Raw genomic sequence first — 60948 nt, forward strand, 5'->3', positions numbered from 1 at the left:
TAGTAGCTAAGCCTACTTAAATGGTCCTGGCTGCTGTGCTCTGTGTCCTGCGGTTGGATTCTGTCAGGCATGCTCAGGCAAGCTTCAAAGTTGCGACATGGTGAGCACAGGGTCACTGCACACAAAGGGGCAGGAGGCCCGGGGCCAGGGCGGGCGGGCGGGCGGGCGGGTGGAGGCAGAGTAGGGGGTTGGGGGAACTGAGCAGTGGGAGCTGGTGTGGTGGGTCTTTCCCAGGGCTGAGTTGGAATCCGAGGCTGCCCCTGAGGTCTTAGCCACTCACTGGACCTAGCGGCAGTTTCTGAATAACTTCCCTGTAGGGGCTGCATCTGTGCAGAGCATTTGGCTTGTGTATGGAAAGATCCTTGGCGTGATCCCAAACTCAGAAGCCTAGTTTCTACAGTTCTGTTCTTAGCATTTAACATGAAGGTGTAAGATCCATTTGGAGTTATTTTGTGGAGGTTGTGGAAGACATCTCAGGTGCTGGGTAGCAATCCAGTATCAAGCTGTAATGTAAGAGTAGAATTGATGATGTAAAGGATTTGCTAAAGGTTAGGAGATAGCAAGGCACACCAAGTAGACTTTAGCTGAGAGAGGACTGCCTGCAAAACACCCCACGTGTAAGTAGTAAGCTAACCAGGCCTGTTAGAGATTAGGATGCTAGGATACACAAGTTTGTTCACCAGGATTGTCCAGAAATATGGCACCAGACCCTGATTTGCAACCAGCCACTAGGCCCATCTCCATATCAAAGAGCAGGCCTCTAACAAGCTGATCAGTGGGGCATTACAGGATCACAGTCAACATTAAGGCCTGGTGTGCCCTAACGGTTTAGTTTTCTTCTTGAGAAAAGCATAGTTCTGCCACATGGGGAAGATGACACCCGGTGATAACCATTAGAAAATGTAAAATAATGACAAACACGGTTTTATTGAGTGCTGGCCTGATCAAGCTACGCTTTCCCTCCTTTTCCTGAGGTCCCAGTGTTTGAGCTCCTTCTGAGACTCAGGGACATGCTTGGCAGAGCCAGTAACCATCTAGGGCCTAGGCCTTGGGAACTTTCCCTCGGGCCGTGGGTATAGAGATAAAACAGCTCCCCTAAAACCAGGAATATGCTTGGGGCCAGGGCATTTGGGAGGGGTTGCTTAAGATTCTGAGAATACAAGTCTTGCCACCTTATGGGTTATGGGTCCCAAGGCCACTATAGGCTTGGTAAGGAATATTTTTGAAATACACTGAGTTCCTTGTGCAGCACTGTTTGATTAGACTTTTCCTGAGTGTTTCCCATTATATGATGTTTCTGCTAACTTCGTAGTTTAATCTTTCTGCTGACTTCATAGATGTCTCCTGTTTTTTTCCATTTCCCTCACGGAAACTGTATACAAGGTGACATTCTTCTTAAGCTTACTTAGTTTAAGACCCTCGTCCCCCACCCCCCAGCTTTTATACTTTCTAGCTTCTCCTTTTCCTATGTTTTTCTTCCTCTGAGACCTTCCACTTAGGACACTGTCACTAACCTACTGTTTTAGGGCACTGGTGTACTTAAGAAACATCCCGGGAATGTTTGCTGTGTAAATGTCCTATCTAAGTGGTCAGACTTGTATCCTCCAGTTTATATTTAAATTGTTCAAAACTTAACCTGGAACCTGAACCGAAAACAAACTTAAGGGTGACAGCATACATGGAATGTAAAATCTACCTAGGCTAGATCCTCTTTTAGCATTTTAGACCCAGCTAACTGGATCTTTGCTGGTCTTTGCTACTTTGTGGTTTCTTTTTCCAGGCTTAAACCTCCTCCTCTTCAGCCCCCTCTCCCACCCCCATTTCACCCCCTAACACCAGATAGGAGAGAAACAAGGATGGAGGAGAAAAAGATCCTTGAATCTAATTCCTTGTACTCAGCCCACAAGCTTGAGTCGAACAGTCTCCGCTGCGGGGAGTGAAGATGCAAAGCCAATAGTTACATTTGGGGGGACTGCTGGTTAATACAGCTGCCTCACTCGAGTTTGTTTTTCCTAATTTTTATGCCCCACAGTGCCATAGAAAGCAAAGCCACAAGTTAACAAACAATTCTCCAAAATATGCACAGAATATCGGTTCTTATCCAGAGGCACCTCCCTGTTCCTTCCACCAAGGTTGATAGAACTGTCAGCCCCTCCAATCATTCCATGCCTCAGCAGGCTGATAAATTTGCCTACAACCCCTGACCCACTTTGACTGCCTGGGTACATACAAAGAATAGGGTTAGTTGTAAGGCACAAACAAAGTAGCCAAGTGTGGGGAGCCGACTTGCATGAGACCCCAACATTGAGCTAATTAGGACAGACAAAGAACATAGGAAAGCTCACCTAAAGGACAAGCTCAGTGGAGAAAACCTAAGGTTCTAGCTAAGGTGCGGATACCAATCAGGGGGTCAGCATTGCTCAGTAACAAGGCTTTCCAGGAGTGCTGACACAAATCTGGTGTTCCAACAGGTTTGCCAAGTGGAGGCTCCTGACCTTTTGCTGGGAGCTAGCTCCATACAGACCTTTGCAAAAGAACCAGCTTCCTATAGACTCCTACAGACCCAGGGCTGTGACATTTTGCTGAGAGCCAATTTCCTCCAGACTCACAGATTGTGACTTTCTCCTAGGGCCCAACTTTCTACAAGACCTAGGCCAACATCCCGCAGGAGTGAGCCAACTATCCTGTTGCAGGATGGGACAGCCAAGGAAGAAAAAAGGTGTACGTGTGCGAAACTGAAACTGATATGAAATAATGTCCAAAGCCATAGAAAGAGGACTTTAGGATACACTTTAGTGACACAGAATACATCCTTAGGGTCACGTAGACAAGATCTTTATAAGTATGAGAAAACAAAAAAAAGTGAAAATAAAGCATGGTCCAGAATTGGACAATGAATCTGGATGTGACACAGGGTTGTGTCTTAGCAGTAAACTCTGATAGCAATAGGTTGGGATTTTCCATAGATATCTACTAAAACTAGTTAAGACTGTGTTTTTATAGTTGATATAAAGTTGTGCATATTTATTATATGTATTCTGATACATGTGGACATAATACCTACACTCAAGCAATCCCATTCTATGGAGTGTTGTATTGGAATCATGGCTCCACACCTGGCCAGTATGGTTCCACGTGAGACAGTTTCATTGGTGCTGGGAGGTGGGGGGGTGCACAAAGGAGGAAAAGAGAAAGAAGGGGTGAAGGTCAGGAAGGGTTGGCTTTTTATTTGGGCAGCACATAACCTCTTGCAGGTGAGGGTAGGAGATGGACTAGGAGGACACTGGGAATATATGACAACAGATGCACAGGTCCCTGTCACCTCTAGGTGACGTCACTGCCTTCTCTGTGTTTGGAGACAACCTGCAACCATAAAGCCGTTTCCTTATAACAACACTTAAGTTATCAGAAAAATGACAGAATTGCTATGGATACCAGCAGTCTTCTCAGTATAGTTTCCATGCACTTGAAATTAGTTTTAAAAAGTACCAGAATGCTCATGTTCATTGCAGTTGTATTCATACTTGCCTAAATATGAAAATAACATCAATGCTCATTTGTTGAGGACCAGCTAGGTGCCTCTAGGCGACCTAGGGTGCCTTGGGTTAAAGGAGTGGATAAAGGATTATGCACTTGTAAAGACTCTCACAGTCAGTGCTTTATTGTCATAAAACAGCATGTAATTATAGCTTAAGCATTATCAACCCGTTTCTTTCTCCCATATAATTTTAACCTTTAATGCACTGTTATTGTCTGATGGATCTGAGAGCTTGAACCATTTTGTCAACTTTGCAGGTAGCACTCGAAAATGAAGGGTGACCAAGTCAACTCAGTCAGTCAATAGGATCTCAAGGGAGGGAGTGAGGATTGAAAGGAAAAAGAAAATTAGACAATATATAGCATGATTCTAGCCAGTGCTGAGGCTGAAGCGGGTTTATTTTTCCCTGTCTGCTTTTCTACCATTTTTAGTACAAGCAAATAATAAGGTCAATTCTAGGTCAAGGAACAAACAAGGCACAAATACCTGTGATCACTGTTTCTAAGGGCTCATCAGTTTAACAAGAGAAAAGGAATGTTACTAGCCCAAATGTAAATATTCTTACCTGAACCTACTTCCTAAGTCCTAGTCCAAGTCCAAGGTCAAATTCCTGCCAAATTCCTATAGAAGGGCAGAAAGCAGAGAATCTAGCTGAAAGAATCTTCTTCAAAGCGTTTTTTCCCTTATGTTTATTTAGAACATTATGTGGAGAAGAGAAATGAAATATCAAGCTTTCTGTAGCAAGAGTTGTTGTAGATGAGAAGCAAATGTGCTATTAGAGTATGCTGTAAAAATGCAGAAAGGGGCTTTATTTGAATGGCATGAGAGCCCTCTGCCAAAGAGTCATACTGCATGAAGAAGTAAAAAGGAAAATAAAGTATCTTGAAAATAAAGTAACATTAAAATGTCTACCAAGGTCTTTTCTGAGGTATCTTGAAATCTCAAAGGAAACTCCTTTGAGTGACTTGGTGTAATGGAGGCAGCTGTTGGCTGTGAGGTGCTGAGAAGAAGGCAGAATCATAGAGAAGCCTGAGTGCTCTGCCCAGCACTAACTCCCAGGCAGTACTTAGTTTACTTTCCTTTATAAAACTTTACAGAATGAAATTGTATGCCTATCTGGTTGATTAACCACATGTACTTTCACAAGAAGTCAGCATTAGATGCTTCCTTTGTCCTCAAATGTCTTTTTTTTTTTTTAAGGTATGTCACTGAGGCTAGGGTACATGTTACATGAACACCCCACCCCACCCCATCCCCCAGCTGCAGTGGTGGCAGCCTGCAACATGCAAGGATTTTTTTTTTCTTCACTAAATGTTTGTGCTGTCGAGAGATGTTTAAATTCATGCCTGTATAAGAATGCTCAATGCTTCTTTAGATATTTAGACTAAAGTTTTGTGTAACAAATATCAGTTTATTACACCTAGGATGGCGAGCCTCCTCGAGACAGAATAAGTAGTAAACAACACAACACTTAGCATTCAAGATTGAGCGACACAGATTCCAGCTCTGAGTCCCACACCAATGGAGTGCTAGACAGCATCTTAGAACCTTCAACTGTAAAACTGACTAAATAGCACATACCATTGGGGATTACTGTAAAACTAGGGGTGAAAAGTGTAAGATTGTGCAGGCCCTGTCACCTAATGGACACCAAATAAACATTAGTTACTATTTCTGTCACTGGTGTTAGTGTTATTAGAGAGCCTATGCAGGATAGGGGACAACAGTAAGTGTGCACTGGTAAACATGATCCCCCCCCCCCCCACACACACACACATCATTAGGAATGATGAGAGATTGAGACTAAGACAACTCTAGCAGTTAACATTTTGGGTTGTTTCAATGACACCCTTTTCACTTGATCTTGCTAACCCTGAGCATTGCTAATATCCAACCCACCTTTTTATCTGTTTTTAAAAACAAAATTACATAAAATGGACTATCAAGGCAAGCTGACACCTGCTTTTCCTGTTCTTTTTTTAAAGATTTATTCATTTTATTATATATAAGTACACTGTAGCTGTCTTCAGATAAACCAGAAGAGGGCATCAGAACTCTTTACAGATGGTTGTGAGCCACCATGTGGTTGCTGGGAATTGAACTCAGGATCTCTGGAAGAGTAGTCAGGTGCTCTTAACCGCTGAGCCATCTCTCCATCCCGCTTTTTCTTTTTTTTAATATTTAATTTTAGTATGTGTGGGAGTGTGAGGCACCCTCAGAGACTAGAAGCGTCTGGTCCCCTGGAGCTGGAGGTAGAAGCAGCTGTGAACCTTCCAATCTGGATGCTGGGAACCAGGCCTTGGTCCTCTTCAATGGTAGTCTGTGCTCTTAACCACTGAGCCATCTCCTCAGCCCCAAAAATGCTTCTCTTGAAGAAAGGAACACATGTTTTAAAATTGTATCACATTTCCTAGTAAGACTATCACAAACAATAGATGCTGTTTAAAAAAAATACAGGTTATGATTTAGCAATTAAGAGCTAGAAGACAGGCACAGTGCAACCAGTGTCCCTCTAACTGACCTCAGCCTCTGTCAGATTTGCATCAGATATAGTAATGGAGACTCAGGTGGCAGGTTCTCAAAGATTGGACACGATATTTATTACCCACCAAGTTTGGAGAGCAAATACATGTTATCCCAAACTATTGTATAGTTTTCAAGCCTGCAACTTTCCCTAAATGATTTTTACTATTTGTTCTAAAAAACAAAAAAGCTCAACAACAACAAGAGAAAACCCCAGCGTGCTGTTTCCTGACATTTTCTGTATTTCATTTCCCCTAGAAAGAGCAGGGCCCAAAGCTTCTGAATCATGTTGGGCTGTGCTTAAGGACAATAATGCATTAACAAACTTTTCTCCCATTTAATTTATTTTAATCATTTTATTCCAGCAAACCTTCAGAGGGCAGAGGGGAAATTCCATTCCCCCCTATCATATTCTGCCCTGCCCTGCTGCACATCAGCTCAGTGGCTTACCAAGGGCGAAGTTTTAATGCAGGTTTGTTTTTTTTTTTTTTTTTTTTCTTTAAGGTCAGGGGTACAGTGTTTCTAAACAGAAAGAACTGTTCTAAGTCCATTAGTAGACACCAAATAGCTTTGAGAATAGGTCTTTCTGGAAACACCTTCAATAATGTCAGCTTAGGGTGCTAACAGAGGCCACTTGAGAAATCATTTTAAACCAAAACAAGGAAATCCACTTAAGAAAGGGTTAATAAATCAGGATAAGGACCAGACATTAGAACTGTTGATAGTCACTGTACACCGACTTTAAACATCAATTAAGAAAGTGGTAATTGTTCAAATTTTGAAGGTTATGATAGGATCAATGAAAAAACATCTTTCTTAGTCAATCATAAGGGAGAAGCTTATGATTTGACTCATTTCCCAGTCAATGGAAGCCTGTGGTTTGAACTTGTTTTCTAGTTGGTATAGTCACAGCCTTCAATAGGTCAGAACCAAAAGCCATGTACTTTAGAATGGTTGTAAGAGGCTCAACATTGACAGTAGAAATTATAAAAATATGTATAGCCAATAGTCACATGAAAAGTTAATACGAAACTGGAAACGGAAGTAGAAAAATTAATATTACTGAATAAAAACAGTATTACATGTACTTTTGATACAGTGTAGAAATCAATAAATATATTTATTAATATTTTTGAGTTAAATATTGCAAAATAAAATAACTTTTTTTTTAAAGATTTATTTATTTATTATATATAAGTACACTGTAGCTGTCTTCAGACACACCAGAAGAGGGCATCAGAACTCTTTACAGATAGTTGTGAGCCACCATGTGGTTGCTGGGAATTGAACTCAGCGCCTCTAGAAGAGCAGTCGGTGCTCTTAACCCCTGAGCCATCTCTCCAGCCCATAAAATAACTTTAAAATATTTATTGACTCGTGTGGGTGCATGTACCTACTTGCACACATGTGAGTGCCACAGTGCACATGTAGAGACAAGAGGACAACGTTCAGAAGTTAGTTCTCTCCTTCCTCCATATCTATTCTGGGGCTAAAACTCAGATCATCAACCCACTGAGACATCTCACTGGCCCTAAATAAATTCTTTAAATCTCTATTTACATCCCTTAAAGTTCCTATACTCAAGTTGACAAGAAAACAAAACAAAAGATACTACTATCCTTGTTCATTTTCTGGCCAAAGCCTGGTCAATTTTTTTAAAAAGAAAATAGGTTTGTTGGGCTCTTGACTGTGGAGACTGGGGGTTTAAAGAACACAGCAACAGTGTCTGATTAGGGCTTTCTTGCTACATCATAACATAATGAGGGCATCACTAGTGAGACAGGGCAGATGTGATAGTGAGGTTTCTCTACTTGTCCTTATACAGCCACTGTGCCATCATGGGGATTCTATTCGTGGTCGTATCTAAACTCAAGTTAATGAAGACACTGAGCAAAAGTTCTGCTTCTTAACACACAGCAAAAAATATTTTATTGCTTTGAAAAGAAGAAATCTTGCTTCATCAAACCACAAATAGGCTGGCCCATGACAAACAGAAGAAGTGGATCCCACCTTGCCCCCTGTGTCTTCCTTTGAAAAGTACTATTGTGCCTGTGAGTAATGGGCACTTGGTGTGCATAGAAGGGGGGGAGATCAGTCAGGTTTATGGTAGATGGTCGTTAATGTACTTCCTGTAGGTGGCCTCCCAACAGATATCTTCAGAGAGAAGTTAAAAAGCAGAGAGCAATGAAGGTTATTATTCTGGATTCTGCTTTCTTTTTCTCTCTGGACAACTCTTGTCATAGAGCAGGCTATGGAAGAGACAAGACGGGAAGGCTCTTGGTGATCACTGTTTGACTCCATGCCATCTCCCTCACACTGACCCTGTCTAACCATGCATGGGCCAGACTCCTCTGTATTAATGACTCTCCCCTTAGATTCTGATTGTCACCTCGACAATTTCCAGAAGGTGTCATTACAGTCAGCATGCAGTCAGTTTTCTGTATACTTGGGATTTGTATTCCAGGTCACCTCATCAATATTACATCTAGGAAGGGCCAGGTCTCCTATGTAAAATTGTGTAGTAATAGCATAAGACCCAGACACCCCCTCCTTACACCATAAATCAATTTAGATATTTTACAATATTCAATACAATGTTGCTTCTAAGAAAACATCTTGAATTATTAGGAAATTGTGACAGGCAGATACACTCTGCGTGTTTGGTATAGAAATAACATCTTTTAAATAGTCTCTTCTTCCTTCTCTACTCTCCTTTCATTTTGTCTCATTTATATCCTTCTATATCTACTTTTCCTTTCCATTTCTTTATTCCCCATGAGGACAGTGATGTATTAAGATAGAATCTCATATGTAGCTCAGGGTAGTCTTGAACTGAAAATCCTCTTACATCTACCTCTTGAAGGCTGAGTTATAGGTGTGTGTGTTGTGCCTAAGTTTTTCAAGCAGAAATCCATGGATGTGGAACCCTGAGCAACAAATTAACTGTCTAATCTTTGGGAAATTGCTAAGGTGATGACAATATTGAGGAGTATACTCAGAGGGTACAGCCGTGCCTCCACTTCTGTTAGCTCCTGGAAGCACATTACTGTAGGGATATAGAATAATCCTAGGCATTAGTTCTAAAGCAGTCTATTTCACTTGAGACAATAAGAAGCACCAAAATGACCAAGAGGGACTAGAGCTTAAAGCACCATAAATGCCCTCTCAAGCCAGACAAGGACTCCAGGAGATGCTCTAACAGATTCAATGATTCTTGGTCAGAGAGGAAAAGCTGTAAGAGGGGGTTCCAAGGTGCTTCCTTCTGGCTTCTCACAGTGTTTATTTTATTTAAACACTAGTATTTTTTTAAACGCAGACACATATTTGACAGGGTAGAGATGAGTATCTTTATGATTCACATGGCAGTCTTTCCAGACCAACCTCCATGTCCACCTCCTTGCCATTCAACAGAGCATCAGAACATGGGATCTGCTGCTGACACTTTGAAGCAGTTCCAGAGAGATCCCTGTTATGTGACTATTAGTTTTCAAAATGTTTAATTCCAAGATACTCAGAAGTTGAAAGGTTCATAGGAAGAATACACAAGTGCCTTTGGCTGTGTTAGTGATGGGCAGGGAAAGAAAAGTCCTACAGGTATCCCTTAAAGCTTTCCCTCCTGTGTTCTTTTACATCATGCGAAGCATGAACTGTGCTTGGTCTCTCAAGTCTTGCACCGCTTCTCTTTGGTAATGTTGTCTGATGAACAGGTAATGAATTCTGGTTCTTGATGTGCATGCAGAGATCATTTCCTAGTAATTCAAATATGTTCTCTTAGAATCAACATTTTATCGAGTATTGTAAAACATCTAAGCTGATTTACAGTGTAAGGAAGATGTGTCTGGGTTCTATATATTTCTACACAATTTTACATGCATTGAGCATAGATTAAGTCAACTATGTTGTTGTGGCTGCTCAGTATTGCTTCTTGACCATCTAACTCACAGGAAGCACATTATACTGTCATTTCATGAAATTTGCACTAGCAAACATTAAATTAAAAGTGTCATTTCTCAGGGCTGGAGAGATGGCTCAGTGGTTAAGAGCACTGACTGCTCTCTGGAGATTCTGAGTTGAAATCCCAGCAACCACATGGTGGCCCACAACCATGTGTAGTGAGATCTGATGCCCTCTTCTGGTGTGTCTGAAGATAGGTATTGTGTACTTAGATACATGACATGAATCTTTTTTTTTTTTAAAGTGTCAGTTCTCTGGAGTATTCTCAGCAATTAATTTTGTATCAGCAAATTAGGAGAGCAGCTTTCAGATGCACATATTCACAGTTAATAGAGTCTGCTTTTGAAAACTCCTGTGAAGTGTGATGCATATTCTCTCATCTAGTCATCTTGATCTACTATACATTGATTCATTATCAGAAAATTAAATTTAAGTACATTAACTAAATTATGGATGGATACTGGGAAATTGTATTAAAAATAAAAATACAATCGGTCCCCAGCTCCGAAAAAAGGAACCAAAAAAAAAAAAAAAAAAGAATAAAAATACAAAACCCTTGCCAAAAAAGGGAGAAGAATATTTGTCTCCCCTCCTTAAGAAGGTAGGTGAGGGCTGGAGAGATGGCTCAGCGGTTAAGAGCACCTGACTGCTCTTTCAGGGGTCATGAATTCAATTCCCAGCAACCACATGGTGGCTCACAACCACCTGTAATGGGATATGATGCCGTCTTCTGGTGTATCTGAAGACAGCTACAGTGTACTTACATATAATAAATGAATAAACTTAAAAAAAAAAAAGAAGGTAGGTGAAATTTATTTGAGATGAGAAAGGGCTCTATGGCCTATTTGAAGAAGAGGGTGTGTTAACTATATGCTTTAATTAGCACCTAAACTACAGATCAGAATATTCCCTATTGTGTAGGAGGACAGTCATGTAAAATGCATGTAGTTGAGCAATTTTGCACATCCTGTCCTCCAGCTAGAGTTCTGATCACATTGGGAATAGGCTACTGAAGTGTGCTTCAAAGATTCACTCACCCAGAAACAATTTTTCTTTTAAAACTAAAAATCATGAAAACATTTTTAAATTTAATCTTTACTTTCAATCTTTTATTTTTAATGTATTTATATAGAATATATAACTAATTATGAAAACTGTCATAAATTTTTCTAATAAAATAAGCACCACACATGAACATTTATGTAAAGGAAATTCACTGTACACAGTATAGCACCTTTCTCAGACTTTTATCAACTCATTATATGAGATTGGTTCAGTAGAAACCACCAGGGGGCACCCTCAGCACTGTCTTCCAGTTGTGTCCTACTTATGGTGTCCTGGACACTTTTGGAGCTGGGGACCGAACCCAGGAGCGCTCTACCAGTAAGCCAAATCCCCAACCCCAGCAGCATTGAATTTAATTCATCTAATTGAGCAACATCTCCAACCCTAAGGTCTGGCACACAGAAAAGGGCAAGAACAACACTTTTCAAATGTGTGGTGCCTCTCTCACCAGTTTGCGTCTTATAGGAGTCGTGAAGGGCATATCTTGTGGGCCTTCCCATTGTGGAGGATTAGGTTTTACACAACCTATCTACTCTAGCATTGCAATTTCCCTGAGCCTTGTGACTGCATCTGGGTTCAGGTAAACTGCAGCTACTTCTCACCTGGTAGGTCTGAGACAAGCCTGGGAGAAAAGCAGGAAACAGAGGACAAACACTGTGGAGCACAGTTGTTAGCTGGACATCTTCCTCAGTGGAACGGTGGAAAAACAAAACAAAAACCTTGTATGCACACATGGCTATATTACTAAATGTTATGGTTTGCCCTGAAGTTACTGTATTTTGATGCTAATTCCACTGCCCCAAGGACAGCTGCCCAGTCAAGGACTCAGAACTCAGGTGACTTCACCAGAACCACCTCTCCATTGAATCTGTAAAGTACAGGTGAGGGGCAGGTACAGGTAGAAGGAGGCCTGTCATTGGAGGAGAAGGAAGGATGGGCTGGAGAGAAGTTTGAAGGAAAAGGAGGAGAGGAGGAGAGAAAGGAGGAGAGAGAAGGCGAGAGGGAAGAAAAGCCATGGCAGGTGATGTTAAGATTCTGCTCTGTGTATTTACAGGTTGTTATCAATGTTCTTAAGGGATGGATGGTACCGGGCTTTGTATGTTTAAGAGGGCAATTATATCTTACCAATTGGGTCAAAGATTATTGTGTTGTGTCTTCTTTTATGTGAGGGTTTGAGTGTAGGAAAGCGTGCGGCTGGTATGTGTTTCCACCAAGATATCTAGTGGATATCTTGTGGCACTGAGGTGCCGGACCCAGCAGGGTAAGAGACACCAATACCTTTTTTATTTTTATATTTTTACAACAACAACTAAACATTCTGTTAATAAACAGAACTGATAGAATGAATCTCTGTATGTATGTTGAAAGCGGATTTATTAGAATGTCTCACTAACAGTGGCTGTCTACCAATGGAAAGTTGAAGAATCCAGTGTGGTTCAGTCCATGTGGCTGGATGTCTGTCTGTCTTCAGTATATACCAGAGTTTCAAAGAAGTAGGCTTTTTAATGCCAGAAAAGCAAAGAAAGAAAGGAGAAAAGGCAAGAAAGAACTTGCTAGCCAGAGGTAAGGTAAGTAGACAAAGAGAATGAGCTACCATCTTCAGTATTCTTTATATATGTAGGCTGCCACCAAAAGCTGTGGCCTAGAGTAAAGGTGGATCTTAACAACTCAAAAAATCTAGATTAAAGAAGGGTTTTCACATTTCAAAAGCTATAATTAAGAGAAATCCCCCCACAGTACCTAAACTTTTCAGTTTTAGTTAATTCCACATGTAGTCAGTTTGAATACAAGGAATAGCCATCATGTAAGACAAGACAGAAGAAATGAGAAAGATTTACCCCCTGTGGCAGGCAAGGAGAGGATAGGAAGTCATTTTCAAAGCAATGATTTCCCTCAAGAAAGGAAGCACTGGGATTTCACTGAAGGAGTCTGGCTATGTTCACGTATAGGTTTCCCTATCCCTGTACATGCCACGTTAGCCATCGTTGGACTAACGATGTGAAAATTCAATCTGCAGAGATTCATCCTATCAGGTCTGTTCATCTAGAGAACCTTTACTAAAACAGTTCTGTGTGTGAATGTGTGCTTATCTTCCCACTGAAGAGGATGTGCTGGCTAACAGTAGTATTCCACAAGGTTTGTCTCCCAGGGTTCCAGTACCTACCAGTGAAAACTAGCTGCAGTTTACCTAAGCCCAGTAGGAAGGATTCAACACAAGCCAAATGAGAGTGTTTATTGGGGGCAATTCTCTAGTGGGCTCACTGATCCCAAGGATAGAGTTCACTAGTCCCAGAGAGGTCAGAAAAGTCGATATGGGGGAGTGAGGATAATGAGCAGGGGTGGGGACAAAGAGAGAAAAAGCAAGCAAGGCAATCAGGGAGAGAAAAATGCAGTAGGCAGGGAGGGGGGGTGAGAGGGGAGGTGGAGGGAAGAGAGGGAAGGATGGAAAGGGGAGGGGGAGGGAGAGAGAGGCAGAGAAACAGAAAGACAAAGAGTACAAAATTTCTGGATTATTTAGGAAGAGCTTCTGGGGAAGGGAAAACTCGGCCCCTGCACTGTAAAGTTCAAGGTACAAGGTGGGCTATGCCAGACAGGCCCTGTTACAGGTCGGGACTGAGGAGTGCTGGGAGAACCTGGAGGCCCAGACAGCTTTGGTGTGTTAAATATATGAAGGTCCACTGACTGTCGGGTCTGAATCCCAAAAGCCACAAAACAAAACTCTTGTTTCCTCAAATCTCTCTTTAGTTGCTAATATCTTGGACACCCTTCCACTTGTGGGACAGATTAATAACCCCAGTGCTCGTTGAGTACCAGGGGTTATGCAAGCTGTATACCTTGATTCCAGGAAGCGGAAGGGAAAGAGACAACTGAATGTTGTGAGCTGAGTGCAGGTTGAAGTGAGGACCTGGTCAGCACAGGGTCACCGCCCACGAAAGGGAGGAGCAAGCGGCTGGGCAGTGGTAGGTGGTGTGGTGGGTCCTTCCGGGGGCTGGGCGGGGAGACAGATGAGAACGCTGTTGGAGGACAGGCACAAGTGCTAGTGAAATTCAAATCCCTGTAGATCTGGAAAAGGTCTGGCTTCAGGCTTGATGCTTGGGCCGGCAAGTGTGTACCTACACTGTACGTTCAGCCCCGCCTACCCTTACAGAGGTCCTCAAGTCACTCAAGAGTACTGGCCATTCGGAGTCTTCACTGGACCTTCCAATCAGAAGGGAAGGCGGGCTTTTCCGGGTGCCTAGGTGTAGGATTCGCTTAGTAGTTAAGCAGTCTTAACTGGTCCTGGCTGCTGTGCTCTCTGTCCTGCCGTTGAATTCTCTGAGGCATGTTCAGGCAAGCTCCAAAGTTGCGACATGGTGAGCACAGGGGCGGGGGGGGGGGGGGGGGAGGGCGGGCGGACGGGCAGGGGACTGAGCAGTGGGAGCTGGTGTGGTGGGTCTTTCCCGGGGCTGAGTTGGAATCCGCGGCTACCTGTGAGGTCTTAGCCACTCACTAGACCCAGCGGCAGTTTCTGAATAACTTCCTTGTAGGGGCTGCAACTGTGCAGAGCATTTGGCTTGTGTACGGAAAGATCCTTGGCGCTATCCCAAACTCAGAAGCCTAGTTTCTACAGTTCTGTTCTTAGCATTTAACATTAAGGTGTAAGATCCATTTGGAGTTATTTTGTGGGGGTTGTGGAAGGCATCTCATGTGCTGGGTAGCAATCCAATATCAAGCTGTAAAATAAGAGTAGAATTGATGAGGTAAAGGATTTCCTAAAGGTTAGGAGATAGCAAGGCACACTAAGTAGAATTTAGCTGAGAGAGGACTGCCTGCAAAATACCACACGTGTAAGTAGTAAGCTAACCAGGCCTGTTAGAGATTAGGATGCTACGATACACAAGTTTGTTCACCAGGATTGTCCAGAAATATGGCATCAGATCCCGATTAGCAACCAGCCACTAGGCCCATCTCCATATCAAAGAGCAGGCCTCTAACAAGCTGATCAGTGGGGCATTACAGGATCACAATCAACAGTAAGGCCTGGTGTGCCACAAAGGTTTAGTTTTCTTCTTGAGAAAAGCATTGTTCGCCACATGGGCAAGATGACTCCTGGTGACTGTAAGACCCTCGCTCTAGTCTCAGGATGGCGCACCCCAGATAACACGAGAGACCAGTCTTGATGTAAAAGCAAGAGGTCGTTTAATAATAACGAAGCTCCGGGCGAAGACGTGTCTCTCAGAAGAGACAGAGGAGTTGACCACAAAAGTCAGAGGGTTATATAGAGAAAGCTAGGGGGTTTTGGTGTGGTTACATACAATTGGCTCATTCAAACATAGCAGTGAGAACAAAGCAGAGAGAGTAAGTGCTAGAAGTCAGGGGCTTAACAGGGGCCTGAGGACACCTAGTTGAGATATGGCCCTGAGTGTGCTAGGGGGAGAAGTCTTCCTGCCAGACATCCCACAAGTCAGTCCCATTAATGCAGGCTGGTTCCTGCATTCCTTTTCCTTATCTTTATGGCTTGCTAGTCCTGCCTGGACAGTGTTTCCTGTGCTTCTTTATCTTTATGGCCTGCTAGTCCTGGCTACAGGGCTTAGCCCTGGGTCTGTGGCCTTTTGGGGTTTATTCTTTTAATTTTGCATCTCCAAACCTAGAATTCGTATAATTCTCCTTTCACTGACAACCATTAGAAAAGGTAAAACAACAACAAACACTGTTGTATTGAGTGCTGGCCTGATCAAGCTACACTTTCCCTCTTTTTCCTTAGGTCCCCGTGTTTGAGCTCCTTCTGAAACTCAGGGACATGCTTGGCAGAGCCAGTAACCATCTAGGGCCTAGTCCTTGGGAGCTTTCCCTGGAGCCCTGGGTATAGAGATCAAACACCTCCACTAAAACCAGGAATATGCTTGGGGCCAGCGCATTTGGGAGGGGTTGCTTAAGATTCTGAGAATACAAGTCTTGCCACAATATGGGCTCTGGGTCCCTAGGCCACTATGGGCTTGGTAAGGAATATTTTTGAAATACACTGAGTTCCTTGTGCATCACTGTTTGATTAGACTTTTCCTGAGTGTGTCCCATTATATGATGTTTCTGCTAACTTCGTAGTTTAACCTGTCTGCTGACTTCATAGATGTCTCCCGTTTTTTTCCATTTCCCTCATGTAAACTGTAAACAAGGTGACATTCTTCTTAGGCTTACTTAGTTTAAGACCCTCGCACCCCACCCCCCAGCTTTTATACTTTCTACCTTCTCCTTTTCCTATGTTTTTCTTCCTCTGAGACCTTCCACTTAGGACACTGTCACTAATCTACTGTTTTAGGGCACTGGTGTACTTAAACATCCTGGAAATGTTTGCTGTGTAAATGTCCTATCTAAGTGGCCAGACTTGTAGCCTCCAGTTTATATTTGAATTGTTCAAAACTTAACCTGGAACCTGAACCTAAGATAAACCTAAGGGTGACAGCATACATATAATGTAAAATCTACCTAGGCTAGATTCTCTTTTAGCATTTTAGACCCAGCTAACTGGATCTCTGCTGGTCTTTGCTACTTTGTGGTTTCTTTTTCCCCACTTTTAACCCCCCTCCTCAGCTCCCCTCCCCCCACCCTCATTTCACCCACTAACACCAGATAGGAGAGAAACAAGGATGGAGGAGAAAAAGATCCTTGAATCTAGTTCCTTGTACTTGACCCACAAGCTTGAGTCGAACAGTCTCCGCTGGGGGGAGTGAAGATGCAAAGCCAAGAGTTAGATTTGGGGGGACTGCTGGTTAATACAGCTGTCTCGTGTTTGTTTTTCCTAATTTTTATGCCCCACAGTGCCATTGAAAGCAAAGCCACAAGTTAACAAACAATTCTCCAAAATATGCACAGAATATCAGTTCTTATCCAGAGGCACCTCCCTGTTCCTTCCACCAAGGTCTTTTCTGAGGTATCTTGAAATCTCAAAGGAAACTCCTTTGAGTGACTTGGTGTAATGGAGGCAGCTGTTGGCTGTGAGGTGCTGAGAAGAAGGCAGAATCAGAGAATCGTGAGTGTTCTGCACAGCACTCACTCCCAGGCAGTACTTAGTTTACTTTCCTTTATAAAACTTTACAGAATGAAATTGTATGCCTATCTGGTTGATTAACCACATGTACTTTCACAAGAAGTCAGCATTAGATGCTTCCTTTGTCCTCAAATGTCTTTTTGTTTTAAGGTATGTCACTGAGGCTAGGGTACATATTACGTGAACACCCCACCCCACCTCACCCCGGGGCTGCAGTGGTGGCAGCCTGCCACATGCAAGGATTTTTTTTTTCTTCACTAAATGTTTGTGTCAATTTTGGCTGTCGAGAGATGTTTAAATTCATGCTGGCATAAGAATATATGCTCAATGCTTCTTTAGATATTTAGACTGTTTTGTGTAACAAATATCAGTTTATTACCCCTAGGATGGCGAGCCTCCTCGAGACAGAATAAGTAGTAAACAACACAACACTTAGCATTCAATATTGAGCGACAAAGATTCCAGCTCTGAGTCCCACACCAATGGAGTGCTAGACAGCATCTTAGAACCTTCAACTGTAAAACTGACTAAATAGCACATACCATTAGGGATTACTGTAAAACTAGGGGTGAAATGTGTAAGACTGTGCAGGCCCTGTCACCTAATGAACACCAAATAAACATTAGTTACTATTTCTGTCACTGGTGTTTGTGTTATTAGAGAGCCTATGCAGGATAGGGGACAACAGTAAGTGTGCACTGGTAAACACAATCCCCCCCCTCCACACACACATCATTAGGAATGATGAGAGATTGAGACTAAGACAACTCTAGCAGTTAACATTTTGGATTGTTTCAATGACACCCTTTTCACTTGGTCTTACTACCTCTGAACATTGCTAATATCCAACCCACCTTTTTATCTGTTTTTAAAAACAAAAATACATAAAATGGACTATTAAGGCAAGCTGACAACAGCTTTTTCTTTTTTTTAATATTTATTTTTAGTATGTGTGGGAGTGTGAGGGCACCCTCAGAGACTAGAAGCGTCTGGTCCCCTGGAGCTGGAGGTAGAAGCAGCTGTGGACTTTCCAATGTGGATGCCTGGAACCAGGCCTTGGTCTTCTTCAATGGTAGTCTGTGCTCTTAACCACTGAGCCTTCTCCCCAGCCCCCAAAACTGCTTCTCTTGAAGAAGGGAACACATGTTTTAAAATTGTATCACATTACCTAGTAAGGACTATCACAAACAACAGATGCTGTTAAAAAAAAAAATACAGGTTGTGATTTAGCCATTAAAACATAGAAGACAGGCACAGTGTCCCTCTAGCTGACCTCAGCCTCTGTCAGATTTGTATCTCATGTAGTAATAGAGCCTCAGGTGGGAGGTTCTCAAAGATTGGACACGATATTTATTACCCACCAAGTTTGCAGAGCAAATACATGTTATCTCAAACTATTGTATAGTTTTCTAGCCTGCAACTTTCCCTAAATGATTTTTACTATTTGTTCTAAAAAACAATAAAGCTCAACAACAACAAGAGAAACCCCAGCATGCTGTTTCCTGACATTTTCTGTATTTCATTTCCCCTAGAAAGAGCAGGGCCCAAAGCTTCTGAATCATGGTGGGCTGTACTTAAGGACAATAGTGCATTAACACACTTTTCTCCCATTTAATTTATTTTAATCATTTTATTCCAGCAAAGCTTCAGAGGGCAGAGGGGAAATTCCATTCCCCCCTATCATATTCTGCCCTGCCTTGCTGCACATCAGCTCAGTGGCTTACCAAGGGCAAAGTTTTAATGCAGGTTTGTTTTTGTTTTTGTTTTTTTTTTTCTTTAAGATCGGGGTACAGTGTTTCTAAACGGAAAGAACTGTTCTAAGTCCATTAGTAGACACCAAATAGATTTGAGAATAGGTCTTTCTGGAAACACCTTCAATAATGTCAGCTTAGGGTGCTAACAGAGGCCACTTGAGAAATCATTTTAAACCAAAACTAGGAAATCCACTTAAGAAAGGGTTAATAAATCAGGATAAGGACGAGACGTTAGAACTGTTGATAGTCACTGTACACTGACTTTAAACATCAATTAAGAAAGTGGTAATTGTTCAAATTCTGAAGGTTATGATAGGATCAATGAAAAAACATCTTTCTTAGTGAATCATAAGGGAGAAGCTTATGATTTGACTCATTTCCCAGTCAATGGAAGCCTGTGGTTTGAACTTGTTTTCTAGTTGGTATGGTCACAGCCTTCAATGGGTCCGAACCAAAAGCCATGTACTTTGGAATGCTTGTACGAGGCTCAACATTGACAGTAGAAATTATAAAAATATGTATAGTGAATAGTCACATGAAAAGTTAATACGAAACTGGAAACGGAAGTAGAAAAATTAATATTACTGAATGAATACAGTATTACATGTCCTTTTGATACCGTGTAGCTAAATCAATAAATATATTTATTAATATTTTTGAGTTAAATATTGCAAAATAAAATAACTTTAAAATATTTATTGACTCGTGTGGGTGCATGTACCTACTTGCACACATGTGAGTGCCACAGTGCACATGTAGAGACAAGAGGACAACGTTCAGAAGTTAGTTCTCTCCTTCCTTTATATCTATTCTGGGGCTAAAACTCAGATCATCAACCCACTGAGACATCTCACTGGCCCTAAATAAATTCTTTAAATCTCTATTTACATCCCTTAAAGTTCCTATACTCAAGTTGACAAGAAAACAAAACAAAAGATACTACTATCTTAGTTCACTTTCTGGCCAAAGCCTGGTCAATTTTTTTTAAAAGAAAATAGGTTTGTTGGGCTCTTGACTGTGGAGACTGGGGGTTTAAAGAACACAGCAACAGTGTCTGATTAGGGCCTTCTTGCTGCATCATAACATGATGAGGGCATCACTAGTGAGACAGGGCAGATGTGATAATGAGGTTTCTCTACTTGTCCTTATACAGCCACTGTGCCATCATGGGGATTCTATTCGTGGTCGTATCTAAACTCAAGTTAATGAAGACACTGAGCAAAAGTTCTGCTTCTTAGCACACAGCAAAAAATGTTTTATTGCTTTGAAAAGAAGAAATCTTGCTTCATCAAACCACAAATAGGCTGGCCCATGACAAACAGAAGAAGTGGATCCCACCTTGCCCCCTGTGTCTTCCTTTGAAAAGTACTATTGTGCCTGTGAGTAATGGGCACTTGGTGTGCATAGAAGGGGGGGAGATCAGTCAGGTTTATGGTAGATGGTGTTTAATGTACTTCCTGTAGGTGGCCTCCCAACAGATATCTTCAGAGAGAAGTTAAAAAGCAGAGAGTAATGAAGGTTATTATTCTGGATTCTGCTTTCTTTTTCTCTCTGGACAACTATTGTCATAGAGCAGGCTACTGAAGAGACAAGATGGGAAGGCTCTTGGTGATCACTGTTTGACTCTGTGCCATCTCCCTCACACTGACCCTGTCTAACCATACATGGGGCAGACTCCTCTGTATTAATGACTCTCCCCTTAGATTCTGATTGTCACCTCGACAATTTCCATAAGGTGTCGTTACAGTCAGCATACAGTCAGTTCTCTGTATACTTGGGATTTGTATTCCAGGTCACCTCATCAATATTACATCTAGGAAGGGCCAGGTCTCCTATGTAAAATTGTGTAGTAATAGCATAAGACCCAGACACCCCCTCCTTACACCATAAATCAATTTAGATATTTTACAATATTCAATACAATGTTGCTTCTAAGAAAACATCTTGAATTATTAGGAAATTGTGACAGGCAGATAGACTCTGCGTGTTTGGTACAGAAATAACATCTTTTAAATAGTCTCTTCTTCCTTCTCTACTCTCATTTCATTTTGTCTCATTTATATCCTTCTATATCTACTTTTCCTTTCCATTTCTTTATTCCCCATGAGGACAGTGATGTATTAAGATAGAATCTCATATGTAGCTCAGGGTAGTCTTGAATTGAAAATCCTCTTACATCTACTTCTTGAAGGCTGAGTTATAGGTGTGTATGTCGTGCCTAAGTTTTTCAAGCAGAAATCCATGGATGTGGAACCCTGAGCAACAAATTAACTGTCTAATCTTTGGGAAATTGCTAAGGTGATGACAATATTGAGGAATATACTAAGAGAATACAGCCATGCCTCCACTTCTGTTAGCTCCTGGAAGCACATTACTGTAGGGATATAGAATAATCCTAGGCATTAGTTCTAAAGCAGTCTATTTCACTTGAGACAATAAGAAGCACCAAAATGACCAAGAGGGACTAGAGCTTAAAGCACCATAAATGCCCTCTCAAGCCAGACAAGGACACCAGGAGATGCTCTAAAAGATTCAATGATTCTTGGCCAGAGAGGAAAAGCTGTAAGAGAGGGTTCCAAGGTGCTTCCTTCTGCCTTCTCACAGTGTTTATTTATTTATTTATTCACAGTGTTTAGTATTTATTTAAACGCAGACACGTATTGGACAGGGTAGAGATGAGTATCTTTATGATTCACATGGCAGTCTTTCCAGACCAACCTCCATGTCCACCTCCTTGCCATTAAACAGAGCATCAGAACATGGGATCTGCTGCTGACACTTTGAAGCAGTTCCAGAGAGATCCCTGTTATGTGACTATTAGTTTTCAAAATGTTTAATTCCAAGATACTCAGAAGTTGAAAGGTTCATAGGAAGAATACACAAGTGCCTTTGGCTGTGTTAGTGATGGGCAGGGAAAGAAAAGTCCTACAGGTTTCCCTTAAAGCTTTCCCTCCTGTGTTCTTTTACATCATGCGAAGCATGAACTGTGCTTGGTCTCTGAAGTCTTGCACCGCTTCTCTCTGGTAATGTTGTCTGATGAACAGGTAATGAATTCTGGTTCTTGATGTGCATGCAGAGATCATTTCCTAGTAATTCAATGTGTTTTTTTAGAATCAACATTTTATCGAGTATTGTAAAACATCTAAGCTGATTTACAGTGTAAGGAAGATGTGTCTGGGTTCTGTGCTATTTCTACAAAATTTTACATGCGTTGAGCATACAGTAACTCAACTATGTTGTTGTGGCTGCTCAGTATTGCTTCTTGACCATCTAACTCACAGGAAGCACATTATACTGTCATTTCATGAAATTTGCACTAGCAAACATTACATTAAAAAGTGTCATTTCTCAGGGCTGGAGAGATGGCTCGGTGGTTAAGAGCACTTACTGGTCTTCCAGAGGTTCTGAGTTCAAATCCCAGCAACCACATGGTGGCTCACAACCATGTGTAGTGAGATCTGATGCCCTCTTCTGGTGTGTCTGAAGATAGCTATTGTGTACTTAGATACATGACATGAATCTTTTTTTTTTTTTAAAGTGTCATTTCTCTGGAGTATGCTCAGCAATTAATTTTGTATCAGCAAATTAGGAGAGCAGCTTTCAGATGCACACATTCACAGTTAACAGAGTCTGCTTTTGAAAACTGTTGTGAAGTGTGATGCATATTCTCCCATCTAGTCATCTTGATCTACTATAAATTTGTTCATTATTGGAAAATTAAATTTGAAGACATTAACTAAATTATGGATATAGTGATACTGGGAAATTGTATTAGGAATAAAAATACAAAACCCTTGCTAAAATAGGGAGAAGAATTTTTGTCTCCCCTCCTTAAGAAGGTTGGTGAAATTTATTTGAGATGAGAAAGGGCTCTATGGCCTATTTGAAGAAGAGGGTGTGTTAACTATATGCTTTAATTAGCACCTAAACTACAGATCAGAATATTCCCGTTTGTGTAGGAGGACAGTCATGTAAAATGCATGTAGTTGAGCAATTTTGCACATCCTGTCCTCCAGCTAGAGTCCTGATCACCCTGGGAGCAGGCTACTGAAGTGTGCTTCAAGATTCACTCACCCAGAAACAATTTTTCTTTTAAAACTAAAAATCATGAAAACATTATTAAATTTAATTTTTACTTTAAATCTTTTATTTTTAATGTATTTATTTAGAATATACAACTAATTATTTATGAAAACTATTATAAATTTTTCTAATAAAATAAGCATCACACATGAACATTTATTTAAAGGAAATTCACTGTACACAGTAAAGCACCTTTCTCGGACTTTTATCAACTCATTATATGAGATTGGTTCAGTAGAAGCCACCAGGGGGCACCCTCAGCACTGTCTTCCAGTTGTGTCCTACTTATGGTGTCCTGGACACTAGGTGACACTAGAAAATTGAAGTCTCTAGAAATGCTGCATCCTATTAGACTAGTTCAACAGGGAAAAACATAAACTTCAACAAAGGAAGTGACAGTGCGGATGAGTCATTCAGTGGTGTGGAAGAAAAATAGAAATAGAGATCCTGGTAGAGACAAGAGACTGTGATTCTCATGACCACTACCTACCAACAGTCCCTTCTCCACATCCACAATCTGTAACTCCCCTATACCTATGTGCAGAGTGACGCCATGACATGTCACTTATACACCGGCTGCTGGTCTATGTCTTATGTGTGAAAATCTCCTTCAGTCATGAGGAAGAGTTTTCTTTAAAATATCTTCCTCAGAAGCAACAGAAATAACCAAGCCCCACAACTCCTATCGTCAATAACATGCCTGTTCTCCACTGGCAGCCACCATGGCCCTTCCTCCTTCCTGCCTGAGCCTGTGTGATATCAGAAGAATCAAACGCATAAGTCTTTTCTCAGAAGATGCGATTAAAGGTTGTGGTTGAAAGAATAAGAGACAAAGAATACGCTAGAGAAGCATCTATCACAAGTCCAGCACAGCAGTATGGGGGCTTTATTTTCTCTAGAATCTTGACTAAATGTCAACTCTGCATTCTAAAGGATAGGGACAAAGGAATAGACTTGTGGGCATTTGAGCAAACTATTTACTTAAGAAAGTATTTCTAGTCTTGAAGTCATGCTTCCCAGAAACATTCATTCTGCACATTCTCCACACCGTGCCTCCCTCCACCTCCCCTACCTAGACAGTGGCTAATGATCACATACACATTTTAAAGCTGTGCAGTTTCTTTCTACCTGTGACAGTCTGAATGAAAATGGCCCTCATAGGCTCTTAAGGAATGGCACTATTAGGAGGTGTGGCCTTTTTGGAGGAAGTTTGTCACTGTTGGGTGGGCTTTGAGATTTCAGATGCTCAAGCCAGGCCTAGTTGCTCCCTTTCTTTTCTCTTCTTGATGTCTGCAAATCCAGATGTAGAAGTCTCAGGTACCTCTCCAGCACCATGCCTGCCTGCATGCCACCGTGCTTCCCACCATGATGATAATGGACTAAACCTGTGAACTGTAAGCCAGCCCTAACTAAATGTATTCTTTTATAAGAGTTGCTATGGCCATGGTATCTCTTCACAACAGGAGAAACCCCAACTAAGACACTACCCATTTGAATTGGGGGACCTTCTTAGTTAGTTTTTCCTGGGATCCCAACTGAGGGCTTAGGAAAATTCTCAGGGCAGGTGGCCTCTTACCTTTTCCTGTATTTTATTTTTTGAGACAGAGTATCACTACGTACCTCAGCCTAGCCTCAAGCTTGCAGTCCTCCTGCCTCAGCCTCTTGATTGCTGTTATTGTAGGTATGCAGCATCGAACCAGAATAGACTCACAGACTCCACTCTGGAAACTTCAGTGTTTCTGAACAATCAGGAAATGGGTTGAGGTAGGGTAGATAGACCAGTCCTTGTTTGTATGGGTTTCCAATATTTAATGTCTCAGCTCAAAGATGTTAGTGGTAGGAAACTGAGACATAGCCAGTGCGGACACTCTGACAGACATGAGAACTGACAGCTTGATAGAGTTAGTGGTAGCTGGCTGACTGCCAGTCCCACCATTAGCCAGACCTCACATTGGAGCTGTGCAGGAGCCAACAACCTCAGAATTCCTGGTAACTTCCAAGCTGTCCTTGTGATAACACCCAGCTCATGATGGGCAGTTCAGGTCACATGGTAACTTGGTGTCCTATTGCCAAATGTTCAGTTTCTACTAAGACCTAATAGCAGGCCCAGAGCTGTTTTTCAAAGGGAAAACTGTTGTCTGCGGATGATGGTATAGCTTTGCTCCAAAATACCAAAGGTATCTTCTGTGATCCATCTACAGAGGCCACCCAGAGGTTCCAAACGGCAACTCTATCTACCACAAAAACCTCGAGTACCATAGAGTTTGCTGGATCATATGGTCCAAGTAGTAGGGCAGCCTGCACAGCAGCCTGGACCTGTTGAAGAGTCTTCTGTTCCAGGCCCCACAAAAGGCCAGTGGCTTTCCTAGTCACTTGGTAAATGTGCCTGAGTAACACACCCAAGTGAGGAATGTGCTGTGTCCAGAATCAAAATAGACCCACTAAATGTGCTTCTCCTCCTATTGATGCCAGACAATGCAATCCTCTGCTACATATGTGTGGCTGGAGCCGTGGGTCCCTCCTTGTGTACTCTTTGGTTGGTGGTTTAGTGCCTGAGAACTCTGAGGTCTGGTTTGTCACTATTGTTGTTCTTCCTATGGGGTTACAAACCCCTTCAGCTCCTTCAGTCTTTTCTCTCACTCCTCCGTTGGGGTCCCCATGCTCAGTCCAATGGTTAGCTGCAGGCATCCTCATATGTATCAGTAGGGCTTTAGCAGAGCCTCTCAGAGACATCCATATCAGGCTCTTGTCAGCAAGTACTTCTTGGCAACAACAATAGTGACTGGATTTGACATCTTCATATGGGATGGATCCCCAGGTGGGGCAGTCTCTGGATGACCTTTCCTTCAGTCCCTGCTCCACTCTTTGTCCCTGTATTTCCTCCTGTGAGTATTGTGTTCCCCTTTTTAAGAAGGACTGAAGCATCCACATTTTGGTCTTCCTTCTTCTTGAACTTCATATGGTCTGTGACTGTGAATGCCAATTTCCAAGTATATCTATCCCAATTATACATTCTGGAACTGGGGATATGACCACAGGATGTGTTCAGGCACCTACTGGACCTACTTTGAGTCAGGCATCAGTCAAAACTCCATTCAACCCCTGTCCTCCATAAGCCCCTACTTTAACTGGAGGGCCACAGCATTTCTTGGGATCTGTTGGGATCAGAACCAGTATCTGATAGACCCTGGAAAGCCTGATTATTTCCTTTCCCCAGTGTACAGTTACCCTTGTAAAAGCCTACAGGTCTCTCTGGGGAAGAACTGGAAAGAGGCTAATAGCAAAATTTTTAGGTGTCTTATCAAGATCCTTCCTCTGGGGAACCTGGCCACCCCTTCATTCAAGGGGTTCTGGGTCTGCAAACTGACTCAAGTCTGGAAATTGATTCACTGGCCAAGATTGCCTTTTGCCAGGATCCAATGTAGCCTCTCTTTCATTTGTTTGAGAATTTGTCTGCTTATAGAGATAAAACTGATATGTAGTAGGCTTTTTATCTATTTTGGGCCTGACAACACCATGACTGATTAGCCAGTACCAAAGGTCCGAACGAGTCATGCCATTATAAATTTCACCTCTCCTGTGCTGATCACTACAGGCTATGTCATTATAAACGTTGTTTGTCTACTCTGTCTATTATAATAACTACGATCTCCTTGTCTCTGTTGATTCAATGCTGCCACCTCTCTCTTGGTACCTTAGGGCCAGGTGGCAGCATTGAATTTTTTTTTTTTTTTCGGAGCTGGGGACCGAACCCAGGACCTTGCTCTTGCTAGGCAAGCGCTCTACCAGTAAGCCAAATCCCCAACCCCAGCAGCATTGAATTTAATTCATCTAATTGAGCAACATCTCCAACCCTAAGGTCTGGCACACAGAAAAGGGCAAGAACAACACTTTTCAAATGTGTGGTGCCCCTCTCACCAGTTTGCGACTCTTAGGATTCGTGAAGGCCATATCTTCTGGGCCTTCCCATTGTGGAGGATTAGGTTTTACCCAACCTATCTACTCTAGCATTGCAATTTCCCTGAGCCTTGTGACTTCATCTGGGTTCAGGTAAACTGCAGCTACTTCTCACCTGGTAGGTCTGAGACAAGCCTGGGAGAAAAGCAGGAAACAGAGGACAAACACTGTGGAGCACAGTTGTTAGCTGGGACATCTTCCTCAGTGGAACGGTGGAAAAACAAAACAAAAACCTTGTATGCACACATGGCTATATTACTAAATGTTACGGTTTGCCCTGAAGTTACTGTATTTTGATGCTAATTCCACTGCCCCAAGGACAGCTGCCTAGTCAAGGACTCAGAACTCAGGTGACTTCACCAGAAACACCTCTCCATTGAATCTGTAAAGTACAGGTGAGGGGCAGGTACAGGATAGAAGGAGGCCTGTCATTGGAGGAGAAGGAAGGATGGGCTGGAGAGAAGTTTGAAGGAAAAGGAGGAGAGGAGGAGAGAAAGAAGGAGAGAGAAGGCGAGAGGGAAGAAAAGCCATGGCAGGTGATGTTAAGATTCTGCTCTGTGTATTTACAGGTTGTTATCAATGTTCTTAAGGGATGGATGGTACCGGGCTTTGTATGTTTAAGAGGGCAATTATATCTTACCAATTGGGTCAAAGATTATTGTGTTGTGTCTTCTTTTATGTGAGGGTTTGAGTGTAGGAAAGCGTGCGGCTGGTATGTGTTTCCACCAAGATATCTAGCAGATATCTTGGGGCACTGAGGTGCCGGACCCAGCAGGGTAAGAGACACCAATACCTTTTTTATTTTTATATTTTTACAACAACAACTAAACATTCTATTAATAAACAAAACTGATAGAATGAATCTCTGTATGTATGTTGAAAGCGGATCTATTAGAATGTCTCACTAACAGTGGCTGTCTACCAATGGAAAGTTGAAGAATCCAGTGTGGTTCAGTCCATGTGGCTGGATGTCTGTCTGTCTTCAGTATATACCAGAGTTTCAAAGAAGTAGGCTTTTTAATGCCAGAAAAGCAAAGAAAGAAAGGAGAAAAGGCAAGAAAGAACTCGCTAGCCAGAGGTAAGGTAAGTAGACAAAGAGAATGAGCTACCATCTTCAGTGTTCTTTATATATGTAGGCTGCCACCAAAAGCTGTGGCCTAGAGTAAAGGTGGATCTTAACAACTGAAAAAAATCTAGATTTAAGAAGGGTTTTCACGTTTCAAAAGCTATAATTAAGAGTAACCCCCACAGTACCCAAACTCTTTCAGGTTTAGTTAAGTCCACATGTAGTCAGTTTGAATACAAGGAATAGCCATCATGTAAGACAAGACAGAAGAAATGAGAAAGATTTACCGCCTGTGGCAGGCAAGGAGAGGATAGGAGTCATTTCCAAAGCAATGATTTCCCTCAAGAAAGGAAGCACTGGGATTTCACTGAAGGAGTCTGGCTATGTTCACATAAAGGTTTCCCTACCCCTATACATGTCACGTTAGCCATCATTGGACTAAACGATGTGAAAATTCAATCTGCAGAGATTCATCCTATCAGGTCTGTTCATCTAGAGAACCTTTACTAAAACAGTTCTGTGTGTGAACGTGTGTTCACCTTTCCACTGAAGAGGATGTGCTGGCTAACAGTAGTGTTCCACAAGGTTTGTCTCCCAGGGTTCCAGTACCTACCAGTGAAAACTAGCTGTAGTTTACCTAAGCCCAGCACGAAGGATTCCACCCAAGCCAAATGAGAGTGTTTATTGGGGGCAATTCTCTAGTGGGCTCACTGATCCCAAGGATAGAGTTCACTAGTCCCAGAGAGGTCAGAAAAGTTGATATGGGGGAGTGAGGATAATGAGCATGGGTGGGGACAAAGAGAGAAAAAGCAAGCAAGGCAAGCAGGGAGAGAACAGGGAGGGGGGGTGAGAGGGAAAGTGGAGGGAAGAGAGAGAAGGATGGAAAGGGGTGGGGGAGGGAGAGAGGCAGAGAAACAGAAACACAAAGAGTACAAAATTTCTGGATTATTTAGGAAGAGCTTCTGGGGAAAGGAAAACTCAGTCCCTGCACTGGAAAGTTCAAGGTACAAGGTGGGGTATCCCAGACAGGCCCTGATATGGGTGGGGACTGAGGAGTGCTGGGAGAACCTGGAGGCCCAGACAGCTTTGGTGTGTTAAATATATGAAGGTCAGCTGATTGTAGGGTCTGAATCCCAACAGCCACAAAACAAAACTCTTGTTTCCTCAAATCTCTCTTTAATTGTTAATATCTTGGGCACCCTCCCACTTGTGGGACAGATTAAAAACTCCACTGCAAGTTGAGCATGGGGGTTATGCAAGCTGCATACCTTGATTCCAGGAGGAGGAAGGGTAAGAGCCTACTGAGTGTTGTGAGCTGAGTTCAGGTTGAAGTGAGGACCAGGTGAGCTCAGGGTCACTGCCCACGAAAGGGAGGAGCAAGCGGCTGGGCAGTGATAGGTGGTGTGGTGGGTCCTTCCGGGGGCTGGGCGGGGAGACAGATGAGAACGCTATTGGAGGACAGGCACAAGTGCTACTGAAATGCAAATCCCTGTAGATCTGGAAAAGGTCTGGCTTCAGGCTTGATGCTTGGGCCGGCAACTGTGTACCTACACTGTACGTTCAGCCCCTCCTACCCTTACGGAGGTGCTCAAGTCACTCAAACTACTGGCCAATCGGAGTCTTCAATGGACCTGCCAATCAAAAGGGAAGGCGGGCTTTTCCGGGTGCCTAGGTGTAGGATTCGCTTAGTAGTTAAGCAGTCTTAACTGGTCCTGGCTGCTGTGCTCTCTGTCCTGCCGTTGGATTCTCTGAGGCATGTTCAGGCAAGCTCCAAAGTTGCGACATGGTGAGCACAGGGTCGGGGGGCCGGGCGGACGGGCAGGGGACTGAGCAGTGGGAGCTGGTGTGGTGGGTCTTTCCCGGGGCTGAGTTGGAATCCGCGGCTACCTGTGAGGTCTTAGCCACTCACTAGACCCAGCGGCAGTTTCTGAATAACTTCCTTGTAGGGGCTGCAACTGTGCAGAGCATTTGGCTTGTGTATGGAAAGATCCTTGGCGTTATCCCAAACTCAGAAGCCTAGTTTCTACAGTTCTGTTTTCAACATTTAACATTAAGGTGTAAGATCCATTTGGAGTTATTTTGTGGAGGTTGTGGAAGGCATCTCATGTGCTGGGTAGCAATCCAATATCAAGCTGTAATTGAAGGATTAAAAATTAATAATAAGCCGCCTAGCTACCCAAAAAGAAGAAGTAGGGTCTGTGAGAACATGAACTTTTCACCCCTCCCTTGCTGTACAATGGTTCCCGGAACATTCTTGCATGAAAAGTTTCCTGGAACAGCCACAATGACCCATAGCCTCCGGCCACAATGGTCCAATGGCCCTGTAAAATGTCACTACCCCTAATCACAATGTCACAAAGTCCTGGGTGTGTTGCCTAGTGTTACACATGACTAGTATATGACCTAACTGTATGGGCAGTTTATGGTTTTGGAATTCCCCTCCTCCCTCCCTCTTGATCCCCCTGGTTTGTGGTTTTTTTCCTTTATAAGCTCTGTGAAAATTCAGGTCGGGGTCGAACTCCTCTACTCCCTGTGTGGTGTATGAGTCTCGACCCCAGCATGCTGGCCTGAGCTCTCGTTTCATCTCGCTTACAATAAATCTTCCTCGTGTGGTTACAGCAGGTCGGTGTCTGTGTCCTACTGGGTGCGCGTCTTTCCCGAGACTTGAGTGGGGGGCTCCCTTCAGGGGTCTTTCATAATGTAAGAGTAGAATTGATGATGTAAAGGATTTGCTAAAGGTTAGGAGATAGCAAGGCACACTAAGTAGAATTTAGCTGAGAGAGGACTGCCTGCAAAACACCACACGTGTAAGTAGTAAGCTAACTAGGCCTGTTAGAGATTAGGATGCTAGGATACACAAGTTTGTTCACCAGGATTGTCCAGAAATATGGCACCAGACCCTGATTTGCAACCAGCCACTAGGCCCATCTCCATATCAAAGAGCAGGCCTCTAACAAGCTGATCAGTGGGGCATTACAGGATCACAATCAACAGTAAGGCCTGGTGTGCCATAAAGGTTTAGTTTTCTTCTTGAGAAAAGCATTGTTCGCCACATGGGCAAGATGACCCCTGGTGACTGTAAGACCCTCGCTCTAGTCTCAGAATGGGTCACCCCAGGTAACAGGAGAGACTGGTCTTGATGTAAAAGCAAGAGGTCGTTTAATAATAACGAAGCTCCGGGCCAACACGTGTCTCACCCAAGAGACAGAGGAGTTGAACACGAAACTCAAAAGTCAGAGGGTTATATAGAGAAAGCTAGGGGGTTTTGGCGTGGTTACATATAATTGGCTCATTCAAACATAGCAGTGAGAACAAAGCAGAAAGAGTATGTGTTAGAAGTCAGGGGCTTATCAGGGTCTGGAGGATGGCCCTGAGTGAGCTGGGGGGAGATGTCTTCCTGCCAGACATCCCATGAATCAGTCCCATTAACTCAGGCTGGTTCCTGCATTCCTTTTCCTTATCTTTATGGCTTGCCAGTCCTGCCTGGACAGTGTTTCCTGTGCTCCTTTATCTTTATGGCCTGCTAGTCCTGGCTGCAGGGCTTAGCCTTGGGTCTGTGGCCTTTTGGGGTTTATTCTTTTAATTTTGTATGTCTAAACCTAGAATTCGTATAATTCTCCTTTCAAATCTAGTTCCTTGTACTCGATCCAGCAGCGTCAGTTCAACAGTCTCTGCTGGGGGGAGTGAAGATGCAAAGCCAAGAGTTAGATTTGGGGGTACTGCTGGTTAATACAGCTGTCTCGAGTTTGTTTTTCATAATTTTTATGCCCCATAGTGCCATAGAAAGCAAAGCCACAAATTAACAAAGAATTCTCCAAAATATGTTCAGAATATCAGTTCTTATCCAGAGGCACCTCCCTGTTCCTTCCACCAAGGTTGATAGAACTTTCAGCCCCTCCAATCATTCCATGCCTCAGCAGGCTGATAAATTTGCCTACAGCCCCTGACCCACTTTGAGTGCCTGGGTACATACAAAGAATAGGGTCAGTTGTAAGGCACAAACAAAGTAGCCAAGTGTGGGGAGCCGACTTGCCTGAGACCCCAACATTGAGCTAATTAGGACAGACAAAGAACATAGGAAAGCTCACCTAAAGGACAAGCTCAGTGGAGAAAACCTAAGGTTCTAGCTAAAGTGCAGATACCAATCTGGGGGTCAGCATTGCTCAGTAACAAGGCTTGCCAGGAGCGCTGACAAAAATCTGGTGTTCCAACAGGTTTGCCAAGTGGAGGCTCCTAACCTTTTTTTTGGGAGCTAGCTCCATACAGACCTTTGCAAAAGAACCAGCTTCCTATAGACTCCTACAGACCCAGGGCTGTGACATTTTGCTGAGAGCCAGTTTCCTCCAGACCCACAGATAGTGACCTTCTACTAGGGCCCAACTTTCTACAGACCTAGGCCAACATCCCACAGGAGTGAGCCAACTATCCTGTTGCAGGATGGGACAACCAAGGAAGAAAAAACGTGTAAACAAAGTTCCCGAGGTCACTGTATTGGGTTTATCAAGATGACCAAGATACGAGGAACACATTACTCTGTCCCATCCAACAGGACAGTCAGTCAGGGTCCAGGGGGGTACCAAGAGGAGAATGGGGGACAAGAGACTTGAAGAACTCTAATACAAGCGTCTGATCAAGGTGACAATTTTATTCTTGCTCTGGTCATATACTATAGCAAGACTGGGGGAGGAGGAAATCTTCAGGGGGCTGGGAGACCTCGATGTATTAGCCTATGATGAAGTTGGCTCACACCTGCGGGATGTTGGCCTAGGTCTGTAGGAAGCTGACTCCCCCACAAAGGTCAGGAGCCTCCACTTGGCAAGGCGGTTTCTAAGCAAAGCTGACCACCAGATTTGTATCAGCCTTTCTGTAAGCTTTCCTAGAACACTGTTTTTTTGTTTTTTTGTTTTTTTTCCCACTGAGCTTGTCCATTTGATGAACTTTCATCTGTCCTTTGTCCTAATTAGCTCAATGTTGGGGTCTTAGGCAGGTTGGCTCCCTCAGCTGTATTTTTTTTTTTTTTTAAACTTACTTTCTTGTCGTAGCCCACTGGCAAATATACTTGTCATTTTCCTAGAAGTGGTACCAAGAGCTCTCCACACCTGGGAGAGTAGAAGATTCTAATAAAATACAAATTTACCATACTAGGGCTCTGTCTGCCCCTAGGGTGTGGTGGAAGGGCAGAGCTGGGAAGGCCTGTGCTGAGTCATGCAATCTCTAATCCTCCAATAGAGGGGCTGCTACCATTCTCTGGGGAGCCTAGCAATCAGGAGGAGCACCAGTGGGAGGTAGCTTGCAGGTTCTTTCCATATTCTCTGATGTAGTTCATCAGAGAGCTGTGAGGGAGATTTTGCAGCCACCAGGAACAACAGGTTGGCTCAGCTATCAGAGTCCAATCTGACTGGACTGATGTGGACTGTGAACCAGACTGTGGTGCTGTTGGTACATGTGGTGTCCTGGGCAGAGGACCTTGGCCTCTGAGCCTCTCTGAGTGTGGATTCCCTGGGGAGGAGGCTCTGCATCTGGTTATAAGGTGTGTTGATTATAATATCACTGCCCAGTGTGCACACAAGCATTGCTCTTGGTGTGCAGAAGACAGATTTCAAAACTGAAAATCCGGTTTCTAGAAGTTCTGAAGATTGTATTGCAAATTTATTTTGTGTGATAAATTTTACAAATAGTTTTGAAACTGGGAGGGATGAGGTTATGAGAATCATCCTTTGGCAATACTTGGTTAAAATCCTTTTACCTTTCCACTATCAGCAGTCACAGTGAATGGAGTGATTCAGGGAAATTCAGTTCCAGAGTCCAAAAGGAGTTTCTGAGATGCAGAGGTTTCTCAGGTGTGCAGGGTGGGGTGTAGGTGGGTAGGGCAGATTCTACATCATTACTAAAATCCACATGGCATCATGTGCAAGCAGACATTAAATTATTCTTCAACCTTCGTTTGTGTGTGGGTTCAGGGGGGCTGGGTTTGTGTGAGATCACACAGGGGCATTGGGAGCCGCAGAGCCATAACCCTCCTTTCTTACCACCTTCACACAGAGAGTGTGGGGTCAGTAGTGGCCGGAGGGTCAGAAATATAGCAGTTTAGGGGTCAGTTTGAGTTATTTTTTGTTGGAGTTGGGAAGTCTGTGTTTTTTTTCCATTTGAATACACATGCAATCATAGGTAATATTGGTCAAGTTCACATTTTTCCTGGCTGAGTTTCCTTAGGTCTTTTGATTAAAACTTGACTATAATTTGGGGCTTATGTTCTTGCCTTTTTTTCTCTACATCTCATTTTTTCACAAATGTGCTAAACTTTTGATCGCTGTAGCACTTTGTTAAGTACAGATGGAATCTACACTGTGCCAAAATGTGTACTATTTCTTTATAATCCTGTTGATGATTCTGAGGGTTTTTTCACATGGCAAATAGCTTTGAAATCAGCTGTCCTGTTATGTATTATTAGACGTTTTCTTTAGATTGTATTGAATTTTTGCTGCAAATTTAACATACCGAACATTGCTTTTTTAACATCACTGTAATGGTGTTGTTTACAGTTATATAAGTTGGTAAAAGATATTCTACATAATAATTCATTTAGCAAGCTATATAGTACATGTGTGAAACTGAAACTGATGTGAAATAATGTCCAAAGCCATAGAAAGAGGACTTTAGTGTAGACTTTAGTGACACAGAATACATCCTTATTGTCACGTAGACAAGATCTTTGTAAGTATGACTTAATGGAGAAAACAAAAAGAGTGAAAATAAAGCATGGTACAGAACTGGGCAATGAATCTGGATGTGACACAGGATTGTGTCTTAGCACTAAACTCTGATAGCAATAGGTTGGGATTTTCCATAGATACCTACTAAAACTAGTTAAGACTATGTTTCTATAGTTGCTGTAAAATTGTGCATATTTAATATATGTATTCTGATACATGTGTACGTAATACCTACACCCAAGCAACCCCATTCAACAGAGTGTTGTATGGGAATCGAGGCTCGTGCCCAGACAGACCACACCTGGCCAGTACGGTTCCACGTGAGAGACTTTCATTGGTGCTGGGGATGGGGGATGCACAAAGGAGGGGAGGAGACAAAGGAGGAAAAGAGAAAGAAGGGGCGACGGTCAGGAGGGGTTGGCTTTTTATTTGGGTAGGGACATAACTTCTTGCAGGTGAGGGTAGGAGATGGGCTAGGAGGACACTGGAAATATATGACAACAGATGCACAGGTCCCTTTCACCTCTGGGTGACGTCACTGCTATCGCTGGGTTTAGAGACAACCTGCAACCATAGAGCCGGTTCCTCATACCAACACTAAGTTCTCATAAAAATGACAGAATTGCCATGGATCCCAGCAGTCTTCTCAGTATAGTTTCCATGCACTTGAAATTAGTTTTAAATCGTTCCAGAATGCTCATGTTTCTTGCAGTTGTATTCATACTTGCCTAAATATGAAAATAACATCAATGCTCATTTGTTGAGGACCAGCTAGGTGCCTCTAGGCGACCAAGGGTGCCTTGGGTTAAAGGAGTGGATAAAGGATTATGCACTTGTAAAGACTCTCACAGTCAGTGCTTTATTGTCATAAAACAGCATGTAATTATAGCTTAAGCATTATCAACCCATTTCTTTCTCCCATATAATTTTAACCTTTAATGCACTCTTATTATCAGATGGATATGGGAGCTTGAACCATGTTGTCAACATTGTAGGTAGCACTCGAAAATGAAGGGTGACCAAGTCAACTCAGTCAGTCAACAGGGTCTCAAGGGAGGGAGTGAGGATTGAAAGGAAAAAGAAAATTAGACAATATATAGCATGATTCTAGTGAGTGCTGAGGCTGAAGTGGGTTTATTTTTTCCAGTCTGCTTTTCTACCATTTTTAGTACAAGCACATAATAAGGTCAATTCTAGGTCAAGGAACAAACAAGGCACAAAGACCTGTGATCATTGTTTCTAAGGGCTCATCAGTTTGACAAGAGAAAAGGACTGGTTCTAGCCCAAATGTAAATATTCTTACCTGAACCTACTGCCTAAGTCCTAGTCCATGGTCAAATTCCTCCCAAATTCCTATAGAAGGGCAGAAAGCAGAGAATCTAGCTGAAACAATCTCCTTCAAAGAGTTTTTTTTCCTAATGTTTATTTAGAACATTATGTGGAGAAGAGAAGTGAAATATCAAGCTTTCTGTAGCAAGAGTTGTTGTAGATGAGAAGCAAATGTGTTATTATAGTATGCTGTAAAAATGCAGAAAGTGGCTTTATTTGGATGGCATGAGAGCCCTCTGCCAATGAGTCATACTGCATGAAGAAGTACAATGGAGGTTAAGAAACAGATTGACAGGGTTGGGGATTTAGCTCAATGGTAGAGCGCTTGCCTAGGAAGCGCAAGGCCCTGGGTTCGGTCGCCAGCTCCGAAAAAATGAAAAGAAAAAAAAAAAGAATAGAAAAAAAGAACCAGATTGACTGTTTTGTTTGAGTTTAAAAACTAACAATAAATTAGAGTTGAACAAACATGTAAAAGTCTTAGATAACTGACTCGGCTCTTTGTTTTCTCTGCCTTTAGTAACTTATCTTAGATGGTAATACTTTCATTTTTGCTTTGGAGAAAGCGTTTAAACATTTAATATTTTTATACATTGGTTTATTTAGGCTTAATGCATAATATAGTTAATGTAGCGATTTTGTACAACACCTCATTTATTTCTATTTGAATAGTTATTCAAACATTAGTTTTTCTTAAAAACAATTATGAGTATTCCTTTGGAATGAAATGAAAAGCATTGTAATTCCACATTCCTAACTAGTGAAATCTAACACAAGAAAGTAACTCCTTTTGTTTCCTGCGTAATATATATTTCACATTGCTGAGAACAAAACTTCTGATTTCACATATAGAATGGGCCCAAGATGAGCTTGTCATGAATTCCTGTGTTGCTGAGTATTTGATCGAATTGTGAACCCAGAGACTGTCCAATTTACTGGCGGGGGCGGGGGGTGGGGTGGGGAGCTGTTTCTAACTGGTATGGCTCAGCCCTTAGTACACACCTTTGCTCTCAAATGATGAAGGTAAACATAGTTTTAGAAGGAAGCACTCATGTTCGTAAATAATGTATAATTGAGTGACTGAAAAAATGATGAATCAGGGAAAGATCTGACAGAATAGGATATACCCAACTCTCAAGAGAAGAGGGAAAAGAGGCAATATAAGAGGAAGCAGTGAAAGAATAAAAAATTCAGCTAATATGTCAGAAGTTTAAAAATGCTATCTCACCCCTAAGAAGCCTTAAATACCTCAAATTCCAGACCCTGCCTTCTATCTGTAAGTAGGTAAAAGGTCACATTTCTTGAGCCTGCTCTCCCAAGAACTAGTAAAAGGACTTAAGATAAGGCCCTTAGGGCTGGAGAGATGGCTCAGTGGTTAAGAGCACCGACTGCTCTTCCAGAGGTCCTGAGTTCAAATCCCAGCAACCACATGGTAGCTCACAACCATCTGTAATGGGATCCGTGATGCCCTCTTCTGGTATGTCTGAAGACAGCTACAGTGTACTCATATACAAAATAAATAAATAAATACATTTTTAAAAAAAGGAGAAAAAAAGATAAGGCCCTTAGATATGCGGTTCCCGAACTAGTAAAGATAGTAGAAAGCTTCTCCCAGCAGCTAACTGTCTGCAAAGTTAAATTAGAATCTTAACAGAACAACCTTGAGAAGCAGGAAGCTTCTCCTAGGAACTAAAGGGAACACAAAGTTAAGCAATCTTGAGAGGCAGGAAGCTTCCTGTGATTTTCCAGTGACACCACCCCTGCTGCCTTGGGCTGTGGTTTCTCCCTTTAAATACCCTTTCTTCCAGCCTATCTGGGTCGAACTCCTATGCCCCTGTGTAGGATATGAATCTAGAGCCCAGTGCACTGGTTCCTATCAATAAACCTCATGTTTATTACAGCAAGGACCGTCTCTCGTGAGTTCTTGGGGGTGAGTCATCCCGAAACTTGAGTGAAACTCTCCCCGCTCTGGGGGTCTTTCAGCAGCACAGAGGGTAAGAGGAGGAGGCAGTTTTACCTGGAGAATTTTACAGAGACAGGCAGGCTAAAGACAGAAAAAGAGAAAATGAGCAAGAGAATGAGAAGAGAGCAGTTGACTAGAGTTCATTTGAGACCAAGCACAGCAATTCAGTCAGAAGTGAAAGACACAATTTGAAGTGGTTAGCATGAAGAGTTTGAGCTAGAAGAGCAGAGTTGACCAGCCAGAGTTCAGAAAGAACAAGAAAGGGTGATTTTGGTTGGGGATTTAGCTCAGTGGTAGAGCGCTTGCCTAGCAAGCACAAGGTCCTGGGTTCGGTCCCCAGCTCCGAAAAAAAGAAAAGAAAAAAAAAAAAAAAAAGAAAAAAGAAAGGGTGATTTTATTCAACAGTTAAGTCTCAGATGCCCAAAACACTCAAGTGCCCGACCCTCCTGAGCCCACTCAGTGTTTGCCCCCTGCTGAGCCTTGCTGATGCAGGTTGAAGCTTTAGTTCCTAACAAAGGAACATCTTGATCTTTCAGTTTGGCACCTGGGCTGAATTCAGTTCCTGAATTTTGTTCCTGTTTTTCACCTGAGGGCATAACCTATTTTTCCACTTTGCTTCCTGGATTTCTCCACCCAGTGAACTTGGGGTGTATATTCTGTGAACCTCAGTAAAGCTTTGGCATTTTCTTTGCACAAATGACCCCAGTCTGTGTCTTTTGTTAAATCCCCCAGGCCTACGCCCTGTCATTCTAGACCTAGATATGATTGTACAGAATCTATAAGCTTCCTTGACTAGGCCTAGATTATCAGAAGCAGGAAGTAACCCTTCAAGGTATTTTTACACTTCTATGTCATAGTAACTGTCTACAAAAATAGAAAGAGAACTGTATGTATCACAATCATGCTGCCCCTAACTTTACGATTTTGCTCTTCTTTGTTCGCTATAGCTTCCCTTCTTTGCATTTTCATTAAAGCAATATTGAATTAAGTTTTTAAATGAGGGTAGATTCTCATGTAATATATCCTGACCACTGTTTCCCCACCCTACACTCCCAACTACCCCCCACTTCTATCCTTTCCCCAAGATCCACCCCCCCCCCACCCGTTTCCTCTTCAAAACGGAGCAGACCTAACAGACAAAACAAGATAGAAAAAGACAAGGTGAAAGTCTTCATAGTGGACAAGGCAACCTGATAGGAAAAATCTCAAGATCAAGCCAAAGAATCAGAGTTACACCTGCTTCCACTGTTACAGTCCCTCAAAGACACCAAGCTAACAGCCATAACGTATCAGCAGAGGACCTGGCATAGACCCATGCTGTCTCTATGCTTGCCATTTAAGTTTCTGTAAGATTCCTAGAAATCCAGTCAGTGTTAGTCATGGGTTCCCTCTCATGTCAAGGGCCTCAAGTTAAACCAAACATTGGTTGGCCACTCAAACCAATTTGTTACCATCATGCCCCAGCACATCTTAGGAAGGATCAATTGTAGGTGTGTGTGGGTGTTGGGCGCAGAGGGGGTGTTTCCAGGTTTCTCTTTCTTCTTTTTAGCCTGTAGAGTACCTTCTCTCCTCAAAGAGAATAGAACACCGGGGTGAAGGCTCCGAGCCTGTACTAGCTTGACCTCTGCATTCAGTGAACTGTGTGGAATTTGTCCTTAATGATCAGTCCCTGCTGTCAGTTATCTGAGAGCAAAGTTTGTCCTTGCATCAGCAAGGATTGTTGAAGGAGCTAAGGGACCGCCTTGGCCAAGAGCTCAACCAAATGTAACTTATTAGCAACATCGAAGCCCTGTCTGGTTTCAAAGGATGGTCAGTTCAGACTCCATATCCTCCATTACTAGGAGTTTTCATTAGGGTCACCCTGGTCATCCAGGAAGTTGTCATTGTACTGGATTTCTATACTAATTCCAAATAACCCCTAATTCCAGCTGTTTCTACCTGCATTGTACTTTCCCCTGCATACCCCTCAACTGATCCTCCCTACTCCTGTTCCCATCAAACTCTGGTCTACTCACAGAATTTATTCTATTTCCCCTGTTGAAAGAGATCTGTGCTTCCTCCCTAGAGTCCACCTCTTTAACTAGCCTCCCTGGGTTTATTACTATTTACCTAATAGGTAATATCCACTTGTAAGTAAATGCATGCCATGTTTGTCATTCTGGGTGTGATTTCTTTAGTTGCATTTACTTGCCTGTAAATTCATGATGTCATCTTTTTAAACAGCTGAGTGATACTCCATTTTATAAATGTACCACATTGTTTGTTTACCCTGTAAGGTTCAAAGTGAGTCTTAACTACCAGGAGATTCCCCCAAGTGAGGCATGAGAATGGAGTTTAATGCAAAGGTAAGAGTTTATTTTCGGGTGTGTCAGGGTCAAGATTCTATCAGCCCCTCGTAGCGAGGGACTGGAAGGTGACCCCAATGGCTGTGACAAGCAGTTTTTATACTTTCAGAGGTACAGGTTACATTAGCAGGTTTACAGTTCAAACTTATATGGCATGCCTTTGAGCTCTTCATCTGGGACCAGAGGGTCAGGCTAAATGTACTACAGGTACATTTTGCAGGATTTTCAAGAATGTCCCTGCTCCTCCCAAGAACTGTGGGTGGAGAATGGAACTTGTCCTAGCCTTGGCCCGAGGCAGTTGATGTAAAGCTGGCAAAAGCCCTTAGGGTCCCCATAACCTACCTACTTTCCACCAGGCCAAGCCTCCTGACAGCTCTTAGGCTTCAGTAAGAACTAGGGTCCTTCAACCCATTCTTCAGTTGAGGTACTTTTCGGTTGTTTCTAGGTTCTGGCAAGTGTGAATAAATATGCTATGAACATAGGTGAGCAAATGGCCTTGTGGTAGGGTGGAGCACCTTTTAGATAGATGCCCAAGAGCTTTATAGCTGTGATTTGAGATAGATGGATTCTCAGGCACCAGGACTCTGAGGAAATGCTCATTTCCATAGTGGCAGTATTAGTTTGCACCCTACAAGCATGGAGAGTTATTACCCATTCTCCATATCCTTACCAACGTGACTTGTCACTTGTATTGATCTTAGCCCTTCTGACATGTGCAAGATAGATTCTCAAAGTAGTTTTCATTTCCTTGATGGCTGAGATGATAATGATTTCTTTAAGTATTTCTCAGCTTTTTGAGATTCCTCTGTTGAGAATTCTCTGTATAGATTTATACCACCCCCCATTTATTAAGATGTATTTATTTAATGTAATCGAGTACACTGGAGCTGTCTTCAGACATGCCAAAAGAGGGCATCAGATCCCATTACAGATGGTTGTGAGCCACCATGTGGTTGCTAGGAATTGAACTCAGGACCTCTGGAAGAGCACTCACTGCTCTTAACCACTGAGCCATCTCTCCAGCTCCTATACCCCATTTTTTAATTGAATTTTTTGCTTTAGAAAGTCTAATTTCTTGAGGTTTTTATGTATTTTATATATTAGGCCTCTATAAGATATGGATTTGTTTAAAAAACTATTTTCCCATTGCTTAGGCTGCCACTATGTCCAATTGACTGGGATTTTGCCACTTCTAATCCTATTTATTTATTTATTTATTTATTTATTTATTTATTTATTTATTGGCAAAGAGGAGAAATGAGGATTGGCCTGTAGTTTCTTAAAATTGTTATTACAATCTTGTACTTCATGTTCAAAACACTTTCTGTCTGTCTTTCTGACTCCTTTTATTTTTGATATCATTTATGTTGTGTGATTCTATTCATTATAATCTAATTATATTGTTTCTCTGGAAAATGAAAGACCTTCACCTAGAATTTTCTCTTCTGAAAATTTACTATGTCATGAGTTTCTTGAGGTTTTGATAGTTTGGGAAACTGTTACTGTTTTAGTGTCCTCTTCTGAAGGCTTGCCTCTCCTCATTTCTTGGCAAATCTGTGTTTTCCAGTTGTTGCAATCATCAATTTTGGGGTTTGTGTGCATATGTGTGTGTGTGTGTGTGTGTGTGTGTGTGTGTGTGTGTGTGTGTGTGTGTGTGTGCGTGCGGGCGCGCGCGCGCGAATGTGTGTGTGGTTTGTGTTTGTTTGTTTTTTGCTACTTAAATGACTGATATTGTTAACACATTTGATATTTGATTTGGGTTTTTTAAACTTTCTGATATATTATTGCCTTTTTGTCCTAGTTAGCTTCAGTTGTGAACATTTTAGAGCCTACAATCATCTGAGGGGCTCTCATCTGAGGGCATGCCCTCATCAAAATGCCTGGATGCTGTATCAGTGAGAGATTGTGTTGTGATGACTGATGTGGGAATGCTCTACACTGAGGGTGGCAGGATCCCTGAGCAAGTGGGCCTGGGCTGGGTAAGAGAGCTGGGTAAGTATGAGACAGTGACCAAGCAGGAAACAATAATTGTTCATGGTTTTTTCCTTTTCTTGAAGCTTGAGTTTCTATCCTAAGCTCCAGAACTTATGGCTGTCATGTGACTGGACCAAACAAGTGAACCTGTTTATTTCCTGAGATGCTCTTGGTTAGAGAATTGAATCAAAGTAGGAAAGTAGCAAGTTAGAACAAAAAAAAAAAAAAAAAAAAAGGTTATTTTGTTGCTGGACAGAAACTAGAGAAACTAGAAATGTTCTCCTTTGGAGGAAAGTGGTAAATATCAGGGCTTGAGATGGCAATACAGCATAGTAAGCTGTATTCAGAGCTTAGTCGGCTGTTGTTGTAGCACCTGGAAGACTGGAGTCATGCAAGTAATGCAGTCAGAAGTTGAGGTCATAGGATTTCAGTGGAAAATAGACTCCATGAAAAATCTAGCTAGAAGTCATTTATGTGGTATTTTGACCCCAAATCTTTCTTATTCTGCCCATGCACTGAGAAATTGAGTAAGGCAGAATTAAAAAATGATTAGCTATATTTCTTAGGTGAAATATTGAATCTGTTAGATGATTATTACTAGTAACTCATTTTGGACTACAAGAAAAAAACAACAAGTTGAGCAGAAATAAATGCAAAGTCTGTGGTTTGTAGAGAAAAGCAGCCCTGGGAAGTTACCCATGGCAGCCAAATGCTGAGACAGAGGCATGAATTTTCAAAGAGATTATCACCATTAAAGAGAATGTCTTTGCTCAGGATTGGAAGCCTAAGAAGGTGAATTAAGGGAAACAGTCCCTCCTGCTAAGCCTTCAGTTAATGGAAGGGGGAGTTGGCAAAGTCATTCCTAGACCCAGGAAGGAACTTCATATAAAACCTGCTACTACTGGTCCAAGCGTGGCACCCAAGTTCTGGAAATAAGAAATATGGAAAAATAAGGTTATCGCTTCTTCCCCCGTGGTTTCAGTTGAGCCCTGTTCCAGCCATCTATGTTTGGCAGAGTGAGATCCCCAGTGAGGGAGGACACTATGAGAGTGCATGGGATGAATCTGAGGATGAAGTCTGAGTTGCATTTGAGACTACACGATTTAGAGATACCTAAGTTGTGAGACACCTGTCATGGAGAGCTGCATATAGCAAGTGGAGGTAACAAAGCCAAGAGATGTATGAGAAGTTGCAGGGATATGGCCATCTAAGCCTTTTGAAACTGAAGCTCCTTGTATCTGAGACAGAGATGCAGGATTTGGTGTTTGTCCTGCTGGGTTTCTTGCTTTGGTCCAATCTTCCCTCACTATGTACACATTCCTCTCTACTGGAATGGGAAGGGGTATTCTGTGCCTTTGTATGTTGGAAAGATATAACTTGCTTTCTGATTTTACAAGATGTGGCAATCAAGAGTGTCAGAAGTGATTCGAGGCATTTGAAGAGTGTATGGGCTGCAGGCTATTAGGGTCATGGGAAGCTCCTGATTAGCTGCCTGTGAGGGATGGTTTTCCTAGAATTGATTTGTTTGGACTTTTCCAGTTTGGGAAACAGAAACTTAGGCCTAGTTTCCCAACCTGTCAGTTTACAACCTGTCATGGAGGAGTCAGCCTTGCTCTGGCCAACTCAGTTCTCTCAATAAAAGCTTTCGTAGGAGGAAACTTTCTAGATGATTAGTTATTGGGGATGACATTTGGATGTCTATAGACTCAACCCATTTCCTGTGTGGGGTGTGTGTGTGTGTGTGTGTGTGTGTGTGTGTGTGTGTGTGTATTGTGTAGTGGTTGTACCTGATTAGTCAGCTTCCTTCTTATGTTGTCTTGCCTTCAGCATTATAGACTCTAACCCTAAATCACATAAGATGCAGTTGAAGCAATTGCTATTCAGTGCTAAGGTATTTTGCAAGCCTGGTGTTTTTTTATCATTTTAGTTTTGTTTTTATTTTGAGGACAAAGTTTCTCTATGTAGCCCTGGCTGTCCTGAAAGTAGCTGTTTAGAACATGCGGCCTCAGATGTAAATGGTCCACCTGCCTCTGGCTCCAGAGTGCCAGGATTAAATGTCAGCCAACATGCCCAGCTTTCTCTTTGTTTGTTTGTTTGTTTTTATATTATTGGCTGATGGGTTGGACTGTGGGTTTTGGCACATGTCAAGCATATGCTGCTGTGTTGATCTTCATCCACGTTATGAATTTTGAAATTTGACAGAGAGCATATTCTGTTTCTCAGGTGGCATGTATTCATGACATTAATACTGCCTGGCTATATTGCCTGAGCTTTCTGAGTCATTGGACTGCAGGTATATGACATTTTTCCTACCTGTTGCGTTTGTGTTGATTTATTTTAATGAATATGTATATTTTGCCTGTATGAATGAATATGCACATCATGTATGCCTAAACCCCATAGTAGTCAGAAAATGGCTTCAGAATTCCTGAACTTGGAGTAATCAATAGTTGTGAAGCTCCATTGTAACTACTGGCAATTGAGGCCAATTATTTTTAAGACCAGCAAGAGCTCTTCACTGCTGAGCCAGCTCCTGTCCTATGTTGCTTATTTAGGATCAACATTTACATTGCCAATATTTTCAGCTATCTGTTTAAACATTCATTCCCTTTTAGTAAGATTTCATTACTGTTACAGTTTAAACTGGGCCATCTCAAGATTCTGGAAGATGAATACAGAACTGCAGTGAATGTAATTCTTTGTAGGGACTCTAGTAAAAACCTCTGAGTCCTTTCTATCTTTCTTGTTAGTTTGATTGATTTTTCATAGGGGAGACAGGGTCTTAATATGTACCTCTGGCTGTCCTGGATAGACCTCAGATATACCTGCCTCTGCCTCCTGATTTCTTGGATTAAAGACATGAGCCTATATACTCACTTGATATTTTTTGTACTTAGTAAATGTTCATACAATTTTTCTGATGTATGCTCAGTGTTGCTTGCCGTTCTCTCTCTCTCTCTCTCTCTCTCTCTCTCTCTCTCTCTCTCTCTCTCTCTCTGCATTAATTAACATTTTTCTTGCAAGGCTATATCCTACTCAAAAAGCAAAGAAATGACAGAGGTAAACCTTATTACTCACTTTTCTTCTAAGATGATTTGGTAATTAACATTAGAACATCTGGGTCAAGAAATAAGTGGGGGAAGCACCAGAAGCATACATTTACAGTGATATTGGTATCATGGATTCTGTTTTACTAATGTATGGGATATTTCAGGATGCATTGACCTATGATGATGTACATGTGAACTTCACTCGAGAAGAATGGGCTTTGCTGGATCCTTCACAGAAGAGTCTCTACAAAGATGTGATGCTGGAGACCTACAGGAACCTCACTGCTATAGGTAAGACAGTGAATTTTCTTTCAGTTTTTAAAATAAGGAAACAAATGTTCCTTTGTTACTGTTGCTTTTCTGTAACTTCAGTTGAGAATAAAGAAGAATGAGGTGAAAAAATCAGGTTCACTGAAGATAGTAACTTAAATGTTGCCTAATTTCCAATAATATATCATACATTTTCTGGTATTGTATTTTAGGTTACAATTGGGAAGACCATACTATTGATGAGCATTGTCAAAGTTTCAGAAGACATGGAAGGTAATTTTCATGTGCAAGTTCGTATGAATATGCCCCTGAAGAAATGTTAGTATGTCCTGGAACTTTTAAAGGAAAGCAACAGTGTTAACAAAAAAAAAAAAAAAAAGCACTTCTTTAACTGTATTGATTATTAAATTCTCAGAAATCCATGTACCTCAATGTCAGGTGTCTGACTTGTTTTTTGCAAGGCATTCCTCTAAGAAAGAAGACAAAGAAACAATGCCTTAACAGATATTACCATTTGAATCATAGCCACATTACAGCTACTCTGTAAACCTGCCAATCTGCAATCTCTTTAGTCTGATAAAACAAACACACACACACATACACACACACGCACACGCACACAGAGAGAGAGGGAGAGAGAGAGATAGAGTAGGTGATAAGTTTATGTTTCTAATAGGCAAATATATCATAGTAAAGCTGATTACTCATATAGGAACATTGTTAAGTTTAAGTGAGAGGGACAGTTTATGAGAGTCAAGAATGTTGTTGAAGAGAAACCTTGATTCTTATACCATATGACTATGATGAACAAAAAGTCAAACTGTGTGAATACAAAGTGGAAATATTTCATTTGTTATTTTAACAGCTATATCCTGTGTCACAATGGATACAAGCCATGTGAGCACAAGGATATTGAAAGAAGCAATGCCCCCCCCCCCAGAACAATTAAGATATATGTAGTAGTCCACATTTGAGCAGACTTTCTCAGTGTGATACAAGTTTATAATTAGTTGGTTTCCCAACTTCATTGGGAATATATCCATAAACTCACATAGCAGAAAATCCCTATGAATACTAGGATTGTGGAAATCCCTTTCTGTTTGTCCTGGTTCACTTTGCTGATGTGGTATGCAAATGTAGTGTATTTCACAATAAAGGAAAACATATGAATGTACTCAGTGTGGTAAAGCTCTAGCTCTTCCATTTCTCTTCAAATATATGAGAAATCTCATAGAGATAAAGGATGCTACAAATGTGAGCCATGTAATAACACTTTTACCAACCCATAATGAATGGGAAACCATGAGTGTAAACAAAGTGATACAACCTTAAGATGTGATTCTTCTTTACAAATAGACCAAATTATAAAATTAATTTCCACAGGTAAAAAGATTCATTAGTTTATTGAATGTGGTAAAGCTTTCCCATGTGCTAACTATCTATCTTTGCAGGCATGAAAGATGTCATCCTGGAGAGAAACCCTCTGAAAATACTCAGTGTGGTAAAGCCTTTGCACAACAGAGTCATCTCCAAAGACATAAAAGCACACATACTGGAGAGAAACTCTATGAATGTAAGCCACGTGATAAAGCCTTTACATACGATTCTCAGCTTCAAACTCTTGAAAGAATTCATACTGGAGAAAAACCCTACAAATGTAATCAATGTGGTAAAGCCTTTGAACGTCGTTGTAATCTTGGAAGGCATAAACTAATACATACTGGAAGAAAATCCTACAAATACAATCAATGTGGTAAAGACTTTGCAGGACTCAGTCATCTCAAAACACATGGAATAACACATACTGGAGGGAAACCTTACAAATGTGATCAATGTGGTAAAGCCTTTGCATATCATAGTTCTCTCCAAGTACATAAAAGAATACATACTGGAGAGAAGCCCTATGTATGTGACCAATGTGGTAAAGCCTTTGCACAACTCGGTCATCTCCAAGTTCATGGAATAACACATACTGGAGAGAAACCTTACAAGTGTGATCAATGTGGTAAAGCCTTTGCACATCATAGTTATCTCCAAGTACATAAAAGAATACATACTGGAGAGAAGCTCTGTGAATGTGATCAATGTGGTAAAGCCTTTTTATCTCATAGTTATCTCCAAGTACATAAAAGAATACATACTGGAGAGAATCTCTATGAATGTGATCAATGTGGTAAAGCCTTTACATCTCATAGTTATCTCCAAGTACATAAAAGAATACATACTGGAGAGAAGCTCTATGAATGTGATCAATGTGGTAAAGCCTTTACATCTCATAGTTATCTCCAAGTACATAAAAGAATACATACTGGAGAGAAGCCCTATGTATGTGATCAATGTGGTAAAGCCTTTGCTCGACTCAGTTATCTCAAAACGCATGGAATAACACATACTGGAGAGAAACCTTACAAGTGTGATCAATGTGGTAAAGCCTTTGAACATCGTTGTAATCTTGGAAGTCATAAATTAATACATACTGGAGAGAAACCTTACAAATGTGATCAATGTGGTAAAGCCTTTACATCTCATAGTTATCTCCAAGTACATAAAAGAATACATACTGGAGAGAAGCTCTGTGAATGTGATCAATGTGGTAAAGCCTTTTCATCTCATAGTTATCTCCAAGTACATAAAAGAATACATACTGGACAGAATCTCTATGAATGTGATCAATGTGGTAAAGCCTTTGCATCTCATAGTTATCTCCAAGTACATAAAAGAATACATACTGGAGAGAAGCTCTGTGAATGTGATCAATGTGGTAAAGCCTTTTCATCTCATAGTTATCTACAAGTACATAAAAGAATACATACTGGAGAGAATCTCTATGAATGTGATCAATGTGGTAAAGCCTTTGCATCTCATAGTTATCTCCAAGTACATAAAAGAATACATACTGGAGAGAATCTCTATGAATGTGATCAGTGTAGTAAAGCCTTTGCATCTCATAGTTATCTCCAAGTACATAAAAGAATACACACTGGAGAGAAGCCCTATGTATGTGATTGGTGTAATAAAGCCTTTGCATATCATAGTTATCTCCAAGTACATAAAAGAATACATACTGGAGAGAAGCCCTATGTATGTGATCAATGTGGTAAAGACTTTGTAGTTCCGAGTGAGCTTAAAAGACATAAAAGAATACATACTGGAGAGAAACCTTACAAATGTAATGAATGTGGTAAGGCCTTTGTAGGTCAGAATGATCTTAAAAAACATAGAAGAACACATACTGGAGAGAAACCTTACAAATGTAATGAATGTGGTAAGGCCTTTGTATTCAATTTTAATCTCCGAGCACATAAAGTAATACATACTGGAGAGAAACCTTACAAATGTAGTGAATGTGGTAAAGCCTTTGCATGTAACACTAGTCTCCGAACACATAAAGCAATACATACTGGAGTGAAACCTTTCGAATGTAAGCAATGTGGTAAAGCCTTTGCATGTAACACTAGTCTCCAAACACATAGAGCAATACATACTGGAGTGAAACCTTTCGAATGTAAGCAATGTGGTAAAGCCTTTGTAGGTCAGAATGACCTTAAAAGGCATGAAAGAATTCATACTGGAGAGAAACCTTACGAATGTAATGAATGTGGTAAAGCCTTTTCACAATCAAGCCAACTCCAACTACATAAAAGAACACATACATACTAAAGAGTAACCCTATGAATGTAACCAATGCAGTAAAGCCTTTACTGTGATATTCAAAGGTATGGTGGTTAAAATATACTTGGCCCATGGCAAGTGGCATTGTTATGAGGTATGGCCCTTTTGGAGTAGATGTGGCCTTTGAGGATGTGTGTCACTGTGGGGGAGGGGGTGGTGGTGGTTGGCTTTGAGACCCCATGCTTAAACTCTACCCAGGGCAGAAGAGTCTTCTGGCTGCCTTCTGATCAAGATGTAGAACTCTCTCCAGCACCATGTCTGCTTGGACACTGAGATTCCTTCCACCTTGATAATAGACTGAACCTCTGAATCTGTATACCCTCCCCCCAATTAAATGTCCTTTCTAAGAGTTGCCTTGGTCATGGTATTTTTTCACAGCATTAAAACCCAAATTAAGACAAACAGCATAAAATATACCACACTAGAGAAAAACTGTGAATGTACTAAATATGGTCAAGCCTTTGCACATTTGTATAACTCTCACTATAACAAAAGTATTCATACTTCCATTCACTGAAACCCTGGGCTCTGTGGCAAAGTCTGTGTCTTGAAATCTGCATAAATACCTAACAATTCAAAAACATGGTCAAAGTAAATGCCAGGAGTCTATTGGAAACAAGCTGAGTTAGAAGGGTAGGGATTATGTTTAGGGTGGTTGGGTGTGCCTTTAGTGCTAGTGAAAAAGCCGCGCCAAAATTTGGGGAGCCTCTCTAGTCGCGGGATGGAGTTCCCCAGGAAACGCGAGTAGCCCGTCTTGATGTAACAGCAAGAGGTAGCATTTATTAATGAGATCTCGGGCTGAAACGTGTGTCACGCAGGAGACAGAGGAATCGACCCCAAGACTCGAAATTTAAGGCTTTTTATAGGGGAAGGCAAGGGGATTCAGCGTGGTTATCTGCAAGGGAAATGGGTACAAGGTCTCATCTGTAAGCAGTCCGTGCGGGCTGGAGTGTTCTCAATGTAGGAGAGCGTCTTATCTTTATCTGTAGAGCAGGGAGTTGTCCGTCAGGATGGCCCCCGACTCAGCTGAGATGGTGGCTGCTAGTTCCTGGAACAATCCCTTGACCTTGTTTTTAGGCTTGTCGGGGCACATCTCAGGCCTGCTCTGTCCTGTCCCCTTATCTGCTGTTCTTTTGCAGTTTTTATGAAGTTTTTATTTTAACTTCATTCCCCTCTACTTTTTGTGAGTAGTTCTAATCTTAGAACTACATGATGAGTTCAGCATCTAGAGGCTCTTTACCCCGTACAGCCTGATACTGTTGTCTTAACATGAGGACATGTACAGCACTAATCCGTTCCCTGACAAAAGTTAAAAGGCGATTAATGGGGCTGGGGATTTAGCTCAGTGGTAGAGCGCTTACCTAGGAAGCACAAGGCCCTGGGTTTGGTCCCCAGCTCCGATAAAAAGAACAACAACAAAAAAAGCAATAAATTATGCAGGGCCCAAAAGTGAGCAAAAGGAGGAGGATAATCAAGGGACCAGCTAAGGCCGGCAGCAGGGTGGTAAGCCATGGGGACCTGTTTAACCAGCTTTGAAACCAACTATCAGTGGCTTCTCGTTCTCGTCTTCTCTTGTCTAGCCTCTCTCTAAGTTTAGCCATAGAATCTTTAATGGTCCCTGAGTGATCGAGGTAAAAATAACATTTTTTTTTTCAAAGCAGCACATAGCCCTCCTTCTTTAAGGAATATCAGGTCTAATCTTCTCCTATTTTGAAGGACTACCTCTGAGAGGGAGGTTAGGTATTCTTGGAGGTCAGCTAAAAAGTCTTTTTTTACTCTTTTTATATCTGAGTCAATGGCAGTTCTGAATTCTCTATAAGCCTTGTAGGGCAACAGCAGATGTCCTTGTGCTGCCCTTGTAGCACCTAGATAGCCTTAAATAATTTTTTAACTCTCTTTTGTGTCTTATTAAGTTTTTAGCATCAGGATTTTAATCTGGACACTATAAACCTATACACCAAGGTCATGACTAGCTTTCAGAACTTTTAAACTTATACAGATTGTGATTCCTGAGGCACAGTCTCAAGAAGTGTTAGGAGTACTAACATATGTAATGATAAATCAAGCCTGTCTCCTCACCTATCCCGATAGAACCCAGGGCAAACATGCAATTCTTGTTTCTAAAGCACACTCCTCAAGTGAGCATTATAGCAACCTCCCAGTCACTTAAATCTAGGGAGCTTTTTGAAGATCTGAGTGTCCCTCTAGGTCCCAGCTCTCAGCCCCAACAGCTAGTACACTGCTGGTGAGGGCTGAGACTTAATGACTGTCAAGGTGGTCAGTAGCACCAGGTATGGTCCTTTCTAGTGAGGCTCGAGTGTCTGGGCTCAGTGTAGCTGCAGTCTCTGACCTGGAACTGATGAAATGTCTCAGGGGTCCCCGGGGCATAGGTTGCTGTCAGCTGTGAGCAGATTTCTTTCTGTATCACCTGTAGGTCTTTTAGCCTGGCATACAAATCATTATTACTATGACATGTTGGTTCAGTAACATCATCTAATACAGTCAGAGGAGCTGAGGCCCCATATAAGATCTCAAAGGGGGTAAAGCTGAGTCTGGAAGGGGTAGAAGTTTAGCCATCCTAGATGACATTGTGTTGTCCACCATGGCAGCACCCACTTATCTCTGACCTTCATTCATGAAGAGGACTGTCTGTGGACAAGGTCCTCGGCTTTCAGCAGGGGTCAGTCAGCCAGTCGCAGAGGTCTTTCCTCCACCCATGGGCTTCTGCCAGTGTTTGACACTCATGTTGCAGTGGCTCCAGGTCCGGATTGGGCAGCAAGGTGACCAGATTGCCCCCAACAGGTGGAGAATCTAGTCCATGGCAGCTGACCAGTGATCCCATCTTTTGGGACATTCTATTCAAAGGCAAAACATCAGCCACTCTATCACAGCTTAAGTCCTGGATTGGGTGATAATTGTTAGTGCCCGGCTGGCAGGAAGGATGTGTTCCAGGCAGAACAGGACTAAGCCACACATCTCCCAGCATCAGGTACTGGTGCACTGAGACAGGTCTTAAGCTCCACATACACAGTCTGTAGATATGCATACACATGGCCTCACCCAGCCATTTTAGCCCACGCAAGCCATTTTGGAGAGCAATTTTCTCATGAAAAAGGGATAGGGGCAGTCAGGGATGACCATGAGCTAGTGGATGGGTTACCCGGCCCACGCCAAGGTCCACTGTTCTTCGGGCAGTCCATAAGTATTGTTCGTTGCCAGTAGCCCCTTGCACTCAAGGTCTTTGGATATTGGCCCACTGCGGGGGGCATAGGAGCACAGAGCATTGGGTCCCTGTATCCACACTTCCCTTCTATCTCTGTACATAGCCAACACTCTAGGACTAAGAAGCTCTTCAGTGGCCCCTCTTGTTCTTTCTTGGGCAGTCCCTGACCCAGTGTCCTTTTTCTTTGTATTAGGCACACTGATCTTTAGCCAGGAATTCTCTTCTGTTGCCAGGTACTACCTTCCTAGGTCCCCTAACTACTGTGGCCAGTATATGTTTCTCTCTTGTCTCTTTTTTTTCCCTAGCTTCCTGTTCTTTTTACCTTCTTTCCTCTTCCTCTTCCTCAGTCTCTCTCATATCTTCTGTATCTTCCTCTACAGCTATTAGATGATGCCCACTTAACCACACTTTAACTTTACTTTCTCTGTAACTTACACTAACTCTCAGCAACTTAGCTTAACCCTTTAAATTTCTGTAACTTTTTCTTTATATTTTTTTCTTTATCTTAGCCAGATTGGTGGGGCATTTTCCAGCCCCTCAGAGACCCACCCTTGGAGCCTGGTGGCAGACCTGGCACTCCCTACCTTTAGGCATATTGAAGTCAACAGGCAGGAGTGAGGCCTTCCACCCTTGTCTGGAACATTCTTTCTAGCCTCTAGTAGGATTTTGTCTTTCCTCGGTGGTAAAGAAGATCTGTAACAGTTACTAACAAGCATCTCAAATGAGATGGTGAGAAAACAAGAGAATCTTGAGAATAGAGGTCCACCGAAGAGGGCAAATAGCATTTAGTCACACAGCTAAACCAGGAGGCTTTCTTGGACAAAAAGGCCATTGTACAAATAAGCACAAGCTTTGTCTATGAAACAGAAAGGCGAGCAGAGAGGCAGCCGATCTGTTATCGACTATCTCTCTAGACTTAGATTCTCCCTCAAGGAGTATCTCTCTTCAGTGTCAGCTCTGTGGCTTTGTCTCTCAAGAGAACCAGCCTCCAAATGACACTAGGCTTCTAGTAACAACTAATAACAAAAGGATGGAGAGATGGTTAGAACCTGGGTGCTAGATGCCAGGTGGCTGACAAAAGAATTGTAACCAGTTCACCTGGGGCTATCAGGACCTCAGTAACAGCCCTTTACCAAACTGTCTCTCTGGGTTAAAGGCCCATGGAAAAGAAAACATTAATCCTGACGTTGGCCACCGCCAAAGCCTGAATTCTAAATCTTGACTGGCAAAACAAAGTTTTTCAGTTTGTTGTAGATTCTTTGAAACTATTTTAGGGGCTCTTTTTGTCCCCCAACCTGGGGCATTTTGACCACAGGGGCAGGAACTGGCTGCTGTGGGAATAGGATCAAAGGCACTCTCCATGTTAATGATGACGAATGAGAAAAGTAATTTAATGCTGGAGATTGACTCCTCCCTTGGAATAAGGCCAGCAGATAAGGCAGGCTTCCTTAAAGAACTTCTCTTAATGAGCGCTCTCCTTCTGTGAGCAAATGTCAGAAATTCCTTTCTTGTTCTTGTTTTCCTTAGAGTCCTCTCCCACCTCGCTCTCAGCCTTTTCAGATAGTTCCTCCTGTAGCATTTCTAATGTAGCCTGTCCCTTTAAGGTTCTTTGCTCCCAAGCAAAATTTAAATCTTTCCCAGCTTATCAGAGCTGTCTACCGTGAGATTCCCAGAGATAGCGAACCAAGGTGTAGAAATTCACTAAGAAATCTCTCTATAGTGTTTCTTTTTACCTTAAGCCTTTTTCTTTTAAACAGCTCTTGAAGAGCCAGAAAAATTGTGTGAGACTTGAGAAGTCCCCATGCTCGCTGCAGCAGCTCCGCAGCTAGTTTCCCTTTCCCCTATTGTGTGGGCTGTGAGCACAAGCACAGATAAAACACTATGTTTTAAAAATTAACGTTGGCTATCAATGATGAGTCGTTTACGGCTGTGGAAGAAAAATAGAAATAGAGATCCTGGTAGAGACAAGAGACTGTGATTCTCATGACCACTACCTACCAACAGTCCCTTCTCCACATCCACAATCTGTAACTCCCCTATACCTATGTGCAGAGTGATGCCATGACATGTCACTGATACACCGGCTGCTGGTCTATGTCTTATGTGTGAAAATCTCCTTCAGTCATGAGGAAGAGTTTTCTTTAAAATATCGTCCTCAGAAGCAACAGAAATAACCAAGTCCCACAACTCCTGTCGTCAATAACATGCCTGTTCTCCACTGGCAGCCACCATGGCCCTTCCTCCTTCCTGCCTGAGCCTGTGTGATATCAGAAGAATCAAACGCATAAGTCTTTTCTCAGAAGATGCGATTAAAGGTTGAGGTTGAAAGAATAAGAGAAAAAGAATAGGCTAGAGACGCATCTATCACAAGTCCAGCACAGTAGTATGGGGGCTTTAATTTCTCTAGAATCTTGATTAAATGTCAACTCTGCATTCTAAAGGGTAGGGACAAAGGAATAGACTTGTGGGCATTTGAGCAAACTGTTTACTTAAGAAAGTATTTCTAGTCTTGAAGTCATGAGTCCCAGAAACATTCATTCTGCATATACTCTACACCGTGCCTCCCTCCACCTCCCCTACCTAGACAGTGGCTAGTGATCACATACACATTTTAAAGCTGTGCAGTTTCTTTCTACCTGTGACAGTCTGAATGAAAATGGCCCTCATAGGCTCTTAAGGAATGGCACTATTAGGAGGTGTGGCCTTTTTGGAGGAAGTTTGTCACTGTGGTGTGGGCTGTGAGGTTTCAGATGCTCAAGCCAGGCCTAGTTGCTCCCTTTCTTTTCTCTTCTTGATGTCTGCAAATCCAGATGTAGAAGTCTCAGGTACCTCTCAGGCACCATGCCTGCCTACATGCCACTGTGCTTCCCACCATGATGATAATGGACTAAACCTGTGAACTGTAAGCCAGCCCTAACTAAATGTTTTCTTTTATAAGAGTTGCTATGGCCATGGTGTCTCTTCACAACAGGAGAAACCCCAACTAAGACACTACCCATTTGAATTGGGGGACCTTCTTAGTTAGGTTTTCCTGGGATCCCAACTGAGGGCTTAGGAAAATTCTCAGGGCGGGTGGGCCTCTTACCTTTTCCTGTATTTTATTTTTTGAGACAAAGTATCACTATGTACCTCAGCCTAGCCTCAGGCTTGCAGTCCTCCTGCCTCAGCCTCTTGATTGCTGTTATTGTAGGTATGCAGCATCAAACCAGAATAGACTCACAGACTCCACTCTGGAAACTTCAGTGTTTCTGAACAATGAGGAAATGGGTTGAGGTAGGGTAGATAGACCAGTCCTTGTTTGTATGGGTTTCCAATATTTAATGTCTCAGCTCAATGTCTCAGTTCAAAGATGTTTAGTGGTAGGACAGTTTGAGAAATAGCCAGTGCGGGCACTCTGACAGCCATGAGAACTGACAGCTTGATAGAGTTAGTGGTAGCTGGCTGACTCCAGTCCCACCATCAGCCAGACCTCACATTGGAGCTGTGCAGGAGCCAACAACCCCAGAATTCTTGGTAACTTCCAAGATGTCCTTGTGCTCGTAGCCTCATTAAGTATTTAATATTTATTAGGATGCCCTTGGGCCATCAAGAGGAGTAATTATACTCTGTTCATTTTGAATCCTAAGGCAAGCACTTACATAATACACTTAATTAACATTAAAAATTACTAACACTGGGGCTGGGGATTTAGCTCAGTGGTAGAGCGCTTACCTAGGAAGCACAAGGCCCTGGGTTCGGTCCCCAGCTCCGAAAAAAAAGAACCAAAAAAAAAAAAATTACTAACACTGAACTCTGTGTGCCAGGACTCATGTTCCATGCTTTATAGGGATTATCTTGTTGTAGAAATATTCCCATATAAAACAACTTTAACCAAAAATATTTTGGTACTTAAGCTTTAGTTGGCTGAAAATTGTACGTATTTGGAAAACACATGTATTAAGAAGGCTTTGGTTAAATGATGGCTTCCATAGTCTCCTTTTGGACTGTGCGTTCGCATTAATCCTGGCAAGTACTTTCAGTATGTATTTTTGTACTGTTCTCTGTCCTTCAGTAGTACTAGTAGTTCCTTAACCATGGCAAATGCATGGCAAGACTCCAGTGGAATAGCATCAAGCCTGAATGTTGTTGATAAACTTTAGCCTATAAATTAAACACAATAACAGGTTAACAGCCATGTGTAACTGTATGCTGCAGTAAAAGTTACACAAACCGGCTGTTTACACTTAAAATATTATGTGCACTGTTCTTCCTGTGATGATGTGCGATGGCAATGCCACGCTATAGTAAGATAAAGGTAGCAAGAAAACACAAGCACTGCGGAAGCAACGGATTCTATGTGCACTTCTATGTGCACTGCTCTTCCTGTGATGATGAGAGATGGCAATGCCACTCCATAGTAAGATAAAGGTGGTGAGAAAACACAGGCACTGTGGTAGCAATGGGCTTCTATGGAAGGGTTATCTGAACACAGTAGATTTGAGACAGAGATGGTGATGGAGCAACACATGAGTGCGAGATATATACAGACTGTATACAGACAAAGAAATGGTTTACATCTTAGGTGTGAAACCGAGAAAGACAGCAGAAAACTGTGCTGAGGGCTTTTCTGTTCCTAAGCTAGTCATGGCACAGAACTCATACAGCTTTTCAGGGGACACCTGCATTGCTCATGTTGCCTTCCACCTCCACCTTGGTCCCTCCTCTCTGAGCTTCTGCAGCCCTCACTTCCTGTGCATTGGGTGCCAACTAACTCTTCTACTCATCTCTCATGTTGATAACCCCCTCTTCTCTGGACCACAAGCAGGTGGAACTCAGGCTCTTCTGTAGGCTCCTCTGAGGCTGGCATGTCACTCCTCCATTGTCTTCTGAGAGCATCACTTTTCTCATATGAACAACAGGGATTACATTGCTCACATCATTTTGGCCAATATGTACATTACTCTAAATAACATGAAAAGAGATTGGCACACTAATATTTCTTATCTGTAGTGCAATATGTATAAGATCCAATGTACTAAAATATGGTATTCATATCACATTTATTTTTAACATTTTTGACAAAATTATTAACTTGTATGTATAGTGTATGATGAATGTGTGTGCACATACATATTACGGCACATGTGTGAGATCGGGACAACATTGTGGAATTGGATCTTTTTACCTTCGCATGAGCTCTGGGACGTCGACTCAGGTCTTTGAGTTTATGTGCTAAGTCCTTTTTTTTTTCTTCTCTCTGAGCCATGTTGCCAGCCCTCACATAGCTTTCTAGAAGTATATTTTTAGGAATAAACATGGAACAATCTGCCCAGCCTAAGGCTTGACCAGGGACCCATCTGCTGCTTCTACATTGTCATCAGTAGCCCCTAAGCCAACCTTCTCCAAAGACCTAGACACTCAGATTTCTTTCTCAATGATTGAGCCACTGAAATACTAGATAATCTGTGCTGTAGAGTGAATGTTTACGTCCTCCTGAAATATGTGTGTGGTAACGGGGACCACATGGTGATGTGATTATGAGCCTTTGGCAGATTACCAAGTCACAGGTATGTTTCCCTCATGGAGTACTCATGATTGCGGTTCTGTCCTCAGAAAAGAGACTGGAGAGCTCCGCTGTTCCTTCTGCCATGGGAACACAGCAAGAAGATTTTAGTCTGGGAATGAACATCTGTAGACCTCAGCAAACACCTAACCTGGCACCCTGACTTAGTATTTCCAGTGTTTCTGTGCTGGAAATTTATGTGACTTTTTTTTTTATGACAGACAATCTCTGTTGGGTTCCCTAGGTGGAAACATGCATGTGCCATGCACCATCTGCACACCAGTCTGCAATGATGTGTAGACGGCAGCTTTATGAGAGCAAAGACGAATGCCCACATGGTTTTGTAGAAGTGGGGCAATACCCTTTGTCTCCAATTTCTTATTCCTAGCTCTATTCCTTCTAGTAGCTTTCCTGATAAAGTGGAAGATGCTTTTCTCTGTAATTATATTTTTCTTACTACTATCTTCTGTCAGCTATTTTTCATTTAAATTAAAAGAGCATTCTATCTTCAACCATATATTCTGAACTCAAAAAGAAAAATAAATTTTTTTTTTGGTTCTTTTTTTCGGAGCTGGGGACCGAACCCAGGGCCTTGAGCTTCCTAGGTAAGCGCTCTACCACTGAGCTAAATCCCCAGCCCCCGAAAAATAAATTTAAGATACTAGCATGAGACAAATACCTTTTCATTACAAAGAACATCTTCCCCAATAAGGAACTAATAGAACACTCAAATTATGTGTTCCCTAGAATTATGTTATGAGTCGGAAGCATTAAAGAGCAGCATTTTGTTTTCCAAAGCATATTCTGTATTTTACAAGCACTAGTTAGTGGTACTTATAAAATACAACAGAGCCAGCCTGTTACATGATGAAGTTCATGATGTCAAAGAGAAGCCAAATCACTTTTTTTTAATGTTCAAATCCACCATCTTTATTTAGCATTCATGTTCTTTCCCTTTCTGTACACTTTGGCACTGTTTACAATTAATTTCAATCATTAATTTATAAGTGCTACTGAGAGATAGAGTTTTAAACTAGCTCAAAACTCAGCAACAGGATCTGACTCAGGAAGACAGATGGTTAAAAGTGCAGGAGGGCTGGTGCAGACTCACTGACTCTCCGGATGTCACTGGAAGTGAGTAAATGAGTAATGGGTTCTGTTCTGCCCCTGTGATGTTTGTTGAAGCCCCCATTGTGTCCTGCAGATAGTATTCCAAAAAACCGGGGGCGAAGCCTAGCCAGATGTGTATCAGATGCAGATGCTTCGTCAACTCTGACAAACATTTACCCTAAAGGACAGGAATCAAGATCTGTTCTCAGGAGAATGAGGGCTTGACCTTTCCCCTGATTTAAACCCTAGAGTCTTAAGAACAATTCTGTGACTTTGAGAGTTTCCCTTTGTGACATGTTTGGTATTTCCTTTTGACGTCCCCTCATCTCCTGGGGCTTGTGACTTCTTCCTTTAAATAGCCCTTCTCCCAACCACTCAGGGTCGATGCCTCTGTCTCCTGCATGGGATACATGGAGCTCCTGCTCCATACGTAATAAACTTCGCCTCTGCTTATTGCATTAAGATTGGTCTCTCGTGTGTCTGGGATCCACGACTTCCCGAGACTTGAGTGAGGGTCTCCCTTCGGGGATCTTTCAACATACATGAATGACAGATAAAGCCACACTTATAAAGGCTTTAGGTAATAACCTGTGGCGGTTTGTGACCACCCCATAGGTGCTGAAAGACCATAAAGGCACAGAATAAAGATTTGGGGGAAAAAAGCTCTTTTTCTCCTCTCCTCTCTCAGTGCCCCTTCCTCTCTCCTTCTCACCCCCTTTTCCCATGGCAATTTCCCTGGCCTTGGTCCTTGGGGCCAGTAAACTTGTCCACCAGAAAGCATCTTCCCAATAAACTCTTTGATATAAAAAAAGAAATATTTGAAGAAGCAATTGCTGATAAATTTTAGAAATTGATTGGTACCAGCAACATAACTGAAAAATTCATAAAATATTAAAAAGATAAATAGGTCTGGAAATTAAAAATATAAAGCCTTAGTATATTTAAGTGATCCCAAAAGTTCCACCAGAGAACTACTAAAGCTGATAAACACCTTCAGCAAAGTGGCTGGGTATAAAATTAACTCAAATAAATTAGTAGCCTTCCTCTACACAAAAGAGAAACAAGCCGAGAAAGAAATTAGGGAAACGACACCCTTCATAATAGACCCAAATAATATAAAGTACCTCGCTGTGACTTTAACCAAGCAAGTAAAAGATTTGTACAATAAGAACTTCAAGACTCTGAAGAAAGAAATTGAAGAAGACCTCAGAAGATGGAAAGATCTCCCATGCTAATGGATTGGCAGGATTAATATAGTAAAAATGGCCATTTTACCAAAAGCGATCTACAGATTCAATGCAATCCCCGTCAAAATACCAATCCAATTCTTCAAAGAGTTAGACAGAACAATTTGCAAATTCATCTGGAATAACAAAAAACCCAGGATAGCTAAAACTATCCTCAACAATAAAAGGACTTCAGGGGGAATCACAATCCCTGAACTCAAGCAGTATTACAGAGCAATATTGATAAAAACTGCATGGTATTGGTACAGAGACAGACAGATAGACCAATGAAACAGAATTGAAGACCCAGAAATGAAGCCACACACCTATGGGCACTTGATTTTTGACAAAGGAGCCAAAACCATCCAATGGAAAAAAGATAGCATTTTCAGCAAATGGTGCTGGTTCAACTGGAGGTCAACATGTAGAAGAATGCAGATCGATCCATGCTTATCACCCTGTACAAAGCTTAAGTCCAAGTAGATCAAGGACCTCCACATCAAACCAGACACACTCAAACTAATAGAAGAAAAACTAGGGAAGCATCTGGAACACATGGGCACTGGAAA

General features: G+C 42.0%; 1 protein-coding gene across 3 annotated transcripts; it reads left to right on the forward strand.

Annotated features, from left to right (window-relative positions):
* Nucleotides 1-14309: 14309 nt before the first annotated feature.
* LOC120094815 (zinc finger protein 431-like) lies at nt 14310-49627 on the forward strand. 3 transcript variants are annotated; one of them, NM_001409278.1, is given in 5 exon segments: nt 14310-14433; nt 40244-40312; nt 45501-45627; nt 45819-45879; nt 47058-49627. In NM_001409278.1, coding segments are annotated over 4 exon segments (2421 nt in total). In that variant the 5' UTR covers nt 14310-14433; nt 40244-40288; the 3' UTR covers nt 49267-49627.
* The last annotated feature ends 11321 nt before the right edge of the window (nt 49628-60948 follow it).

The sequence above is a fragment of the Rattus norvegicus genome, chromosome 9, assembly GCF_021556685.1.
Source record: "Rattus norvegicus strain SHRSP/BbbUtx chromosome 9, alternate assembly SHRSP_T2T, whole genome shotgun sequence".
In the NCBI taxonomy this organism is placed as follows: domain Eukaryota; kingdom Metazoa; phylum Chordata; class Mammalia; order Rodentia; family Muridae; genus Rattus; species Rattus norvegicus.